Source organism: Neovison vison, chromosome 9 (assembly GCF_020171115.1).
Source record: "Neovison vison isolate M4711 chromosome 9, ASM_NN_V1, whole genome shotgun sequence".
In the NCBI taxonomy this organism is placed as follows: domain Eukaryota; kingdom Metazoa; phylum Chordata; class Mammalia; order Carnivora; family Mustelidae; genus Neogale; species Neogale vison.
In genome coordinates this window covers 4,871,141-4,940,246 of record NC_058099.1, presented here as the reverse complement: position 1 = coordinate 4,940,246, position 69,106 = coordinate 4,871,141, and the positions used below count along the sequence as shown (strand labels likewise).

At 58.0% G+C, this 69,106-nt stretch overlaps 2 protein-coding genes across 3 annotated transcripts; one reads left to right on the top strand and one right to left on the bottom strand.

The window, feature by feature from the left end:
* Positions 1 to 9,939: 9,939 nt before the first annotated feature.
* On the bottom strand, positions 9,940 to 24,453 carry FAM78A (family with sequence similarity 78 member A). Its single transcript, XM_044264663.1, has 2 exons — positions 23,610 to 24,453; positions 9,940 to 13,114 (listed from the first exon to the last, which is right to left on the bottom strand). The coding sequence occupies exons 1-2, from the start codon at positions 23,930 to 23,932 to the stop codon at positions 12,586 to 12,588; spliced, it is 852 nt and encodes a 283-aa protein (XP_044120598.1). The 5' UTR covers positions 23,933 to 24,453; the 3' UTR covers positions 9,940 to 12,585.
* Positions 24,454 to 34,962: 10,509 nt separating this feature from the next.
* On the top strand, positions 34,963 to 51,483 carry PLPP7 (phospholipid phosphatase 7 (inactive)). Of its 2 annotated transcripts, XM_044264661.1 has the most exons (3): positions 34,963 to 35,465; positions 48,352 to 48,712; positions 51,428 to 51,483. In XM_044264661.1, the coding sequence occupies exons 1-3, from the start codon at positions 35,015 to 35,017 to the stop codon at positions 51,435 to 51,437; spliced, it is 822 nt and encodes a 273-aa protein (XP_044120596.1). In that variant the 5' UTR covers positions 34,963 to 35,014; the 3' UTR covers positions 51,438 to 51,483. The 2 variants fall into 2 exon arrangements, with proteins under 2 accessions (XP_044120596.1, XP_044120597.1); XM_044264662.1 differs by lacking the exon at positions 51,428 to 51,483 and having other exon boundaries at positions 48,352 to 49,571.
* The last annotated feature ends 17,623 nt before the right edge of the window (positions 51,484 to 69,106 follow it).

Here is a 69,106-nt window from a genome sequence, read left to right as displayed (position 1 = left end):
CGAGAGGGCAAAGGGCTAGAGAAGAAGACACAGACCTTAAAGCCGAACCCTCAGTCTGAATCTCAGCTACTGGCGTCAGGGCTGCTTCTTAGGGACCAAGAGCCCAAGCCAATGGGCAGCATTCTCTCTAAGCGTCTGTGGATCCAAACACAAAAGTCTCTCCTTCAACACAGAATTCCCTAGATTCTTTCACATGCAAGGAAAGTGACCTGCTGAGTTAGAAAGGGCTACCCAGTGTGGCTCTCCACAGGTTGAAAGTGTGAGGAAAGTCTGTGGGGAATTCTAAGGCCCCGTTGAGATGCTTGGCCACTGTGCAACTTTTGGCAACCTGGGGTGCTTCTGGGGAAGCGCCTGTCAGGAGAGCTTGGGGCCCCTACGGAGTGAGGGAGAGCCGCGTTTGGTTTTTCTGCAGGCATCACTGTTGCCTTGAGTGGGTCATGGTTTCCAATTGCCGCCCCTGGATGAATTAATGAATTGGAGAATGGCTTTTCTCTTTAGTCATCGTTATGTTCCTGTGAAATTGCTGCAGTCATACCGTTTTGTTTTTTTTTTAAATCAGTTGATTCCTCTAACTTGGTTATTTCTGAGTTCTCTTCCTCTAGAAAATGCAGAAATAGGTAGCACTGGCCCACAGATTGTTTCATTCCCAAGTACACGAAGATGAGCTTTTCTGTTTCCAGCAAGATAAATTCATAGATACTGGGTTTGCCCTCTTTTCTGAAACAAGTAAAAATTCAGTCACACAAGTTCTCAAGACGGTTGACATCAGGCAGCAAAGGAGAGTGACCCCTGAGATTCTAGAGACAAATGGGATAAGCCCTACAGTTGCCCCCATTTCCTGCCTGGAGAACATTTCCAGTCCAGCACAGGGAAGGAGAGTCCAGCTGGAGCCCAGTGGTGTCCCTGAGTTCATAAGGCGAGGGATCAGAGGGGGAGGAGAGGCCTGCCGGGCATGGACTCTGGCCTCTGGCTCTGCAGAGGGGTCTCGAGCACTGGCCAAGTAGCGATCAGTGAGCACATCTGAGGAGAGCCTGCGTCTGGAGAAACAGCAGCGTGAAAGGGTTAGAGGTGGAATCCCCAGAGCTCTAGGGCAGAAAATGGTCCTGGTTCCTGCCAGCCAGTGCGGAAATCCTCATAATTCACCCAGCATTGGGATTGAGTCCTCACAAGGGTTTTGCCTCAGTAGCAGGGAAAAATGAGTCCTAAACAAAATGCCGCTCTGATCCCATCTAACAAAGCTCAGAAGCAAGATCCAAATGAATCAGACTATTTCCACATTAGATCCCAGAATAAGTTCAAGAAACTTACTGCAATACAAAAATACCCAGTACCAAACAAGAGCAATTTCATGGTTTTCAGCACTCCATCAAAAATTACCAAGTAGAGGGGGGCCTGGGTGGCTCAGTAGGTTAAGTGTCTGCCTTTGGTTCAGATCATGATCCCAGAGTCCTGGGATCGAGCCCCACATCGGGCTCCCTGCTCTGTGGGGAGTCTCCTTCTCTGCCTCTGTCCCTCCCCTCCTCATGTGCTTGCTCTCTCTCTCTCGTCCATTCTCTCTCTCCAATAAAATCATTTTTTAAAAAATCAAGTATGCAAAAAGTAGAGAAATATGGTCTATAATAATAAGAAAAATCAAATAGCTGAAATTGGTCCAGAAGTGACACAGATGATAAAATTAGTAGTCAAGAACTTCGAAGCCATGATTAAAACTGTAGTCTGTGTTCAAGAAGCTAGAAGAAAGACCGAACACATTACATCCTAGCATAGAAAGAACCAAAATCAAACTCGAGGTGAAAACTGTCATGTCTGAGATGGGAATCTTCTGGGTCAGAGTAAGAAGATGTTGTCCACTTCAGAGGAAAGAACTAGTGAGATCAAAGATTTTAGCAATAGAAATGCCCAAAGTAAACCACACAAAGCGAAAAGACCGAAAAGGTTGGAACAGAGCACTTGTCAACAGGGGGATAACTTCAAGCAGCCTAATAATATGTGTAAAAGCAAGTTCCCGAAAAAGAGAGGAGGGGTGGAGGGAAAAATTTGAAGGACATCAGAAATTGTATCTACATGGGTAAGTCTGAAGATTTTGGAAGGGATTTTTCAAGTCTCTTGAGAAGATAACAAACACCATGACCTGAGCCGAAACCAAGAGTTGGACACCCAACCGACTGAGCCACCCGGGTGCCCCAACCCCTGTATTTTCAAAAGAAGAAACCAGTCTAAGAAACCAGGAAAAGAAAAGTAAATGAAAAAGGAAATAATAAAGAACAGAGCCAAAATGATACCAAATAAGACAAGAAAAATAAGTGAAACTGTTCTTTGAAAAAAATCAGTTAAATTAATAAACCTCTAGACGGACTAATCAGGGAAAGGAGAAGACACAAATTACTAATGTCAGTAATGAGAAAGCTGACATCCTTATAAATTCTTCAGGTATTAAAATGATAATCAGGATATTCTGAATATCCTTACTCGTTTCTTCAACTTAGATGAAGTAGACAAATTTTTTGAAAAGCACAAATCATCAAAGTTCACTCAGGAAGAAACAGATAAAAAACCCTACAGTGATTAAAGTAATTGAATTTATCCAAATTTTCCCATAAAATAAATTCTAGATTCAAATGGCTTCCCCAGTGAGTTCTACCAAGTATTTAAGGACGGAATGATACAATGACACACAAACTGTTCCAGAAAATTAAAGGGAATGGGGCGCCTGGCTGGCTCAGTCATTAAGCCTCCGCCTTCAGCTCAGGTCATGATCTCAGGGTCTGGGGATCGAGCCCCATTGGGCTCTCTGCTCAGCGGGGAATCTACCTCTCCCTCTCCCTCTGCCTCTGCCCCCTGCTTGTGTGCTCTCTCTCTCTCTCTCTCAAGTAAATGAATAAAAATCTTTAAAAAAAAAAAAAAAAGACGCTTAACTGACTGAGCCATCCAGGTGCCCCTAGATGTAAGAATTCTTAAAAGTTTAGTCATCTGATCCAGTACTGTATAAAAAGTGTATGCATAATGACCAAGTAGGATTTATTCTAGCAACTCAAGATTGGTTTAACATTTGAAAATCAATCAATACAATTCACCACATTAACAGAGTAAAAAAAAAAATGATCATCTCGATAGATACAGAAAAGTCATTTGATAAAATCCAGTGTTTGTTCCTGACAAACTCTTGGCAAAACAGAAGTGGAAGAGGATTTTCTTGGCCCGATGAAAAGCACCTGGGAAGATCCTACTGTTGCTCAATGAATGGCTCGAGAATTCCAGAAGCCGAACCAGCCAAGAATGGCCGCTATCACTGCTCCTATCTTTCCAGCACTGTGCAGGAAGATCTAGCCAATGTGCCAAAGCAAGAAAAATAAATAAAAGGCATCCAGATGGGCACCTGGGTGGCTCAGACAGTTAAGCATCTGTCTTTGGCTCAGGTCATGATCCCAGGGTCCTGGGATCGAGCCCCGCATCGGGCTCCTTGCTCAATGGGGAGCCTGCTTCTCCCTCTCCCACTCCCCCTGCTTGTGCCTTCTCTCACTATCTCTGTCTCTCTCTCTCATAAGCAAATAAAATCTTTTTTAAAAAGGTATCTAGATTAGAAAGGAAGAAATTAAACTTCAGAGGTAACATGAACACGATCTTTTGTTTTCGTTTTTGTTTTCGTAGCTGCTTCTGGATTTCCTGTGGAAATGCAAAGGACCCGTAAGAACCAAAACAACCTCAAAGAAGAAAAACAAAGTTGGAAGACGTGGTACAAGGTTACAGTATTTAGGACCACGTGATATTGTCAAGATGAAGAGATCAAGTTATGCAAAGCCGTCCAGAAATAGATCTGCACCTATATGACTGATTTTTTACAAACGTGAAGAGGCAGTTCGGGGGAAATTCTCCGCAGGACCCAGCTCTCTGGGTTCTCAGGCTGGATTTCACGACCCCCATCCAGCTACACAGGAAGCGGGCAGGATTCAGAGCTTTCTAGGCTCCCTCGATACGGCAACCCACCACGACTTCTCACACCGTCATTCCTATCGGATCAGCAGCTTCTCGGGAGCTGGGGGTTGGAATCCCCTCGTGCATCGGAAGGAGACGGGACTGGTCCCGGCGGCAGAGTCCCTGTGGTGTGCTGCCATCTGTCAAGAGGGCAGCCGCAGAGGCCACGGCAGCCTCCCCTCGCTCACCTTTACAGGAAGTGGCAGGCCGTGTACAGGGAGATCCCTTCGCCTCACCCGTAGCAACCCCCAAAGTGCTGTGTTAGCGGCTCAGTCTGTGCTCTGCAGTGAAAGCCTGGTGCCTGGGGCCCAGACCTCGCCAGCTGCCAGGTGTATTCTCCGAGGCCCCGAGGTGCAGAACTCCTCACTAGGCAGAGGTTCCAGAAGAAGTCCCAAAGAGAGCTCATTTTCCATGGCCGACGGCCAGACCTGCAGCCTCACCGAGTGATCACAGAACAGCAGGGCAGGTGCCTCAGTAACTCGCGGGGACATCAGCTGGTGGCCAAGGGGAAGCGCCCTGGCCGCAGCCTCCGGGTCCCCCTCCTGCTCCCGGCCACATCTCGGGAAGAGCCGCGTCCGGAATAAAGGACTGGGGAAGCCCGAGTTTACAGCCGCCCCCGAGGATACGGTAAAGAACCTTCTCAAGGCCCACCCTTAAATCCAGCGGCCCTACAACACCTCCCAGAATGCCTTCTCCTCCTCCTGCCTCCTTACTCGTGCCCGGAAATAACTTCATTTTATGGAAAAGAGCGTTTTCCAGATAAGTGAATTTTCCAGATGAGAAAAGTTCATCTCTTGGGGCGCCTGGGTGGCTCAGTGGTTTGAGCCGCTGCCTTCTGCTCAGGTCATGATCTCAGGGTCCTGGGATCGAGTCCCGCATCGGGCTCTCTGCTCGGCAGGGAGCCTGCTTCCCTCTCTCTCTCTGCCTGCCTCTCCGTCTGCTTGTAATTTCTGTCAAATAAATAAATAAAATCTTTTAAAAAAAAAGAAAAGTTCATCTCTTTAAGCACTTGGAATTTTATTATTTTAACCAGTAGGGAGGGAAGTCTTCCCAAATGACCCACACGTGTTCTCTCACGCAGCTCTGTAACTGGCTGGCCTATGGGGACTCGCCGTGAGCAGCAGGGACCAGGCTGTACTCCCTGGAGGCCTCTGGGGCATCGAGACCCACAGCCTCAGACGGACATGCCTTGAGAGTCGTAGCCGGCCTTGGAAAGGAAGCACCCTGTGACACACGGCACACTGGGGGACCCTTGAGGACCTGACGCACGGGGAAGTAAAGAGGTCACAAGACAAGTTGCCAGTCCACTGAAAGGAGGCACCTGGAGTCGTCAGATCCAGAGGGAGAAAGTAAAACGGCGTCCACCGGGGTGCTGCGGAGAGGAAAGCAGCTGTGCGGTGAGTGTTCCCGTCGTACGAGATGACAAAGTTCCAGAGACGGAGGGTGAGGACGGTGGCACACTGGGTGTGAACGGCACAGCGTTGCACGCTTAAACATGGTTCCCAAGGTCAATTCTGCCAGTGTCTTGTCACAAGTCATGATAAATAATAGGCCAGTTAAGAACGCTGCTGATGTTCAGAGTGACCGTCAAGCCAAGGTGGCCGGCGGTGGAGAGAGCAGTGATTCGGGGACCGCACCTCTAAGCTCTTCTGGATTGTTTCCAACAGTAGAGATTGTGATAAACGTTCACTGAGCCTTAAGCACCTGGTGGGAGAGGCCGAGTCCACGCACAGCTGGGCTGGCCCAGACTGTCAGCTCGGGCAGGGGTTGGCGTGAAGCAGCCACCACGGGAGTGCTTGGGGCATCAACAGTCTCCTGTAGGGCGGCCTTTCCCTGCCTCGTCCCCCCAACCCCGCTTCCACACCTGAGCGGGGATTGGACCAAGGCTGGCCGAAGTGCCCCTAGGTCCCACGGCACATGCAGCCTAGGGAGGAAAAAAATCTTTTCTTTTTTTTTTTTTAAGATTTTATTTATTCATTTGACAGAGAGAGAGAGAGATCACGAGCACACAGAGAGGCAGGCAGAGAGAGAGGGGGAAGCAGGCTCTCTGCTCAGCAGAGAGCCCGATGAGGGGCTCGATCCCAGGCCCCTGAGATCATGACCTGAGCCGAAGGCAGAGGCTTTAACCCAATGAGCCACCCAGGTGCCCCGGAAAAAGTCTTTTTAACATCTGGTCACAAGGTCAAACAGCTAACAGCTGTGGCCTTGGGCTAAGACCCGGGCTTGCCAGTCCCCTGGAGTCCTCCCCTCTGCAAGGAGAGCACCATAGCCCCATCTTGCCGATGAGGAAACTGAGTTTCAGGGCCTTTCCAGCATTAATAGGTCAAATTTCTCTCGTACTCACTGTGTCCCCAGAAACCAGCCATCCTCCGGGACCCACTTCCGACCCTCCAGACCAGTCAGTCCCCCGCAGACTCATGGTCACAGACCACTTCCTGCCGGGGGCGGTAAGCTCTGAGCCGCGGCTTCTCCTGCGCCGGTCAAAGGGCCCCATAGAGGAGATGGTCGGAAGTACGTACACCTGTCAAAGACGAGGTGCCGCTGCACGCCACGGCAGAGGGGAAGCCCTGAAAACACTGAGCTGAGGGACAGGAGCCAGGCACAGACTCCATTCCCACAAACTCCATTCCCACAAACTGTCCCGGGTAGGGACATGGACGGAGACAGGAGGGAGATTGACAGTGGCTTAGGGCTGGGGCTTTGGGGATGATGATACGTGGTGGGTGCAGGGTTCCCCTTTGAGGTGATGCAAACATTCCAGAATTGACTGGGGTACTGGCCATGCAACTGTATATATGCTACACCCCAACGGACAGTGCATTTTAAATGGGTGAGCTGTTCGGTGTGCGAGCGCTGGCTCGGTACAGCCGTGGAAACTGCGTGGAAATCCTCTTGTTTGGCCGGCACCAGTGTGCATTCAGTGAGGGTCTAATGGTCCTGATAATCAGGCCAGTCGTCTGGTCGCCGTATGGAAGGAGGGGTGTCTCTGGTCTCTCGCCGAAGCCCCGATCTAGTACAGTCGCCCTTGGGCAGCCCTGCAGGCAGGGTTCGCAGCTGCCATGCATTGCTGGACGGGAGGGTGAGCGAGGTGTGCGTGTCCTGGCTTGTCGATCAGGAAACGCAGGCATGCGAGGTCAGGCAACCGGCCGACCTCACTCAGCAAGACAAGTGGCAGCCAGGAATAGCGCAGGGTTTCTAACTGTGTCTCACTTGCTGCAAATACCCAGCGCTGCCGCCCATCATCTGTCTGATTAAAAAGGGACCGTAAACTATGAAGCAGGGCAGTGGCCCTTAAAGCTAAATTGGGCTCAGGCCGGTGCAGGAATGAATCCGGTCTCTGCCTTCCATTCTGCACAGAGCAGAGCAAAAGGCCCTGCCTGGGTCCATGTCGGTGGCGCGGGTTGGCCTCTCTGGACACGGGCACAGAGACGGAGCTCACTTGCTCAGATGGGTTTTCCTGCATTTAATAGTTTTCATCTTCCTGTGTCAGCGAGCCTGCTGCCGACTGGCGTTCAGCCCTAGGCTAGGGGCCTTCTGCGTGGCAGTCCCAGAGGAGCGGGGACGGGCAGGCTGGTAGATGGGGAGTGTGGAGGGGGGTGGCTGGTGTAGCCAAAAAGCAGTGACCCAGCAAGGTCAAAGATGGCTGTTTGAAACCCGCCCAGTTCTGCAACTTCCCAGCTGAATGACCTCTAGCCTGTCCCGCGGCCCCTTCTAAGGGCCAGTTTCCTCATCTATGAAAGTTCCCATTTTATTGTCATATGCACTCAGTGGGGGCAGGAAGGGCCCTCCAGCCCTGGAGCATGCTCTGCGTGTGTGTCTTTGCCAGACTTGGTTATGGGGTAAGGGTTTGGGGTGGGTTCATTTGGATGCTGTGTGTGCACAGTAACCTGTTCCTACCTCCAATATTTGCCCTAATCCAAAGCCCAGACCCCAGCCAGGTGGGAAGCCCTGTCTTTGGGCCCGCTGGGCAGGACAGATGATGACCAAGAGAGAAATCAAGCAGGAGGTAAAAAAGCACCTGGGGGGCCGATAGAGATGTCCCCAGACCTGCGAGCACCTCTGGCCATGGCCTCTGTGCGGTTCCCACCAAGCGATCTCCCAACAGGTGGGGTTTCCTCTGTGGCCTTAAGACCTCACTGACAGGGAGCCCAAGTCCAGAGGTTGGACTGTCCCCAGAAGTGACCAGAGGTGACAGGCAGGCTGTGTGCAGGGTCATGGCGCGCCTGCTTCTCTCCAGCTTTGTGGGGCAGACGGGCCTGTTCCAGCCCCGACAGCCGGCTCTCCCAGGCCCTGCTCCGGCAGGGGACCTTGCGACAGCTGGCTCGAGTCTGGTGTCTGTGTCTCATCCCAGTCTGGGACTTCTAAATTTAACCTGCTATCAGCTTGAGAAGCGGGAGGGCTTCCACAGTGACTAAATACCACTTGGAATCCTCTTCACTCGGGGCCACCCTCCTGGCACCTTCCCCTCCGGAACATTCCCCCCGCTCCCAGCGCGCACCGCCGGCTGCACGTCCTCGGTGGCGTATCGGCCCAAAGGCTCCGATGCCTGAGCAGCTTTATCCTGGTGTGCTCCAGCTCAACTTTCTCCCGCCACTGGCCAGGCCCACAGCCCTGCTGTCCACGCGTGCATGTGGACACACACACACACACACACACACACACACCCCATGCGCTCTCACAGGCAGAGCTCGGGAGCTGACACCACAGCTGAAGCCACGACAGTGAGCTGTACCACCCATAAGCCATCTGGGTGGAGGGCGGCCAGCGGAGCCTGTTATGCAATTTCCTGCTTTGGTGTCTCAGACCCAGGAGACAGGACGCAGAGTGCCGTTGGGTTGTTGCAAAGCGGAAAACCCAGAGAAGAAACCAAATCCCCACTGCCCACTGCAAACGGGGGCCCTTGTCTTCCGCGGCAATGCCAGGCGGCACCGGCAACCGTGGAAGATGAGCCCATGGCCTGCAGCCGACCGGGCAGCCCCTCCCCAAAGGGCATGAGCTAGACTCACTGTGGGCCTCAGGGAACTGACTGCTGCACAGAACCTTCCAGTGTGGGCGGTGGGGGAGGCATTTCCTGCCCGGGGAGCCCAGAATGGACCGAGCCAAAGACACATGGCCTTCTTAGGAGTCGTTGATAATTACTGAGCGCCAAACGTATGCTCCGTAGCAACACGCCAGGACGGAGAGTATGTAGTGGTAAGGGTTTGGGCTCCAGGGCCAAGACTCAAACCGATCACAGGGTCTGACCGACTCTGCCTCTCCCCAGATGCAGGGCCTTGAGCGGCTTCTTGACTTCTGCTGTCCCTCAGTTTCCTCATCTGTGAAATGGGGACCCTAAGAACACACGGCTTGTTCATACTTGGAAACCAAGCAGAACAGCGTGTTTTCACCGTGTCAGCTAAGAGGCAGCGACTTGGAGAATCTCCACTTTCCATACAGGGTAAACGGGGCTCAGAGGGGCTCAGTGTCTTACCCGACTCGTGCCTTGACTCCATGGTCCACCTCCCACCTCCCATCCTTTCATAAGAAAGTTCTCATTAGAAGAAAGTGTTTCCTACGAGGGCGCTAATTCCACGCCACCCCCTTTTGTCAGCCCCTGGCCCGAGCCATGTTCTAGACTGACACCGTCCTACAGCCGTTTCTCCATGTGAAGACAGGTTCGCGGCCCCATGGCCAACGGAACGCTAACTCCCCCTTGTCACATGGGTCTCTCCTGTTTGCCAAAAGTCCAAGCTGCCCCCAAGTCCGGCCTCCACCTCAAGCCCGCCGTCCCTCCTCCGACCGGGGCACCAGCCAGGGCCACTCTTGGCAGGGACTTGAGGTCTCAGGGCCACGGACGGCAGAGGATGCGTGAACAAAGCAAGCCCCCTCCAAGGACGCTCGCTCCCTTGGCCAGAACACAGGGCCACCAACCACACATGCGCCACCACTTCAGAAACACCTTAGAAACATCCAGAGCCTAGCCAGGCCTACTTTAAAATTACATTTTATTTCTCTTTGTGAATATTTGTTGTTTCTTTTTTAAAAAGGTTTTACATGTTCTTCAAGAGTCTCATGGCTCCTGATAAGTGCATTGGTTTGTTTTCACAGTACTCTCCACGGCCGCAGACGGTCCTTATTGCTGGAGGAGTGTGTCCACGCCAGGGGAGGGGGACACCAGAGGGACTGGGGACCCAGAGGAAAAGCCTGGGTTCTGTGCTCCTGACAGGGAGGAGGCCCAGGGACCAGACCCAAGGTCCTTGGCCGGACCTTTGGCCTCTCCGGGGTCTTTCCAGCCCCGTCTTCAGAAAGGCCAGGAAGGACAGAGAGGGGTGCACGAGGGGTGGGGTGAATCAAGGAGCAAGGCGGGCGGGGGCCCAGGCATGCGGTAGGCCCAGGGAGGCAGCCAGAGCAGCTTTGCCCCCTCCCCGTGGGCACGGCCCTGGTCCCGGGCAGGAGAGCTTGCTCACACGCAGCAGGTAGGTCTCGGGGGCAGGGGGGACTGCGCCCCCGACAGCTCAGGACCACTCCTTACTGTCCTCTCCTGCTGCCTCTCCTCGCACAGTGAGAATCCCTTAGTGACGACCCAGCCCAGCACCCGATCCCCAGCCTCCTGACCCTCGCCCAGGGCCCTTCCTCCTCTTTTTTAGTGCAAGAAAGACCTGAGTGCAGGGAAGGGCCGCTCCCTTAGGAGGCCAGGTCCTGTCCACGGCAGCAGGACGCCGTCAGCCTGGCCCCCTCCTGGCCCTTCCCCAGAGGTAGAGCTGGGACCCGTCGTCCCCTCACTCGAGGCTGTGGCCTCTCGGGGTGACAGGGTCTCCGTACACACCAAGGGGAACAGGCAGTTTCCAGGGGCAAGGTCTTGGGCCTAACAAAGGGGTTCCCCAAGCAGCACGCTGGCGCCACATGCCTGTTTCGGGTCCAGCTGTTCCAGGATAGCTGTGGGCCTGCTGTCAGAAGCGGCGCGTGGGAGACACACAGGACACTGAGCACCCCCGGAGTAAGTACAAGAGCAAGGTGCCCGCAGCCTCCCACGCGGTCCCCGGGACTCCTAACAAGTGGCTCATCTGCAGCAAAAATGAATTATTTTTCTTTTCTGACGGTGTTCTGTGCTTGGGTCGTACTAGTTTGAGTGCAGAGCCGGGTGCAGTAGCTGTGGGGGTTGGCGAGCTTGAAGGGGGCTTCCGTGGGGGGAGGGGCCCCCCGCAGCTCCTACAAGCAGCCTCCAAGGCAGACATTACCAAGAAAGCGTGGGGTCGCTCAGGACCATCCTCAGACCCTGGAGGGCCCTGGACCCGAGGGATGGTGGCCCTCCAGACTGACCTCACTGTCCCGACCAGCCTCCAGAGCGGCCCCAATGCCTGTCAACCATGGCCCCATGTCACCCCCGCCAGCCTGAGGCCCTGGTTTTCTTCCTTGAGGATAAGCAGCAGGGGGCAACTGCCTGATGGCCTCCCCGGCCTCCCCAGAACCAGGACCACCTATCCTTGGGTGCCGCCCCTGGGCAGCTTCCCCCCACCTCCAGTCCAACACTGGCACCCAGAGCCCACCTGCAGCTTCTCCCAAAGCGTCTGGGAGGGGCACCCCTGAGAAGGAGCCAAGAGGGAAGCTGCCCGCCTTGCTTATCTTCAAACTAAGTCTGGCTCAAGGTGGCTGGTCCTCCAGGCGTCTGGGGCCAGCGGGGACAGAAAAGGAAAAGCAGCACAACACTTAGATGTGCCTGCGGCGCTATCGGGGGGGAGGCTGGGCACAGAGATGGCAGAGCCCAGGGTTCAACCCTCCCTCTCTCCGCCCAGATCCGCCCTAGGCAAGTTAAGGCTGCCGGAAGAGAAGAGAGAGTGGCCCCAGCAGACCCCGCCCATGGGGGGCACGCAGGGACCTTCTCCCAGGGGTGGGGACAGGGCTTGCCACCCAAGCCTGAGAGAAGGGGCTCCTTAGGTGGTCGTTCTGGTTTCTGGTTGCGTTTCTGCTGAAAGGAAAGAATGGGCAGCTGGTTTGAGGTCTAAGTCTGTCCCCCGCCCCTCTCAAGACAGCCTGGACGAGGGCCCAGGCGGCTCTCTCCTCCCTGCCCTGCCCCCCCCCACCTCTAGCAGAAGATGAGCCGTCAGTGGAAGAGAGATCCTGCTTTCTTTGTCTGTTTTGGGCTTTTTCCTTTAAATTCAGCTTAAGGCAAAAGTTTGGCAAAGCAAGTCTACGTAAGGCCGCGTGAGGGAGGACGACGTGGGCAGCTGCCATAGCGGCCGCCACTCATAGACCCGCAGTAGCTGCCAGTCGGGGTCGTGACCAGCTCCGCCGTCTCCTGCCCCGAACCTCATAAAAGAGGTTTTTAAAAAAAAAAAAGAAGAACTGAAAAAGCAGTTGTTTTGGGAGTCTCGCAAGTGGATGATTGAAACTGCCAGGAAAGGAGACCCAAGGTGAAGGGGGGACGTGGGGTTGGGTGTCCCAGCCGGGCCTCCCCCTCCCCGGGAGGAAGCAGGTGCCAGGAGGGCTGGGGGAGCCATCCTGGGGCATGTGCACAGTGAGATCCGCCGCTCGAGAAGGTCGAGTGGTTGCATTTTGCTGAATGACTGCAGAGTCCGTGGGTGTGCTTGGAGCGGGGTTATTATTTGCGTCTGGCCTCGCGGGGCGCCCTGGCTGTTACCGGTGCTTGGGCGGGATCACCACCAGCGGCTGCCCGTACTTGGGCCGCCACATGAGGACCTGAGCGTCGTTGGCATTGGGCTTGACCAGGGCGCTGGGCGGTATCGGCTCGTTCTTGCTCAGGATTTTGGGCTGGTCCTGGGCGATGGGCTCCCGCAGCCTGGCGCGCTGGCCCAGGGGCCGGTTGGGGTTCACCTCGATGCTCAGCTGCATGCGCCAGTGCAGCGTCTGTAAGATGATCATGTCATTGGTCGAGGTGTTGGTGGCCACCAGCCACGTGGTGAAGCTCTGGTCCCGGTAGATGTTGGTCAGCTTGGCCACGTTGCTCTCACTGACAGGCACGGCCCACGTGACGCTGGGATAGAAGTTGTCGTTCATGCTGATGATGAACTTGGAGTCTCTCTTGGTGGGGCCCACAATGGTGCACGTCTCCGTGGTGTTGCCGTACCAGGGGTAGTTCACCCCGTCTGAGTCACTGATGGCCTCGATCTTGCCCTCCTGGAGGTCCGGGAGCTCCCAGCTGGACCTGAGGACAGGAAGGCCAGTTCACTCAATCAGCCACGCACGAGGCTGCGTCCCCCCGCCCCCCAGGGTGGGGGCACAGGGACAGGCGATGCACAGACATCCACCATCAACATCTGGGCTCCCCCAGACGCAGCCCGCATCAAAGCCACATCCTGTTCTCCTGCATCCTCTCCAACCAGCCATCATACTGTTGCTGTAATACCCCTCGGACAGAAGAGGACACCAGCCTGTTTCCCGTGTGCCTGGGGGCACAGCGGCACCCGGGGAGCCCCCATCTTGGACACTCATCAACAATCATGTCCATCCCGCCAGACAGATAAAGTCAGCGAAGCCAGGGCCAGGGGGCTTTTTCCCCGGCAGTGGGGCCTGGGACCCAGGCAGCCTGACTTCATCCAGTGCTGTTTCCACCTGAGCACCCATAATACCGAAGCTCAGGACCCTCCGCCCCCAGAATTCTGCACAATGGGTTAAGCCAGCAGCGCCCCCCAGGGTACGGTACTTGACAAAATGCACTCCCGTTCACAACAGGATCATTCGCTGTGGCCAAAAGATGAAAGAAACCCACGTGTCCCTCGGCAGGAGAATCGATAAACAAAATGGGGTCCATCCACATGGTGGAATATTACTCAGCCCTAAAAAGGAAGGAAGTGTTGCAACATGGATAAACCCTGAAGACATCATGCTGGGTAAACTGAGTCAGACACAAACCGATAAATACTATATGATTCCACGTGTAGGAGGTCCCTAGTGTGGTCAAATTCATAGAAACAGAAAGCAGAACAGAAGATTGCCAGAGGGAGGGGCGGGGAGTCAGCGTTTCACGGGTGCAGCGTTCCAGGCAGAGAAGACGGAAAAGTTCTGGAAACAGATGCACAACGATGTGGATGTGCTTAATGCCACCAAACTCAAAAACGGGGGAAATGGCCGATATCGTTAGGTGTGACTTATCATTATAAAGAGATGCCCTCCTCTACCCAAATGTGTCATTTAATGTTAGCAGTTAGCAAATTTGGGGCCACTCTGGGAGGGATGAATAGGAATGCGATGTTGCTAATTTTCCTGTTTACTTCCCTTCTGCTTTGAGTTTATTCCATTGAAAAAGTCACAAATTAGGGTAACACCTGCCTACTAGGCCATCTCCTGCCTGGGGCCCTGAGCTCATCAAAGTCCCAGGCAACTAGGGCAACAGCTCAGACGACCTCCCATTTCTGAGGTCCCCATCAGTCCCCAAGAGCCACGAGGCCACAGCAGCCACGGGTGGGTGGTAGCAGGCATGGGGCTACCAGCTCCCCTCTTAGGTGGGTACCATGGGCCAGAGAAGGAGTTTACGGTCCTTGTCCTGGATTTCTCAGAAGCCCTTGCCTTTGCCCCACCTGTGCTCAGGTGCCCGGAAGGCACCCATTCTGTCCTCTCACGGTGGCTCTACCGGCTTGCAAAAGGTTTTTTTTCAAAGGTAGAAAATAGGGCAGCTGCTTGGTTCAGACAGAACAGCATCTGACTCTTGACCTCAGCTTAGGTCTTGATCTCAGGGTCCTAAGTTCAAGCCTCAAGTTGGGCTCTATGTGGGGCCTACTTAATCATAATCATAATCATAATTAAAAAGGAAAAAGTAAATTTGCAAAAGGAACTTTGCTCTTCCATGGCCCCCTTTCACTGCCTAAGAGCTGGCTTGTTTTGAGGGAGGGGGACTCGGCAGCAGAATGGCCCCTTCGCCCAGCCTCAGATTTGCTTCCCTCTCCTACCCCCAGATGCCCGCCGTGGCTCAGTCACAGACAGGTGACAGTCCTCATGAGCTGACAGACAGCCGTGTCTCATGTGAGCTATTACTAAGAACCAAGTCCCGGGGCATCTGCCTTCAAATCATCAGAGGCCAGCAGGACTGCCCGGGGTCCCGGTCCCCGCCCCTCCCCCTCGCCAGGAGGTGGAAGGGAACTCGGGTAAGGACACAACTTCCAGGAGACGCAGACCAGCCTGGACCCAGCCTCAGTCCAGCCACTAGCTCTGATTGTTACAAATCTCCGATCATCCGCTTTCCCATGTCAACGTGGATAATCCTCCCCACCTTGCAAGATTTTTTTGATTCTCAAGTGAGTCACTCTACAGGGGAGTACATGGAAGCTCCCGGAAGCCATGTGCGGGAGGCGTTCAGAGGTGTGCCGGCCCTGACTGACCTGAAGCTTTCTGACCCCAGTTACAGTTTGGGGAGGACACATTCTCCGAATGGAACAAACTCCATGCAGTCACTGTCTCCTCTGAGATTCCGTTTGCTCTGGAATGACCTTGGACTTCGCGGCAGACCCTCAGCTCTTTGCTCCATGGCATGGAGGGGCAGGCTGGGACCCCAGCCCTGCACACGCTGAACCTCCTCCTTTCTGCACAGCAGAGATGCTGTAGGGAGGTCACTGCAAGGGGCAAGCCAGCCTCCCAGGACCGCTCAAGCACACAAGTGCCTGGCCAATGGGTCGATTGGGAGTAGAGACATCTTGTGGGTAAGTGTAGACGGGCCCGTGTCCACGTTCACACACGAGCAGAAGACACTGGCCTCCCTTGTGTCTACCCCCTTGATCAGTTCACTGGCTTCTGCTGGTCTTCAGGGCATGACCAGCCAGAGAACTTGTGGGACCCAGTACAAGCAAAACTCAAGGTCTCCTGTTCAAAAATGAAGAATTTCAACATGGCATCAGCAGAGCACTGAACCGTGCACAGGGCATTCCAGATCATGGGCCCAGGGCGGCCGTGCCGTCTGCACACCCAGGAAACCGCCCTGCTGCCACCTGTCACACACCTGCCCTTGTCCTCGTAAGTGTGTGAATCCAAAGGACAGCAGGCCAGTCCAGGCTTGAAGCTGGACTTTGGAACCCTCTGGGATCCCCTCAAATCACATCTGAATCAGACTCCTCAGCTTCCCTCACGCCCCATCCATCAATTCACCAAACGTTTGCAGAGCACCCATTATCAGTGTTTGCAGAGCACCTGCCACTGGAGGGCCCTACATCCTCTGGCCACCTGGCACCATCCTTGACTCTCCTTCTCACCTCTGAACGTCCCCCTTCCTTTTGCCTTCACGCTGGCCAGGACCTCTGCCTAGGTCTCCCAGCTTCTACTCCTGCCTCCTACAATATTCCCCAGGAGCCTACGTGATCTTCTAAAAACATAAATCTGCTCACACCATCCCTGCCTGCAACCCTGATAAACCTGCCATGACTCCTCATGGCCCTTAAAGCCGATGTAGTCAAAGCTCAGGACCCCTCCCGGTGGAGTGCACGCACATCCACGCCCTCCCCAGGCTCCAGAACCAACCCCCAGCCGCTCCTGCTTGTGCGCTGTCTCACCCAGAGCAGGTGCCCCTGAAACAGCCCCTCCCAGCACAGGCCACCGCCGCAGCGACGCCGGCGACATCGGTCATGTTCCCCACGCCCGTCCCCCGTGTATACAGGTCAATGCAGTGCTTCTCCTCAACTACCCGGGGGCCAAGACCGGGGGCACTTGATGGAAGAGGCTTGGAGACAGGAGACCCCTCGCTCAAGGTGACGCAAACACAGGGCCACCGGGCCGGGACCCACAGCTGCAGTGAGCTGGTCCCCAGCAGCTGCCAACAGACCCTCACTCAACACGTGCACAGGCACACACACACGTGCACATGCACGGAGGCTTGCCCGGCGCATGCACACACACACGTGCTCTGAGCACCGTGACTGCAGGAGAACGTGAGTCTGACGGGTCATAGAAAAGCCTTCCCTGGGGGCACCTGCGTGGCTCCGTCTGGTAAGTATCTGACTCTGGGATTCGGCTCAGGTCATGATCGCAGGGTCCTGGCATGGAGCCCCGCGTCAGGTTCTGCACTCTGCAGGGAGGCCCTCTCTCTCCCTCTGCCCCTCCCCATCCCTCATGTGTGCATTCTCTCTCCAGTAAGTAAATCTTAAAAAAAAAAGAAAAGAAAAGCCTTCCCTGGAGCCGGGGGGAGGGGGGAGGCTGTGCTGAGGGGCAGGGATGGGGGCTGGGGAGCATCACCCCGGACTGGCCCAAGGCAAAGGCCTCTCAGTGGAGGGTGAAGGCACCCAGGGATGCCCAGGGCAGCACCTTGGGAGGGAAGGGGAGACCTGAGCCTTGTGTGACCTTGGAAGACAGCAGCACGCCGCTCCCCGTGGCTCTAGGAAGAGCCCTGGTCCGTGCCAGGTAGGGGCGGTGAGCCTGGGCCCAGCAGGGATGGCCCCTCGTGCCCCGGGACTCCCCACCTCCCAGGGCTCCCGCCACATTTTGAGTTCTGGACCCCAGAGCCAGACTGGACTGGCTCAGCCCTGAGCCTCAGAGCCGAGTTTCCAAACTCCACATCTCTGTTCATCTCGATCCTGTCCACGAATCTCCTATGTTATTATTCACTCAAATTTTTTCCTTAAAATCCATCATTTTTAAAAAACTACATTGAGTTAAGAAACACACCAAAATAACATGTTGGGTAGGCTAGATATATTTTTTTTTCCCTGATATACATTAAAATAACTATGTTGCTTTAAATCCAAGTTATACTTAGCCTTAACCGAGTTCACTTAAATATTATTTCACATCCCACAACTGATGTCCGGCCGACACTCTGAGATCCTCGTTCACAAACAAGGATTTGAGGCTTGAGGGCAGAGGGCTGTCCGCACCGAGGCTTTTCTGCCCACGCTGGTCTCCGGGCCTCAGATGGGTCACACGGGCTCTCAGGCCTTATCTCCCCCTCCCCAGTCTTACACATTTCACAGTTCTGTACCATTTGCAAAGAGTTCAAATTCTGTAAAAGTTTGCAACCAGGAGCCCAGTTTCCTGACTTCTGCCCCACGAGGACCCCCACGGGGCTGGCCCCTTCCCTCCAGGCGCCTGCTCTCCAACGGAGGGTCTGGGGGGTGTCCCCCCTTCCTGCCTGCTCCTAGGGTTTCCCCCAAACAAAAACCCCACTCCTCCCGGGGCCTAGCCCCCCTCTTTGTCCAGGCCATAGCCCAGGTCCCCAGAAAGGACCAACAGTGCCTGTCTAATTTGAGTTCGTAGTTACAAAAGCTGTGCTCTTTTTTTTTTTTTTTTTTTTGAGATTTCATTTATTTATTGGAGAGTGAGAGAGAGCACCAGCAGGGCAGAGGGGGAGGGAGAAGCAGATTCCCCACTGAGCAGGGCCTGACATCCGAGACCATGACCTGAGCCGAAGGCAGACGCTTGACTGACTGAGCCACCCGGGTGCCCCAAAAGCGGTGCTTTTCTTAAAAAAAAAAATAAGTCGAGAAGAGTATGAAGTAAGAAACCAACGCCGCGTCTCCCATGCCTCCCCCCACCTCCCTGAGGTTACTCCCCACATTACACTGGGGTAAACACCCTTCCAGACCGTTCTCTGCACAGACACGCGGCACACGTCGCCACTCACAGTGTTTTCTTTTTAACAAAGTGGGGCTCCTGCCCTGCGTATTTTACAACTTCTGTAAGAAAGCGCACCACGAGGACCGTTTCCCCCGTGGCGGCACCCCCGGCCTGGCCTCCTGGGCAGTGCCGGCCTCCCCATCTTCCCCGCGCTGGCAGACCACCCTTGCCCTCCCCACCGACGGCCACCGGAGCCGCTCCTGGCACTTTGCGGGCGTTTTCAACTCGCGTACATCCTTAGGCCCTGGCTCTTCCGCTCATCGTTTGGCAATTTTTTTTTTTTTAGGTCAGGAGATTTTTTTTTTTTGTCCGCCTACTATATGTCAGGCACCGGGCCAGGTGCTCCAAGTCTCTGTAAGACAAACTCCACGAGCAGAACTGCATGAAGGACGCGTATATGTGAAATTGTCAGAGATCCAGCCAAACCCACCTTCCAGAAGCTGCCGACCTCGTGCCCCTCCAACAGCGAGTGAGGTTGTCCACTTGCCACCACCCCGCCCCACCCCCACCGCCGACCCCAACACGGGGCATTAGGGATCAGTTTCGTTTCTACCTGGATCTGATCAGCAAACAACCAAGGATCTCCGGATTTAATTTGTTATTTCCCCGATCACTGTGGCGGCTGGGTCCCCCCTTGCACATCTCCGGGGGCAGCCGGCTTTTGTTTTCGGGTCTCGGAAGGTGAGGGTTGGAGCCGTCACTTGGCTAGGGCCGGTCCACGGGGAGCTCTCTTTGGGCCAGGCAGCCCCCCCCCCGCCGCCACCGCCACTTCCTCTCCCACCCCAAAGCCTGGAAACAAGGACTTCCCTCTCCCACCCAAGCCGCCCTCGCCTCCGCCAGGGCCCAGCAGATGGGGGAGGCCACCTTCCGGTCCCAGAGAGGAAGCTTCGTCCTCGATTGTTCTGTGTGGGGCCCGCGGCTGCAGGAAGAGGCCACGTGGTCCCCCACTGGAGCAAAGCAAGCCCCCTTGGGCAAGAGGCCTCAGGTGTCAAAGGTGGTTTTCTCATCCTAAAACGAGGACCCCAAGAGGTCCTGGGGAGAAAAGAGAGGAAGGGGAGCCGGGGCGGGTGTGCACATGGCCCAGCTCCAGCGTCCCCACCCTCCGCCTGAAGCCTCAGTCCCCAGCCCCTCCACCCCTGCCTGGCCCCTTCCCACCAGCCTCCCGCAGCCCTGGCGGCAGGTGCCATCGCATGCTCTGGCTGGAAAGACCCCCCAACCCCTGCCAGCAGGTCTCCTCACTCGAGGCTCCCACGCTGTAAGCGGGTCCGCGAAACCCAGCCCAGAAGAGAGCACAGCTCTAGGAGAGCCAGCTTTCTGCGGACGCGCCAGGACCGCGGGATCACCAGTGACCTGGCAGCAGCTCCGCCACGGACAGGGCCACGGATCAAGTGCGTGGAATGCACCAGGCACTGTGCTGAGCTCGTACGGAGCATCTCCTCCCAACACCCGGCGAGGGAAGGACCTTTCTCCCCATCAGAGAGGCTCAGAAAGGTTAAGAGACCGGCCCCAAGTTCGCAGCTGGGCTAGGGCGTGGGCAGGGAGCACTGGCTGCCCACAGAGACCCTCTCTCTTGAGCTCTTCCTCCCCCAGCCCCCAACCAGCCCCGGGCCTCAGCCACGCCCCAGCTTTCCTGGGGGCCCCAGGGGAGGGCAAGCTGGGGACAACATAAAGCATCTCCCACACAGGCTAGAAATTGTGACTTGTCACTTCGAAGGCTGTGCTGGCTGACAGGTGGCGGTTGAGGAATCGTGGAGGAGGGGCTGTGGAGGCAGGCGTCTCCAACGGTTTGGGGGAGGTGGCTTTTAAAGCAGTGTGGGTGGGTCGAAAACCATATAGAACCCTGCGAAGCTGGCACGGAGAGACGCTGCCGTCCGTAGGAGTCGGTGTTCAACTGAGGCGTTCCAATTCAAACGGTTCAAACCCGGGTGTCATTCTAAAAAGTTCTCCCGGATTAGAGATTAATTTTAAGCAGGGATAACGTGCAGGGGTATTATGGGTTTTGGTTAAGTATTTGGAATTAATATTTTGGATTCAAGCCCGTTTGTAAAGGGACAGAAGCCCTACCCTTAACCTTTGCCACTGGGCTGCTCTCTCCCCAGGCCACAAAGGCCCAGAGGGTGGGTTTCATTTGAAGTATTCACTTGTGAGGGTCTCGTCCAGTGGTTCTCGGTCAGGGGTGACTCTGCACCCCTCCCAGGGACATCGGGCAATGTCCACAGACAGCTTGATCATCCCAGCGGGGGCGGGATTCTCCTGGCACCAAGTAGGCCGAGTCTAGGGATGCTTCCCACGCCCCACAGTGCACAGGACGGGGGCAGCCGTGGCCCGCCCGTGTCTCTGCGCAGCCCCTCCTGACCACCCCTTGCTTTCTGCATTGCCACGAGGCTCAAAAAGACGAAAAAGCATCCTTTGGGGTTGGAGAGATGGCACCTAAAATGCTTCTGTTTGCACTGGAGAAGGAGCAGACACTGGGCTCTCTCTAAACGAGGCTTCTCATTTCCAGAGCACACCCGTCGAGGACAGAGCTCTGCCCACGGATCAGAGGAGCCACGCACTCGGTAATTCCACTTTTTAATACGATTCGGCCGGTGAGTCCTAAGTGGGGCTGCTTCCAACTCAGCGTCACAGCCACAGGGCGGTCACCTAGACCTGTCCTCTCTCGGGGCCCTCAGAGCCGCCTGCGGGGACTTCTTTCCCTATCTCCCCAACAGATGACACACAGCACCAGGGGACCATCCAGGGCCCAGAGCCAGGGTGGTCGGCTGTTCTGGCCCTGGGCCTGAGCGCAGGAGGGGTTGCTGCACACAGGCTCTGCCTTCTCTGTGGGGCTGGCCCTGCCCCAGCTGGGAGTTCAGGCCCAGGGAGGACGGGGTGCAGGGGACACAGGCCCCCCTCCATCCTGTAAGAGGTGCCCCAGGGAGGGGAGGAAACAAAGGGAAGCAAGTGGAGAGCGAGGAAAACGGCCTTCAACCTCTGAAAACGCAAATCATCCGTGACTTGCACTATTTTTAAATTTTTAAAAGTCAGGGAGTGGGTGCTGTGTAAAAGACGGAGACCTGGGCTCAGGAGAAACTTCGGGACCAAGGGAAGTCTGCATCGCTCTGAATTCTGCAGCCTCGGCCGCGGTTCTCCACTGGCTCAACCCCGCAGCGGAGAGGAGGATGGTCACCGTAACAATGTCAAAGACAACAACCCTGGGCCTGGCACCGTGCCGACCACTTGACAAATGTCACCTCCCGTGATTCTCCCAGTAAGTCGCGGGGCAAGGACTGTGACCGGCCCTGTTTGCAGACAAGGAAACCGAGGGCCAGAGTGGCTAAGATCACAGCCTGGAAAGTGCAGAGCCTGGACTCCCGCCCAGGCCCGCTCGACCGCAGCTAGGTGTGCACCGGGCGCTTCTAACCAGGAAGCAAGGACTGGCACGGAAAGGGCAAGTCATCTCGGGTCTCCGGCCTCAGGCCTGCCTCCAGCAATAGTGTCTAGAAGGACGCGGAGCCACCAGAGGGAGGCTTCCAGGCCTGTGCACACACCGGGAGGCGGACCCCAGCCAGGCCAGCCCCTCCCCGCAGCACACCGTCTGCCTCAACTCAGCGCCCCGGTCCTCCCGCAGGTCCTTCCTCCTGGCATTCTCACCTTCCCACGTTCCGCGAGTCCCTGTGCCTTCCCCTCCACTTCCAAGGAAGAAGACAGGCTTTCCCTAAAACACCTAGAAAAACCTGTGTCTTGTCCGTCTTCCCAGATCCTTTACAAAGTCCCAGAAGACTTCCGGTTTAAGGCTTCCTAGGAGAGTCCACACCGAGGAGCTAAGGTTCCCCTCCTTGCCGTGGGAAGTCAGCGCCCTGCCTTGGTTAATAGCCACTTTTGAGAATCAAAAGGCTTCGGGTGTAGACATCAGTTTGACGGAGGAATGTGCCCCCCCACACCTCTATGGGGTGGTCCCGGTCACCCCCACTTCTACCCTTTACCACCTTCCTCTTATCTCCCTTACAACTTCAGGGGTGCCCCAGGAGTTGTTCAGTGGAAAAGCGACAAGATCCGGGGCCCCACCAACCTCCATCCCCTCCTCACCCCCTCTAATTTTGGCGGGGGGGTGTGTGCCAGGATGTCCTGAAATCAGCGAAAAGGTCCAACCCCCAGGGAACCCCCTGCTCCGCTCCTCACTTGCAGACCTGGGAAGCAGGGTGCACGGGGTGGCAGGCTGCCCTCAGGGCCTGCCTAGCTCCCTCTGAGGGACCTCGTGCTCCGAAAGAGCTATTTTCACCACCCTATCTCAGGGCGGCCCTGAAAGCTGAGTTGCTTTCCTTTCTACTGGTACTCGTTCCAGAATGGGGATGACCACCTCTGCGGCCAGAGAACATAGCAGAAAAGTAGACCCAGGCTCCGTGTGTCCTGCACCAAGACGTGCATTGTCCTGGGAACATTCTGGAGACCAAGCTGGAGAGAAGCAGCCAGTGTTAGAGCCCCTCTGGAGCCTTCGGGACACTGACAGGGGATGTCTACATACAGCGGCCTTCTGCCTCGGGGAGAGAAACACGCTACTCTGTGAAGCAAACCAGGTTTCTAAAACTAGCCATCCTCTCCAACAAAACACCGTAGGAACTGCAAAGCCTTCCCCCAGGCCCTCACACACCTCTGAAAACACTGCAGAGACAAGTTCGAGCCCAGCACAAAGCTCAATACAAATAACCACGGAGGCATCCAAGGGCCCCATTCCCCTCCGGAGTATGGGCCACAGGTGCCTCCCAAGGAGGCCTGAGCCCAGGGGGTGGGGGGCGGCAAGCCTCAGCCTTTCTCATGGCGCCGGGACAGCACGCTTGTCAGATTTGCCAAAGAGACGCCTGGTGGAATGCGCCTCTACAAGTGGGCCTCTTACAGGCAACGACACAGGAACCCCAGGGGCCGGTGACACAGGGAGGGAAGGTCCCAGAGCCATGACCCCAACCCGAATCGACAGGCAACCCGTTGAGAGCATCTGGCCAAGAGGGAGGACTCAGAGGCCACTTCCGTACCTGCCTAAAGCTTCCCCTCTGGCCCCCAGCCCCCACCCCAGGCCCCCAAGCTCCCCAGCCTGAGCAGCGCCCCCAGCACTCGCCCCGGGCCGTACTCACATGCCCTGCTCCCCGTACTGGTTGTAGAACTCCATGTGGCTGCACGCCTGAATCCAGCCCACGATCCAGGTCTCTTTCTTGGGGATGGGCGGCATGACCACCTGGGCTGAGGCACGGAAGTGGGGTGTCCGGTAGCGGAGCACCACGCTGGAGGACTCGTCGATGCTGGTGGGGATGGGGTCGATCGAGGCTTTCACATCAATCACGGTGATACCTTCCCGGAAGACTCTGGCTTTGCCCCCGATGCTCTGAATACAGCCCATGGCACACAGTACCGCGCGGATCTCCAGGGAGGGCCAGCAGTCCCAGAGGAAACTGGGCATTGAAAGGATGGAGGCGGCCCGACCCAGTGCAGACGGTACTCCAACCTCAAATCTCAAGACCGATATCCATAGGATAGAAAATTCACTGAGTACAGGGCCTTTGCCTATCACTCTCTCGGGCCCGTTTATAAATAAGGATTTTGCTGCATTTCAAGAGCCCTGGGTTCTCTCTTCTGCTAGCAGTGGACAAAAATCACCGATATTCTTTGGGTTAAAAAAAGGAAAGTTTGGAGGCTAATGGACAATCATGTTGTTCAGACATCCAGGCCTTCCGTGCCTCACACGCGGGGAACGCAGCTCCGAGACGCTCCTGAAGTCTTGGGGCGAAGAAGGCGAAGGCCGGCAGACACATCAATGAGGAAGGCTCGTCCCCTGCGCGGTGCGGCCACCCTCGCTGCAGAAGTCCGACTTCCTGCCCTTCTGCCTTCCGCACGCGCTCGCGCGGGGCACACGCACCGGCCGCTCGCCCAACGGGGCCCGATCAATGGAAGAGCAGTTTCTGTTCGAGCGCCGAGGCCGGGGCGCCCTCGGGGGCGAGCGCCGACCCGCGGCTTCCAGGAGGCGAGCGCCGGGCTCCGGCCGCCCGCGGGGTCCCCGAGGAGCGCGGCGCGGGTCCCCGTCGGCGCCCACTGGCGGGCGCGGGCCGACGCCCCCACGCGGGCGCGCCGCGTCCCCCCGCCGCCGCCGCTGCCGCTGCCCGCTGCCGCGCGGGACTCCGGGGCTGCGCTCGGGCCGCCGCCTGGCTCGCCGCGGCCGCCGAGGACCTGGTGGGGGGGTGGAGGAGACAGGGCGTCAAGGCCCGCCTCAAAGTTGAGCCGAACTTTGCTGCGGGGGGCGCGCGAAGCGGCGACGCGTGTGCGCGGGGCGCGAGCTGCGGAGCTGACGGCGCAGCTCTGGGCGGTCTCCCCGGAGGCGGCGCCCCCCCCGCCCGCCCCGTCAGTGGCGGCTGCACGACCGCGCGCACCAGCGAATAATCGCCGCCCGTGACATCTCCGCTGACACCCTCCCGGCCCGCGGGTGGCGTGGGGTGGCGGGGGAGGGCGACCGGCCGGCACCGCAGTGGGCCGCGTGGACTCGCCGGCCCTGGCACTGCCCCCGGCGCCCGAGCCCCTTCCCCTGTCGGGTCCCTCCGGCCCCCGGGGGGGCGCAGTGTCACTCCGCAAGCCGGTGTGATCGTGCGTGCGCCCCTTCCCGAACCGGGATTCCCCGACCCCGGAGGGCGCAGTGCCCCAGCCCCGCCGCGTCGGTCGCCTCCGTCCCCACCCTCGCCAGCCCCGAGCGGCCCTAGGCCCCCAGCGCGTCGGGCGCGCTCGCCGCCGCCCGGGAACTTTGGCGCGCACGCCCCCACCCGGGCGGCGCCACCGACTCACCTGCCCCTCCGGCCGCTCCGCGTGCCCCGGACGCCGCCCTCCGGACGCCCCTGACCCCCGCCGCGGGTTCGTCCTCGGGGCGTTCCCCCCTCCCCCGGGCAATGTCCTTTGGCTCTACTGGGGTCCGGGGCGGCCGTGGGCGCCCCCGGCCCCCGCCTCCTCCTAGCTCGGGGCTGCGCGGTGGGGGGGGGGGTGGCCGGGGGCGGAGGGGTGAGGCTCGGGGCTCTCTCGCCCCCACCCCGTGCGTCCGCTTTATTTTATGATCATTGTGAGCGCGCTGTCGCCGCTCATACCCGCCACCGCGCCGCAGCCGCCTGGCGCGCCCCGCGCTGCCTCGCTCTGCTGCAGCATCGGAAAGGCAACCAGGTCAAACTTTGCAGAAACTCAGCCCCTGCGCCGACCTGGCCCCGCGTCCGCCCGCAGCCGCGGCCGGAGCGCAGCGCACGCAGGGACCGCCGCCCGCTCGCCGGCCCCGCGGGGATGCAGGTCCGCAGGCGGCGGGGGGCGGGCGCCGCCTCCTCCTCGCCGCCCGCCCTGCTCTCCACCCTCGCTCCCCGCACACAGCCCGCCCTCCCCCTGCTAACCCTCTCCCCGGCCCCCCCCCCTCCTGCAGCTTGTGGGGAGCTAAGCCTCTCCTTGCAGAAACGACATTTCCTTTCTGGCTAGCCCCAGGAATTCTGGGTAGTGTAGTTCGGCTTCTGTCGGGTCCAGGTGGGCTCCTCTGCCCTTGGAGCCGGGCAGCCTCCCTGGGGAGGAGGGTTGCAGCTTGTGGTATTCCTGGCCATGGTGGGGCCATGGCTGGGTGGAAACAGTACAGGGACCCTGGGAGGCCCCAGGGCTGGGAAGCTTGGGGGAGAAGTCCGGGGACAGGATTCCTGGGACCGAGCCTCTTGGCGTTCAGACAGGTGGTCAGGCCTGTTGGGCCCCGGCTGGGATAAAGTGCTTCATCATTTCCTCTGCCCTCAGCCACCCCTGGGGAGGGAGGTCTATTATGGGTGCTTCACAGAGCAGGAATTCAAAGCTGGGAGACCCCAGAGACTTGCCCGAGGCCCCACCCCGGCAGGTGTCCCAGCTGATACTGGGACCCCAGCCATCTGAGTGTCCACGTTCAAGGGGGGGGGGGGTTGACCCTGGAGAGTCCCGTGAACCTCTCTGAGCTGCTGCAAACCACCAGCCCTACCTCCACCTTGCAGTTTACTCCCCCAGGGAAAGGCCAGGTGGTTTGTGACATCAGAAAACCTGGCAGCCACTTAGAGCCACACTCTGCCCCTGCCCTGCCCCCATGCCTCTGACTTCCAAAGGTACCCACAGCCCGCTGGGGAGCAGGCCCTTCCGGCCAGTGTCCCGTTAGAACATTTTGAGTGCCCGTGAGGGCAGGAGCTGGAGAGGGAGGGCTCCGGCCCCTCTGAGGTGTCTTCTTTGAGGGATGATCAGCCTGGTAGAGGGACCATCGCATGCCAATGCCAGCTGAGGCCACAGGTACCTTATTTCTAGTCCTGCACACTGAGACGAAGGAGGGTGGCCCTCATGACCTGTTTCCTGCTACAGAGGAGAAGCCCAGACAGCACAGGTCTCCCAAAGACCCCGTGTAAATGTCCAGTTCGATGAAGAAGACTTCCCTGGCCTCATACCCCAAGGTGGCCTCTCCCTGCTGTGACGTCATGGCTCCCCCAAAGCATTCTGCTCTTCTGGAACTCACCAGGGCCTGCGACACTACCTTTGCCCTCAGATAACTGTTATACTATTCAGTTTCTATATAGGTAAGATGTTAACGTGTGGGGATGTCTGTCTCATCTCCCAACCCCCATCACCCCCAGTGCCTGGAACAGAGCAACCCCCACCGGCCAGGGTGTTCCCTGAAGTCACAGATGCCATCCTGGCGACAAGGACCCAGGCGCTTGCTCTGTGAACTCGCGCCAGGCTGCACATTTTTCTCATTTGATGTGAAAAGGACAGAGGCCAGAGCCTTAACCTTGTCACTGAACAGCCGTACCCCTAGAGATGGTGCTGCCTGAGTGACCCCTGACGCCTCAAGGTGGGCTATACAGACACACCCAGGGATCTGGGGACAGGACCTTTTCAGAGTCTGGATCCCCAGCTACATCTGGCCAAAGCCCTCTCTCAGTTCCTTCCTCCAGGGGCGTTGCCCTTGCTAGCTGCAGCCAACCCCTCTGAATGGGATGGAACTGACCCCTAGTAACCCCTGTCCGTAGTGAGCCCCACTGGAAAGGGTGCTCAGGTGCCCCCAGGGTGAGGACTCTTGCAAAACAGAAGCCCCCTCCCACTTAACCTCCGCCCCGTAGACGCCTCCCTGCACGTCATACCCCGTGCAGTACCTTGTCCTGGGCTATCTGAAGGCCAGTTTTGTGGGCGGAGGGCTACGGCGGTGTCCGTGGGCCTGGTCACAGACTCTGAGCTGAAGAGTGCTCCCCACAGGCCAGCCCTGACCAAGAGAGGGACTCCGTAGCCTGGGCTCTTGCACGCGCCCTGTCCCAGTCCTGCTGGGCCGGTCAAGGCTCCGGCTGCTTCCCCAGCTCTTGGGTCCTGTTGGCCCTTCTGCCTCCCAGCTCAGTCTTCCTCCCGCTCAGCATTTTCTGGAGCTCCGTGGGTGTTGGGCACAGGCCTGCAGCTGCCTCAGCATCTGTGGAAGGCCCAGGATCCGTCCACACGTGTATGAAGCGCAGAAGGGGACATCTGGTGGTAACACGCCCAACACCGTGGGGACACTCATAGTGTCCCCCGCCGACCTTTCCCCCTCCCCCAGATCTCAGTCTCCCTAGAACCCTCGGGAAAGTCACCAATGAATGAGAAAGAGGAGAGAGTGGACAGCCCCAACCCCAGCCAGGAGATGAACTCCCCAGTGTGGCAACTTGGGGACTCAAAGTATGCTCAGTGGGAGGACAGGGTCCCTCCATTCTGGCCACATTGGCCCAGAGAGGTCACGGAGAACCAGCCGTACAACAAAGCCGGGATCAGAACCACATGGCCCAGCCTGGCTGATTTTCACATGCAGCTCAAACAAGCTGAGAGTCCTTCAAGGTCTGCGGAGAGAGCTGGAGGCAGCTTCTCCTCACCGAGCATCCCTGTAAGCCATCGTACAGTTCCCCTCCAGGCCCTCCACGGTCAGCCCACCAGCTGGCTTCTGTCACCGTGCCATTCTGTAGCCAAGACCCTGAGGCCCGGGGAGGGTGGGGGTGTGGACTGCCCCTAGCAGCCCGGCTCTAAGACCCGGAGACTGGCGATTCAAGGGAACAGGAGCTGTCCCTGGCATCCCTGATGTTGTCGGGACCTTGTTTTCGTGGCCTTCGGAGCTGGTCTCCAGGCTCCCTGTCCCTCATCAGCCAACCTGCATCTCTAGGCCGACACTGGTCCTTCAAGAGCTCATGGCCTCCAAGGGTGCGATCATCATGGGACTAGAAAGACATTTCCCAGGAAGGAAAAGCCCTTGTTCTGCAGATGGAAACGTTAATGTTGGAATTCTGTTGCCCTGGGAAACAGGGTTCTCTCCTTAACTGTTTGGGACCAGACTGGAAGCCAGTGGTAAGTCTTGGAATGCCCACTCAGGAACCAGTGGGCAGGGCCGAAAGCCCTCGGGAGGTCAGGAGGCGGAGCCCACTGCAGGGTCCGCCTGACATCACTGATGCGCCCCATCTCTGCGGGGAGCAGGAATGGGATCTCAGAGAGGGCTGATCCACGGCCTCCCCTACAGATGGGGAACACAGGCCCCGCGAGGCCATCCAGAGAGGGCCCCCTCGTTAGAACCTAGGGCATTCTCTGTGAAGAGACAGTGGTGTGGGATGGGAAACGTCTGGGAGGCATAAGACCAACTGCTTCCGGGGGCTGCAGGTCTGGAAGCAAAGGCCTTTCTGGCCACAAGTTCAGAACCGTATTGCTTCCAGGGTACGTCAGGCTCGGGACTTCTCAGCTGGACCCTCCGCCATCCGCACACGCCTTCCTTCGCCAGTATCGACTGGACACCTGCGCTCCGCTGGGCGTTCAGGGGGTGCTGGGGACACGGACAGGGCCAGGACAGACGGCAGGCGTGGTCCCCACGGCACTTAGGTCCCATGGGTCAGAGAGATGCCAGGGTAAATCCAGGAATGATGGATGGAGGTATGAATTAACATGAATAATATATAAATACTAATTCATACTTGAAATGTTTACGAGTGAGTATCGATTGCTATAAGTCAGATATATCGAGTGAATTGTTTTGATTTGTGGGTGTCCGGTGTTGAGCTTGGGGCAGGGAGGGTGAAGAAAGCAGAAAGCAGGGCTGCGATGGTGTGTGTAGTAAGCGTGGTAGGGGAGGTTAGAGTGTGTGAGAGTACGTGTGAGCGTGATGGTGTGGGTGTGTGTGTGTGTGATGAACGTACGTGCTGTGTGGTGCGGGTCTGGAGCAAGCGTGTGTTGATCCCGTATGACAGTGTGTGCGCCTTGTGTGAGGGTATGTCTGTAGGAGCATGTGGGTGTCGGAGCGTGCTGGTCCCCATGTGTGTCCCCGGGCCTGCGCGTGCGTCTATGAGCTTGGGTCTTGTGTCCTCTGTCCCCCAGGATGTGCGGGTGCGCATGTGCTGGTGAGTGGAGCTGAGCATATTTTGGAACGTGAGTGTATGTAAGAGTGCGTGTGTGTGCAGGCCGGGCTGTGGAATGCTCTTTCCGGGCGGGGGGCGGTAACCTGCGGGATGGAGATTCCACTGGCCACAGGGAGGTCACCGGAGGGTGGCTGGGGCTGCTTCTCCGAGCCTGGCTCCCAGGGAGGCCGCCCTCTGGGGGTCCCGGGTAGGGACTCTCCCCGCCGCCGCCGCTCTGGTCCGGCCTCCCCAGCGGAGCCTTCAGAGCCACACTTCTGGCACCAAAAGTCCTGCCCTCCCGCACAATCGTCGCCCCAGCTGGGGAGCGGCGGCTCCGCGGCGCCCCAAGGTCAGGGAGCGGCCGGAGCGCGCACAGACCCCGGCCCCGCACCCGGCAGCGCGCCGTCGCGCCCCACGGCCTCTGCGGGCGTGGGGGTCCCGGGTGAGGGTGCCGCTCCGCGGGTCCCCGCGTCCCCTGCCCCGCCGCCCGGAGGCGCCCGGAGGCGGCGGCGAAGGGCGGGGTGCGGCCGGGTTCGGTGCGGCACTGGGAGTTCTCCAAGGTGCTAAAATAAACCCGCGAAGGATCAGGTTTCCGACCGAAATAACCCGGGACCGGCCTTGGAAATGCGAACTGCGAAAGCGATCCGGGCGGGAGCGCCGGGGTGGGGAGGCGGTGGTGAAAAACGCAGTTCCAGGGCTCCCTCCCCCTCCTGGCAAGGGCCCCGCCGCTGCCCCTCCCTCCTCTCCCCTCCAGCTGTGCGACTCCGCGAGAGGCGTCCCTCCTGCGGTGGCGTGGACCTTCTCCCCTTCCCCCTTCCCTCCTGGGGTCGTCACCCCAAATAACCCGCCTCCTTTGGTCATCCGTCTTTGATGGTGAGGCTTGTGGTACATTAGAGTCCGGCCTGCGGAAACACGGAGTCATGGCCTCCTACTGTGCGCCAGGCCTGTCTGGGCCCCCTGGGCACATACCTGACCAGGTAGAGGACAGTCCCTGCCCCCTGGGCTGACACTGCTGGGAGAACACGAGCCATAAACACACAGAGTAAGTGTTATGGCCACGGGCAGAGGAGAAGAGCAGCGGAGGGTAAGGGGTCCTGGGGTGCCCTCTGGCTGACTCGATGACCCAGATCGAAGCCCTTCACCTCTGAGTTTTGATGTTCCCATTGGGTGAGGACCACTCAAAGCCCGTCAAGTTACTGTGACAGTTCGGGGACACACTTGGCTTGAGTAGGCACAGAGCAAGTATCAGGTGCCAGCTAATACTACCCACGCTGCGTTGTGGCAAACAGTAGTAGCAGATCTCTCTTAAACATTTCAACACAACAGGTCACAGGTGTCTAGGCCTCACAGCCCGAGTCTGAGTCCTGCAGTGCCCCTTCCCCGCTGTGGGCCCTGGCAAGTCACTTCGGCCTCTCAGTACAGGACAGGGCTAGAACAGGAAGGTTGTGTGCACCACGGGTCAGGTAGGGTAGTGGCTCCGGGCAGGTCAGGTGGTCTGCAGGCTTGGCTCCTCTGCGGGTCACCTTTGCGCTTCCTACTGGTCCTTGCCTGAGGCCTGGTGCCTGGCAGTCCTCCAGAAGTGTTCCACGAGTAGGCGAGTGCATCAGGGAGTGCCAAGCCCTCGGGGGAATGGAGAAGCTGGGGGACCCCTGGCCGGAAGGAGAGCATGCAGCCTTGGAGTTGCAGGGAGCAGCCATCCCTGACCTTGACCCGCTCTGTGGCCTCACAGGAGATGCCACCACGCTAGGATGCCCTTCCTCATCCCTAACATGGGAAGAGGGTGCTTGGACTTGCCCTGTTGCCCTGTCGATGCCTGGAAGCATCTATAATCCATGTTTTCCTGAGTCTGGGCACGGCAGTACGTCGCTCAGGCCGGCCCATCGGACCCACACGGATGCAGCTGAGCCCGTGTGGTCTTCCGCACTCGCCGCCTGAACCACATGTTGGCAGTTCACTTCGGTGCGTGGGGTGTGTGTGTGTGTGTGTGTGTGTGTGTAAGGGAGGCCGCGGCGGAATAGATGTGTATGGTCATGGCATGGAAACAGGCTATGTGGGACTCGATCCCAGGACGCTGGGATCATGACCTGAGCTGAAGTATATGCTCTTTAAAAAAACAACCTATACGTTTTCACGTAATATAAACCTGGCCATGTTTCCATGACAACCTGCCATTTTCCAACGGCTGCTTGGCATTTTGGCGTGTGGATGGGCCATACCTTCTGTGAGGAACCTCTTACTGTTGGACACGTCGCCTGTTTCCATGTCTCCGAAACTGGGCTTCATGAGGAGCTCAGTGGAAGCATCGATTGAATGAATGAGTGGATTCTGAGTGTCCTTGAGCAGGGGGACTGTGTGGTCTATGATGAGGCCTCAAAAAGGGGTGAAGCCTGCTTCTCAGCTGAGAACGTGAACAGGGTCACACCGCCTTACGGGGGGAGGCGCAGTTCCCAGGCTGAGTGAGTGAGTCCCTCGCCCTGTCCTTCCACCAGCCCCCAGGATGGCCAACAGAGACCAAGAGGGCTCACAAGGCTCATTTGTGGTCACTAAACTGGGGGTGGCTGAGCCATGGTTTGAACCCGAGGTGGTCTCGGGTGGTCTCACTCCAGAGCCCACTCTTAAACCATTCCCAGGCCAGAGCCCAGCTGGACTTCATGGACCGCCCCCCCGGCCCCCCTCATAGAGCCCACTGTGGCCCTCAGAGCCTGCTGGCAGCTCTGACCAGACTGAGATGCTGACATAGACCTCGGGGTATTAATAGCCCCAGTCTGGGCTGGGCTCCTCTTCCCCTCCGGAGGTCAGCTGAGGTCAGGGGCCCCACCGAGGGGGAGTGAGATGAGCTCCCTGAGCGAGCACACCCAGGTCCCTGCTGTCTAAGGGATCTTTGTCTGGAGGTCCTTGTGTCCCCCCCCCCCAGGCACAGCTGGGGAGTTGAGCCCCCACTCCTTTAGGCTTCTTGGCTGGAGGCCTTCATACCTCTGAGCCTCAACATCGTCATCTCTAAAATGGGGGACGTACCACATCTTCACGAAAGGCTGATTATGGGGTGTGAACAAGTTAGAGCACACAGCTCGGTCTAGTGCCCTGTGTCCACACATTCTGGAGAGTACATCTCCCTCTGCGTCTGTCCAGGGTCCCGGAGGAGGCAGCACAGGCCATTATTTCCACCCAAGAGGCTAGGACGTCCCCCCTGTAGCCATGTGGTCTGCAAGGGACCCTCTGGAGGAGGAGTGCCGGGAAGTCTGCAAGGAAATCTGGATTCAGGGCTCCTGGAGTCTGGCTTCACACCAACAGGGCCCAGACTTTGGTGGTGGGTCCTTCTGACAGGGACACCCAGAGGGGAGAGAGGACTGTGCCTTCTTTGTTCAGCCCATAGAGTGGAAGGCTCACTATGTGTCAGGGACCCTGCTCAGTGTTTAACAAGCATCATCTCACCGACCTCACACTAGCTTTTGAGAAGTAGACACTATGATTCCCATGTCACAGGTGGAAAAAACAAGGCCCAGACAGTCCAAGTGACTTGTCCAAGATCCCACAGCTAGTTGCAGACAGAGCCCAACCAGCTCTGACAGAGCACCCCCCCTGCTCTGTCAGACCCAGACCCTACGGCTGGTGCCCTGTGACCAGAGAGCCCTCACCCCACCCCAGGCAGCTGACTGTCCTTGGGAGGCTCTGAACCTGGTGCCTGCGGGCTGTGGGGTGGGCCGGGGCCTTCGCAGGTGGCCTCCATGATTGGAAGGGAAGTCACAGCCTTCTGTCTCCAGCCCAGCTAGGCAGACAGGCCTTGGCTGCCCTGAACTGTGAGACCAGGACGTTCACTCCTGACTCTTCCGGTCACCCTCTACCAGCGGCTTTCCCTTGAACTCAGGCCCAGTCAGCCCTAGGAGGGCTGTGGAGACTTTGGGTACCTCCAGTCATCCGGGGAGTGGGGACGGAGAAGCCTGACTCAAACCCCAAATCCTCAGCTGGGCCCTTGGGTCTGCCCTCTTTGGGATCTCAGCCTCTCTCGCCCTTCTGAACTATGTCCCAGCCACACGGGCCTCCTGGGCCTCCTGGGCCTCCTGTGGGGGAGGCTCTCCCCTGCCTGGGACCTCCCGCCTGCTCTTCCTTCCTGGGGAAGCCCCCCATGATTCCCAAGCCAAACCCAGGGCCACGGTTCTGTGATCCTACCCTACATCACTACACCTCCAATCATTTACGTGTGGCTTGTTTAATCCCCAAGGAACTGAGCTTCCCAGGGACAGGGACGGACGTTTCATTCGCTGCACGTGCCAGGTGTCCGGTGACCAAGGGCCTGCCTGAGCCGCTGGAGTGCCCCGTCCTCTGCAAAACTCCGAGCAGCGGAGACAGCCTCCAAGGGACAGATCCCTTACTAACCCATCAATTAGCTCTCCCTCTAGTGGAAACCAAATCTTAACAGATTGCCGTTTGATGGGACTCCGATGCAGGGAGGCCAAATTCAAGACTGATTAAAAAGTAAAAATAAAACCCCAGGCTGCCAGCTTAATGAAATGCTGTCACAGAGGGGAGGGGCTCGGCCTGGCCCCAACGGCCCCAAGATGATGCTGGCAGTGACGTCTTTCACTCCGTCTGGTGCCCGGTCAGGTCTTTGACCCGACTCCGCTGTCCCGTCCACGGGACCAGGTCTGCGTGCCCGGGCCCAGGGGGCAGGCAGGCCTGGCGCACAGGAGTCTGCCCCGCTCCGAGGGAACCTGGTAAAAACAGGGGTGGGTCCAGGGTCCACACCAGGGCTTCTGGCCGGGGCCCTGGTGAGGCTGGAGCAGCAGGGACTACATTTCCCAGAGTCCCCGGTCCCGGGGAGTGAGCCATTGGAAGATTTAAATAGCCCAGGCCTGAGGCAGCCCGGCCGCAGCTGTGCACGCGTCAGCCTCCCCGGCGGCTCCATTGGCGCCGGCCGCATCGGTGGGCTCATTGGCTGCCCAGCGGGCGCTGACGTCCCCCCGGAGCCCGGTGGCAGCCAGAGGTAAACAGCCATGTGCAGTCCCGCACTCCGTATTTAACAGCTGCTGCGGGGAAGGCAGGGAGGCAGGGGGCGGCGGCGGCTCCCGGGGCAGCTCCTGTCTTCGGGGACCAGGCCTCGCAGCAGGGCCGGCACCAGCCCTCGCCGTGTGAGCGGCACCATGCCAGCCTCCCAGAGCCGCGCCCGGGCCCGGGACCGCAACAATGTCCTCAACCGGGCGGAGTTCCTGTCCCTGAACCAGCCCCCCAAGGGGGCCCCGGAGCCCCGCAGCTCGGGCAGGAAGGCCCCGGGCCCCTCGGCACAGCCCCCACCCCCGGGCGATGGGGCCCGCGAGCGGCGCCAGTCCCAGCAGCTGCCCGAGGAGGACTGCATGCAGCTGAACCCCTCCTTCAAGGGCATCGCCTTCAACTCCCTGCTGGCCATCGACATCTGCATGTCCAAGCGGCTGGGGGTGTGCGCCGGCCGCGCCGCGTCCTGGGCCAGCGCCCGCTCCATGGTCAAGCTCATTGGCATCACGGGCCACGGCATCCCCTGGATCGGGGGTACCATCCTCTGCCTGGTGAAGAGCAGCACACTGGCCGGCCAGGAGGTGCTCATGAACCTGCTTCTGGGTGAGTGTGCCCGCCGCCCGCTGCCCACCCCACGGTCCCCCCCCCCCCGGAGGAGCCCGCCGCCCGCCGCCCACCCCACCAGGCCCCCCAGGAGGGAGCCCACCCCACCCCATCCCGCCCGCCCAGGATGAGTGAGGCCCTCAGAAACCAACTGGAATGATCTAATGAGGTTAGGCAGGAAGGGTGCCCCAGAAACAGGCAAGCCTCCAGTTTGGGAAAGAGAGAACCAGGGATTTGCCACCAGGGGACCCCTCCAACGTGGGGGCCTTGAGGATGTGGAGGCCTTGTGGGGCCCTCCAGGGAAAGGCCCAGCTCTCAGCAGAGTGTACCACTGCCCCAGAGACGACTTGAGAGAAGGGGGTACTGGAGGCTGCGGTCTCCAGGGAGGCGGTCAGGAGTCTGAAGGGGGGCTCCTGGTTTCCTAGAGCTGGGTAACTCCCATCCCATGGGTTGGGGTCCTTGAGCTCCTAGGCTGCTGGCAGACCACATCTGTGAGCTGCCCGGATGTCCCCTCTGCTTGGCTCAGGGACCCTGCCATCTGCCTGGCCCTGCGGGAGCTGGAGGTCCAGCCCGTGGCTCCGCCCACTTGTGGCCACCTAGGGTCCTCACCTGCTGCTTCCCCGGGTGGGTCACTGGGGGGCAGCCAGGGGAGCGGGTCCCTGGTGTGTCTCACCATAGAGTCTCTGCCGCCAGCGTCGTTCAGTCGAGCGCTGCCCTGTGCCAGCACCACACGGACCCCCGCGGAAGGCCAGCCCTCCCCACCTGTCACAGGTGACACCCGGCCCCCATCCAGCCGGCTTCCAGGCACCTGCACTTCCCGCAGGTGCTTGGGGAGCCCTGGCTCCCACCCTCCATGCTGGCCCATGTGGGTCACCTCGATCCCCCCAGTGTAGCCACCATTTTGGGCACAGGCAGGTGGCTGGCCCAGGCTCTCAAACCCTGATGAGGGAACACAGCTCCAGAAGGGGTGCAGGCTGGACGGCTGAGAGCTGCGGTCCTTGGGGAAGGGGGGAGAACATGTATCTGCCCGCCCGGGGCTCAGAGGGGCTGCGGCTGGACGCTCTGTGGGTGGGACGTGGGGAGGACTCGGACGGGTGCTTCCTGCACCGGCAATGTTTCCGTGTTCTTCGGAATTGCTTACGTTCCTTGTGATTTCTCGGGAATAGACCCGCGTGACTGCTGCTATTATCGCTCCCACTTTACAGATTAGGAAATTGAGGTTCCTATAAATAAAACAACCTGGCCAAGGCTTCAGAGCTGGAGATCTGCACCAGGGCTGCCTGACACCGAGGCCAGTGCCCTTTCCAGGCGCAGTGCCATGGGCTCGGGAGTGGGGGGCAGAGCAAGGTGGCTGAGGCGCCAGGCGGGGGGGCTCATGACCCAGGGTTTCCCCGGGGCTGTTGCATCCCCAGACAGAACATAGTTCAAGAAAGCTGTGTTGGGAGTTAGGTGGTCTGGTGTCCAAGGACAGGGGTGAGAAGGTGCCCTTGAGCCTCCCTCTCAAACCTGCCCGCCAGACCGTCCAGGGGTCCCCCCCCCCCGGATGACGCTGGAGGTGGTGACACTGTAGTGGGAATGAGTTTGTCGTTTACTTGTGCCCAGCATTGCATAAAGCGTGCCATTGCTGCTAACCCTCCCCCAGCCCGGGAGGGAGAGGCAGTCATTCTTCTCCGGGTACAGAGGAGGAAACTGAGGCACAGGGAGGCGGCTGGCCCATGGCTGTGCAGCTAGTCAGAGATGGGGCAGGGGTGAGAACTGGGAGCAGCTCTAGCCTGTGAAGCTGAAGTTTCCGGCTCATTCCAGCAAAACCCACGGCCGGGAGCTCAAAGGTGTCGGCTTCTGAGGATGAAGGCCAAAATTCAAGACGCCGCTCTTTTTGAACAAGAGTTTATCGCGCTTTATCGTGGCCCAAATACTGTGCCATGAATGTCTTGTATATCATAATGTAAAACTACGTTTAATGACTTAATAAGATAAATATTAATATACCCACTTTACAGGGGAGTTAACTGAGGCTCAGAGGAGTCAAGGGACACACCCACCCCACGCAAGTGTTAGTGTTCGGCCCAGGAGCCAAAGCCACATACGCAGACGGCCAGACCCTCACCTCCCCGCTCCCTGTCCGTCTGCAGGTCGAGGTACCACCCGGTCCATTCCAGAAGCATGAACGCAGCAAGGAGGTGAAGGGCTGTGGTAAGGGAGCAAAGGGTCTGGGGAGATATTTTCCACCTCCCAACCCCTTTGCTCATGTTCTTAGTTACCTAGACCACGGAGAAATGAGGGCCTAGCACAAAGCAGCCACTCCAAGCAGGCAGAGTGCTCTGTGGGCCCTCCAGTTCCGTGGGAGGAAACTCCAGCAAGTAGCCGAGGTGGGTTCTAGTCCCACAGCTCCAGCCCAGCTTGCCTAGGGGGCTGCTGGCACCGTCCTCCGCCTGGGAGAGCAGCCCACCCACTGCACAGAAACCACGGGCTTCTGTCCATCCTGCATTCTTCGGGGGCCACGGAAGCAGCCTTCAATCCTAGAGCACAGGTTCCAGGGTCAGATTGGGCCCTGTCCACTCCTTCTCTGACCCTTTCTCTTTCTGTGAACTTGGTCAGGCGGGGTCCCATCCCCGAGCCTCAGTTTCCTGATCTGTACATGGGGCTCCAGGGCTTATGGGAAGCTGAGAAAGCCCTTGGCACAAGGCTCCCCAGTGGGGATCCGGTACCACCCAGTGCCCTGGAGTGGAGGCCCCACCTGTACAGTTGGGACCTGGGCCCCCTGTGACCCCAGAGCAGAAAACTCAGGGGCCTTGGGAAATGGGAGCTCTAGCCCCGGGGCCTGGGAGGAGTCCCAGCTGGGCCAGGAGGAAGTCCTCTGCGCAGCCCCCTGTCCCGTTCCCTCCCCGAGGGCATGCTGCTCAGACTGGAGAAAAAGCCAGAAGAGACCTGAGCAAACCTTGGTCTCCAGAGTCAGCCGGACCTGGGTGCAAACCCTAGGCCTGCTGTGCAGACTCAGATGAGTGACTTTGCCTCTCTGAGCTTCATTTCCCTCATCTGTCAAACGGGCGTCTGGGACACTGCACCAAAGAACACGTAAGAAGCTTGGCGCGTCCCAACGCCCGTCGACGCCCCTGCCCCTGTGGTGATCACCGTCCTCACCATCCCTCGTGTCTAAGCAGTTCCGGGTCCCCTGCGGGCTCCAGATTCTATGAGGTGCCCCGTCCCCTCCTTTGTCCCTCCCCTGCTGCCCTCGGCTTGATGAGCGCAAAGGGAGCCGTGTGACAGGTGACCTAGGCCCATCCCTGTTTCTTTGTGGGCTGGTCCTTGGTGGACAATGGCTCCCATGTCTTGTGGCTGTGACGTCTTTACTGAGATTTTCCTGATTGTGAAAACTATGCATTCTTCTTGTTCTGTATCACTTTTTAGATTTTTCACTTATTTGAAAGAACAAGAGAGAGAGCACAGACAGGGGTAGGGGCAGAGGGAGAGGGAGAAGCTAGACCCCTCGCCTAGCAGGGACCCCCATGCAGGGATCGATTCCAGGAGCCCAGGATCATGACATGAGCTGAAGGCAGACGCTTAACCGACGGTGCCACTCAGGCGCCCCCTCTGTATCATTTTCTATTGTGAAAAAATAGAAAATGATCCAAAAGTCATGATCCAAAACCTACCATGTTGACCACTTTTTAAATCCACACGTCCCAAGCATTAGAAACGTTCCCCAAGGAATGCAACCATGACCACGTCCATCTCCAGAACTTTCCACCTTTCCAAACCGAACTCAACCCCTAGTAAAGACGAACTCCCTGTTTCCCCCTCCCCCAGCCCTTGGTGCCCACCGTTCCACTTCCTGTCTCTATGAACTTGACTTCTCTAGGGACCTCGTAAAAGTGGAATCATAAGGTGTTTGTCCTTCTGTCCTTCCCTAATGTCCCCCCGGTTCCTGCATGCAGTAGCAGGTGGCAGGATTTCCTTCCTCTTTAAGGCTGAATAACGTTCCATTGTGTGGGTGGACCGACCACACCGTGTCCACCCGGCATCCAGCAGTGGGCACTCGGGCTGCTCCTGCCTTTGGGCGACTGGGAGTAGGGCTGCTGGGAACATGGGGGTGCGTATGTCTGTTCAAGGCCCTGCTTTCAGGGCTTTGGGATAAATTCTCAGAGCGGAATTGGTGGCTTCAAATGGTAATTCTGTGTATAATTTTTCGAGGAGCCCCCGTACTATGGCCCACGGCCGCCGCCCCATTTTCCATTCCTACTGGCGAGGCACAGGGGCTGTGATTTCTGCATGTTCCCGCCGACACCTGCCGTTCCCTGGGCTTTGACAGTAACCATCCCAGTGAGTGTGACAGGTGGTAGCCCATGGTTTTGCGTTGCTTTTCCTTAATGATTAGTGATAGCGAGCACCTTTTCATATCCGTCCTTACAGTAAGGAAAATTCAAACATTCCACGGGGCAGATGATAAAGAAAGCGAGTGTCTCCCTTAAACCCCCTCCCCAGGAATGACATTCGCTCCATGGGCCCCCCGCCGCGGGGCCCCCTAACTCTGCACATGCTAACACAGCATCTGTTTCTCAAATGACCTTCTGGGGTGTTTTGCCTGGCGTGGCCTCCTTCTCATGGGCAGCAAAGGACCTGCTGGGCCGTGAACGTGCCCTTGGGGATCATGGTCTCAGCCCCACGTCCCTTTATCTCAAGCTTGAAGGTTCAGAAACCAGACCTGGTCCTCGGCCTCGCAGCGCCCCTATGCCCCCCCAGCCCCCCCATGCAGACCTTCTGTCTAATCTATGGTGTCAGCTCTCCCTCACCGCCCACCAGGTCCTGCTGTCAGGGGTGGCATGGTGATAACTGTCCCCGAGATACAGAACCTGTCCCTAACTGATGGCGACCTAGGCTGTCCCCAGCCTTCCCTGCCAGCTCTGCAGGGAGAGAGCGGTGCCCCTGCTTCCCCCACCCCTGCTTTACTCGTCATGTCTCAGTGGGAGACCTCAGTCCTTCTGGGGGCCTTCAGGTATCCCCTGCCGAGGCATCATCCTGATGGCTGCCCTTGTGGCCACGTATAGTTGGACAGGCTCATGTCTACACTGCCTGGCGCTCCATTGAGTGAATAGATGTTGCTGTCAGATTCCAGTGCCCGTGGTCTTGATTTCCTTGTACCTCGATGGTTTTCAGAGATAGACAGAGCCGGCATTAGCGTCTGGATTCTTCAGTTGAGCAATGGAAACCTGCCAAGTTACATGCTCGGACCGCTCAGGCCAGGGCAGATAGACAGGCCGGCGCCCCCGTGTCGGCCGCCCGGGTGCCTGGGGCCGGAGGTGCGGCTGTGGCTGACGTCAGGGGCTGCCCAGGTCAGGAGAGGTGGCGGCATGTGCACACACAAACACACACGCACACACGCACTACTCAGGCCAGCAGAGCGGAGGTCCCAGTGCTGAGAGGCTGGAAGGTTCTCGCCTCCTCTCGGGAACCCCCAACCTGGCCGCTCTGCTCCCTGCGCCCCTCCCTGAGAGCTGCATCCTGCCGGAACCGTGCGCTAGTTTTTTCAAGAGTTTTGTGTGCACGTGCTGAAATACGCATAACATAAAATTTACTGTTTGAGCCACATTCCCGTGCTAAAATTCAGCAGCATTTAGGCATTCCCGTTGTGTGCACCCATCACCCTCCGTCCACCTCCAGGACTTTGCCATCTTCCTGAAGCGAAACTTCATTCCCGAGAGTCAGAAACTTCTCATTCACGTACTTCCCTTGGCAGAATGTCCTCACCCTTCCCCCAGCTCTGGGGAACCACCACCTTCTTTCTGTCTCTCTGAGTCTGTCTATCCTAGGGACCCCGTAAAAGTGCAGTCATAGAGTATTTGTCCTTTTATAAAAATAACTTTTTTTAAAAAATTTATTTATTTGAAGGGCGCCTGGGTGGCTCCGTGGGTTAAGCATCTGACTCTTGATGTCGGCTCAGGTCAGGATCTCGGAGTCCTGGGATCGAGCCCCACATCAGGCTCCATGCCTAGGGGGAGTCTGCTTCGGATTCTCTCTCTCTTCGCCTCTCCCCCTTCTTGGGCACTCTCTCTTTCTCGCTCTGCTCCCTGGTCTCTGTCTCAAATAAATAAACAAATCTTAAAAAAAAGAAAAAAGAAAAACCACACACACCAAGATTGATTTATTTGAAAGAGAGAGAGAGCAGGCAGAGGGAGAGGGAGAGAGAGAAACTCAGGCAGGCTCCACATCCAGCACAGAGCCCAACATGGGGCTCGACCTCATGCCCCTGAGATCATGACCTGAGCCAAAACCAAGAGTTGGATGCATACCTGACGGCAGCACCCAGACGGTCCTGGGAAAAAAAAAAAAAACTTTTAAAAAAATGTGCCCAAGTTGGGGCGCCTGGGTGTCTCAGTGGGTGAAGCCTCTGCCTTTGGCTCAGGTCATGATCTCGGGGTCCTGGGATCAAGTCCTGCATTGGGCTCTCTGCTCAGCAGGGAGCCTGCTTCCCCCCTCTCTCTGCCTGCCTCTCTGCCTACTTGTGATCCCTCTCTCTCTGTGTCAAATAAATAAATAAAATCTTTTTTAAAAAAAATGTGCCCAAGTAATGCCTGTTTGTGGTAAGGAAAAAATTTAAATGCAGAATTACAAAAAGACCATGAAAATCACCCTCATCTTCCAACCTAGAGAGAAGCACCATTACCGTTCAGCACAGTGCCGTCCAGACTTCTTTTCTCTGCATATAAACGTGCTCGCATCTTAGTTCAGAAGGACGGCGTCCTGCGTGAATCCTGCTTGTCCTTCCCCGCTTGACAAAAAGCCCCGCTGCGCCCCCTCGGAGGCTATAAATACACACCCTCCTGGTCACTGGCCGTGGCCTCCGAGAGCACCATTGTCTAGACTCGAGCGCGGTGCATCCCATCCTTCTCCTACTCAAGGGCACGGTGCGGTTTTCAGTGTTACGAAGAGTGCTGCAGTGGCCATCCTTGACCGTGAATCACGGTGCACATCCCTAATTATTTCCCGAGGAGGTATTCCTGCAGGCAGGAGAGCTGAGTCAAGGCAGACGTGTTACAAAGGCTTCTAAGTCCGAGACCGAATGCCCTTCAGAAAGGTTAGGCCCGTTTTCACCGCCCCACGGCACTGCGGGCTGGTCCCCCCCACTCCTAAAGGAGCTGGAATGGGGGATGGGGGGGCCGACCCCCACCCCAGAAGAGCTGGGACACCACCCCCCAGCCTCAGCCGGTGAGAGCCATAGCCCCCCAACCTGTCCCCTCAACCGCCAACAGGGAGCCCCCTTATGGCCCCAGCCGGATTCCCTGAGGCTGAAAAGCAGTAACCGCCCCACAGGGGGACCACAAGAGGTCAGCCCAGCCATTCCCCTGCCTCCAGGCAGACAGACAGAGACATACAGACAGACAGACACACACAGAAGCGGCCAGCCACCGGCAGTCAGGAGACCTGAGGAACAGCCAATTCCAAATCTGCCCCCCAATCCATAGCTGTGCTTTTCTAAGACAGTTCTGGTTCCTGCCTCACCCCTGCACCCCTGCAACCCTCTGGTTCCTTGGACAGCACAGGCCCCCAGGGTCTCTGGGGTGGGAGGGGGACAGAGGGCACCGAAGCAGGACAGAGGGCACCGGAGCAGGATCTCGTCCTACTCTGAGGCCCAGAGGCCGCCGGGGCAGCAGGGCCTGGGGAATGGCCGGGCTTCCCCCCTGGGGGTCCAGGCCCCTCAAAGTCCTGCTTGCTGAGAGGATCTGAGCTTGGAGATGGCCACCAGGATGGCCATGAGGGCCAGTGAGGGAGGCCAGACCCTGTCCCAGGGACCGTCTGTGAAGCGCTTCCGACAAGCAGCCCTCCGGGCAGCCTCCAGGATTTTGTCAGTGAGGGGAGGGAGGCTCAGACAGAGGGACGTGCCCAGGTCACGCCGCTCGCAAGCAGCTGCCCTTAAAGCTGGCGTCTGATTCTGGAGCCCAGCTGCGTGCCCTGGCTGACGGCGGGGAGTGGAGGCCGGGGAGGAGGACACCCGCTCAGGTTAGCTGTCGGGGGTCAGCGGGCTTCGGCTACTCTCCTGCCCCTTGCCCCCAAGCGTCCTGCCAGGCGGACGTTCCCCAAGGGGCCCCCTGGCCTCCAACTCCAGGAGGAATGTAGGTCAGGGAACTTGACAGTGCCGTGTGAGCGGAATTCACGGAGCCCTGAGTGATGGCGCCATCTGCGTCTATTTCTGGGCCCTAGATTATGCGCTGACAGTGTCAGAATCACGGTCCCAGGGAGCGCCGGCCACCGTGCTGGAGGAGGGGAGGGCCGGCCTGTTGGGACAGCAGGAGCAGGGCTGAGGAGTGGGAGGCCCGGGGCAGGCCATTCAACTTCTGAGCCACAGCCCAGGACAGGACAGCTGCCACATGGTGAGGGGGAGACCCCCGGCCCTTTGCACCTGTAAAGGAACTCTCTGTCAGGTGCTTGCTGCCCACATACCACCTCGGCTGATGGCATTCTGCCAGCCTGGTTCTCCAGCCCCAGGCCTGGGCCTGCCTGACCTACCCGAGAACTGGAAGTCAAGTGAATGAATGAACAAGGCTTAAGATGGCTCAGTGGTCTCTGAGGGGCACAGGACAGTGGGGTGGCCTCTCTACCTCATTATGGCCTCAAGAGAAGCAATCAGCCAAAAATAGCAGGTTCCCAAAGGCCCAGAGGCAGGGTTTTTAAATCATGGGGCACAGGCAGCCCCCATGGCCTCTGTGGGAGGGCAGGGGTGGGTCACGGAGCCCAGCCCCCGCCCCCGGCTTCACCAGTGGGCCACCTGTGTCATCTGGTTCGTATACTGAGCCTTTGTACATGCTTTCCGGGGAAATGCTCTGTTGCTGCTACAGCATGAGGGGGCGTGGGTCTAGCTCAGTTCGTGGCCTGTGGGTCCTGACCACCCGTGAGGAGAGCTGGGGCTTGTGGGGAGTCTGGGGCACAAGCCCTCCCTGCCTTCAGCCACTGAATCTGAGCCGGGGCACCCACTAGGCAGCCTAGAGGTGCCAACCCTCTCCCTCCCTCCCGCCTTCTGCCGCAGAAACCTCTGCCAGGACTCACACTTGTCTGGGAAGGCAGATTTCCAACCAGCAACAACTTGCCAAGTTGAAGCGCCCTGGTTTTTTGGCAGAGAAACTTGGTCAGCAGGTGGACGGACGACCGTGTCTTCCAGTGGCTAGTGGCCCTCGCAGCTCTATCTCAGGCCCTGATCCTGGTCCACATTAGACCCCCCCAGACTTTAGCAGCCCACCTGACGCCCGGGCTGTGGCTGACCACTGTCCCCCAGCACCGGGGAAGTCCAGGCCCTGGACGCTCTGACTTGCCTTCAGGTGATGGAGGTCACAGAACCAGGGCCAAGTACATTCTGTGGGACGTCACAGAAGGAAACCCTTTTGCCGATGCACCTGCTTGATGCTAGCTAGCCGCCAGGTCAGGCCGGATGGGACTGAGGGATGATAACAGCAGCTATGCCATCGACGCCTCTTGGCCACTGAGCTCACTGTGTCCTGTGACAAGCCTGTTACAGGTGAGCAGGTCGAGGTCCCAAAAAGTGAAGGACTCGCCCTTAATTAATGCAGGAAGAACTTGACCCCAGCCATGATCCCGGAAGCCGCGAGTGGAACCCCCACCCTAAGAACTGCCCCCCTCCTGCCTGGCTTCCCGCTTCTGCTGTTCCACGCGGCTGAGAGCCTCAGGGGTCAGCTGCCTCCCTTCAGCTCCCACCTGCCCTGGGGATCTGGCAGTCCCCCGTCCCTCTTCTCCTGCTGGGACTGTGACCTTCCAAAGGCTCCAGCTGGCTCCCAGCCGGGGCCTGGCCTCCACCTGGCTCCGTGGGCTGGCTGGGCACACACGTCCCCAGCTGGCCAGCTCCAGTTGCCATGGAGATGTGGGGAGGACACTTGTAGAACAGGGTCCCCTCCCTCCCTGTGGCTCGTCCTCCCTCAGGCCAGCAGCTTCTCCAGCCACTGCTTCTGGCTCCCGTCCTCCCTTGCTGGCCAGGCACCTCCCAAGGTGGGCAGACATCAGCTATGGAGAGGGGAAGGCCCGGGAGAGTCCAGGGGTTCAGATCCCAAACCCAGAGACGGGACAGCAGGCAGCAGCCCTGAGGGGTGGGGTGGGGGTGGGTGGGGCAGGTAACCAGGAAGGCCAAGAAGTCCCGCACTAACCAGGGAATTCAGGGTTAATTTGGGAGCAGCCTGAAGTCTCTTGCTGGTACCTTCAAATAAATACCCCCTGGGCTTCATCTCCCACAGCTGTGGCAGCAAGGGGTAGGGCAGGGGTGCGGCCAGATTTTCCCAAGCAGGTACAGACCCGTGTGCAGAGCGCGTTGCCGATGATATTAAGTCTATGCTCCGTAGACGGATAAAGCCTGGAACGGTGGGATTACAGGTGATTTAAAATTTTACTCATTTCCTAATTTGCAAATTTGCGGCAGTGACTACCTCCTGCATCTTTTTTTTTTTTCTTCAAAAGCTGGTTGGATTTTTCTCCATGTCTGAGCAAGAGCGGTTGTAAGCCAACCGTTTGGAAAGCCCCTGCAGTTTCCAGAAAAGCTCCCAGCACCAGGCCGCCGTGAATTATCAAATAGTGACAACCCATGCTGAGCCAGGCATGTCGGGGGGACCGACTCACCTCAGTTCTCTGGGGTGTCCCTGTTTGAGCTCTGAAGGTCTTGTGTCCCAGGAAATCCCTCTGTCCCAAACACACTTGAGATGGCTGGTCCCCTGTGCCTGACCCCCTCCAGGAGGTAGGTGTCTGTGATCTCATCTCCCTGGTGAGGAAAGGTGCGTGACTTGTCCAAGGTCGCACAAGAGGAGGCTCCCGGGCTGGGACGCAAACTTCAGTCTCTGTGACACTTGTGAGGTTGGCCACCATACCGAGATGCCCAGTCTCCTCTGTCACCTGGAGAAGGGTTTCCAGGTGTTGTGACCTCTAAGGGTCTCCAAGGGCCTCTGTAAGGGCGGGGATGGTTTCTGCAGAGATTTCACATACGCCCCCCACCCCTGCCAGCCCGTTAGCTGTCTGGATGCCACTGTGATCACTGGGTGGAACAGGAGCCTTGTCACTGTGCCTTCCGCTAACAGCACAAAGAGACAGAGTGCACCTTCCAAGGCCACACAGCACAGAGTGGGTGGGGGGAGGCAGGACGCATGGAGACCCAGGTCTCCCCTGTGCTCCCAAATGGGAGAAGACCTCACCCCTCCGGCCATTCACCCCAGGCAGTGACTCCACGAACATCTAGAGACTGCCATTCCGTGCCTGGCCCCGGGCACAGACCTGTGAACAAGGTGGCCTCGGCCACCACCTCCATGGAGGGATGGGGTCAATGCCGAGCGTCTCCCCCGCCAGAAGGTTCCTTGGCTGCAGCTGGGTGAGTGACGAAAAGGAGAAACATGGTGTGCTGGGAACGCGCCGTTCGGGGCCTGACCCGGAGTTCTGGAGGTCTGGGAAGGCCTCCCTAAGGAGGTGACATTCCTGCCAAGGCCTGAAGGATGAGGGAGAATTAAGTCAGTGGGGAAGGGAAAGGGCAGAACCCTCTGGAAAGGAGGAGCGCAGAGATGAACGCTCCCATCTCCAAGGTTTTGTCTTGTCCTCCGTAACATGGGGACGATGCGTTTGGCTGCTGCGGAGGTGAGGGTCCCCCCCAGGGAACACGTCCGGCCACCATGGGACGCAGTGACTGCACCCGTACCTGTGTGCCCACAGAACTGGAGACAGGCGCCAACACAGACGCGTACCCAAACATTTGGAATAGCCCCAGGAGGTGCCGGCCTCCCAGATGTCCGCGGACAGACGGACGGAGACACGAGCAGGGGTACCTCTAGACGGGGGTATCATTCAGCCTTAGGAATGAGGAACGGGCGGAGATGCCGGCAGGGGCAGGATGGCCGAGGGGCCGTGGGGTGATTCCCTGTGTGTGGAAGCTCCATCGAGACAGAAAGCAGATGAATGGCGGCCAGGGCTGTGGGGAGGGAGACAGGGGCTGGTGGCTCACTGGGTCTGGGACCCTCTGTCAGGGTGATCAGAGTGTTTTGGAACTGGGTGGGGGGAGATGCTTCCCCAGCCCTGTAAATGTACTAAATGCCGCTGGGTGCGCTTAAAAATGGTTCGTTGTAAGTGACATGAATTTCACCTTAACTTTTAAAGAACAGGGTTTGTGGGGGGGGGGCACCTGAGTGGTTCAGTGGCTAAGCATCTGCCTTCGGCTCAAGCCATCATCCCAGGGTCCTGGGATCAAGCCCTGCGTCAGGCTTTCTGCTCAGCACGGAACCTGCTTCTTCTCCCTCTCCCTCTCCCCCTTCCCCCCCGACTCGTGCTTGCTTGCTCTCTCTCAAATAAATAAAATCTTTTTAAAAAAATAAATAAACAATAAAAAACCAGGGATGGTCATGTGCTGCTCTCCACATGGCAGGGACCCCAGTGAGGTCCTTTGAGAACCATCACCAGCCAGGGCGGTGGGTCAGGCCCTCCAAGGGGCCCGCAGGGGCCACCGATGCCACCGATGCCCCCAAAGACTTGCTCTCTCATGCAGCACCTTGCCTGAGCACAGTAAGCACATTGGGTCCGGACCCTCTCGGAGTCCCCAGGGCATCAGGGAAGAGAGACAAGATAAATACTAAGAAGTGTGTGATGTGTCCGGGCTGAGAAATGCTGTAAGGACAAAGTCCGGGCGGGGTAGAGAGGGCCAGGGCTTTGGTAAACAGGCGGTCGAGAAGGCATGAGCCAGTGGATAGCCCAGGAGAGGGTGTTCAGGTGGAGGGAGCAGCACAAGCAAAGGCCCTGCGGTGGAAACATGCTCAGGGGTGAGTGTGGCTGGGAGGAAGAAAGCAAATCGGGGTGGGGTGCGGAGCTATGAGGGGACACTGAGCATCCTGTGGGCCTCTCTCTCTCTCTCTCTCGCCCACAGCTCTGCTCCTGGACATCATGACGGTGGCTGGTGTCCAGAAGCTCATCAGGAGACGTGGCCCGTTCGAGACGAGCCCCAGCCTCCTGGACTACCTCACCATGGACATCTACGCCTTCCCCGCTGGGCATGCCAGCCGTGCGGCCATGGTGTCCAAGTTCTTCCTCAGCCACCTGGTGCTGGCGGTGCCCCTGCGGGTCCTGCTGGTGCTCTGGGCCTTCTGCGTGGGCCTGTCGCGTGTGATGATCGGCCGCCACCACATCACCGACGTCATCTCGGGCTTCATCATTGGCTACTTCCAGTTCCGCCTGGTGGAGCTGGTCTGGATGTCCTCCAACACCTGCCAGATGCTCATCTCTGCCTGGTGAGCCACCGCCCGTGGCTCCGGGACCCGGGGTGGCCTGGGAGAGGAGGCAGCAGCTGCGGGGCCCATGGGGCCAAGTGTCTGTCCCCCTGCTCCTGCACTTGGACTGTGAGCGTCCTCCCAAGGCGGGCCAGGGGCCCCTGGGAGAGCCATGCGTGGCTTTCGCCCTGCAGACGGGAGGCGAGAACCAGGGTGGCAGGAGCCGGGCCGAGCGTTGTCCTGTCGCTATCGTCGTGACTCTGAGTGCTTGGCCGCACCCCCGGTGCCACAGCACAATGCCTGGCAAGATACCCCCAGCCGCCGCCCAACACTGGTGCCACTGCCATTAACGGTCACCACTAGCTTAGGGCAGCCCTTCCGGAAGGGCACCCTGCCGGATGCCGGCCTGCAAGACGCTTTGGGAAGAAGAAAGGGTTTTGTGGTCAAATAATCTTGGGGAATGCTGCATACTCTGGCCCCTGATGCTGGCCGTTCACGAGAGCCGTTGTTGTCATAAAGGCTCTGACAAGTCCTGTAGAAAGGCTTCCTGTCAGACCCCGTTGAACTCCATGTTTCCTCAACTTACTTGACCACAGACCCCTTTTCTCGAGGAACAGCTATGAACCCCCAAAGATCTGCCGTCTCCTCAAGCACGTTTTGGGGGATGCTGCCCGGGAGCCGGGGGGCCCAAGGCACAAGTGGGCCCCTCCCAGCACCCAGGAAGGCCCGGTGTCGCGTGCCACCTACGGAGAGCCCCCGGCCACGGGCATCGGTGCCGCTTTGGCCCTCAGGGGCCGGACTCCATGTGACCTGATAGGTCGTTTTCCAAGTCCCCGTTCTGGCTGTGCGTTTCATGTGACAATACAGAGGACTTGCCGCAGACCCTCTCCCGTGCTCTCTCGCGCGACGCGTGTTCCCGGGCAGGACAGTCTGTGTTGACATCCAAGGGTGGGATTTCACCAGCCCCGGACGGGCCAGGGTGTCAAGTGGTCAGGGGGCAAGGGGCTCCTGAGCTTTCCCAGGCTGGTGGGTCATTCTCCCTGAGGTCATTGTCTGGGGTTCCAGGGCCTGAGTCGTGACGTTTGGGAAGTCCCCAAGATGCTGCTGTCAGGGTCTCCCCTGGGGGCCTTAGGCCCTCTCCTTCTCTAGTCTCAAGTGTCCCTGGCTCCCGGCCCCTGAGCCAGGGGACAAGCCATCAGGCCAGCGCGGGCGAGCCCAAGGAGAGCCATGATGAGGGGCGTCCAGGGAGCTCAGGCCAGGGGCCAGCCAGGAAGTGCGGGTGGGGGGTGGGGGGAGTGTTTGGGGCAGGGGGAGGAGAGGGCAAGGAGGCTGTGCCTGTCACAGAGGAGAGTGAGCCCCCCATGGCTGAGCCCAGACTGCAGGGTAGGGGGGAGACCGTCAGGCTGGGGTCGGGGCTCGGGGTTCCCGGAACAAGCGCTTAGTGTGTAACAGCTCGACCCGTCTGAGTGGGGCCGTTGACGTGCCCATTGTGTGCACGAGAAAAAAGAGGCTCAGAGAGGGTGGGTGACTTGCCCAAGGTTGCAGGGGGCGACACGCTGCAGCCCACCAGCTGCCCGTGATGGAGGGGGAGGGGTCTCCGGACCCAGAGTGCGCCACCGGGCTGGCCCTCCGGGCTGACCGCCCGCCCCTCCTGCTGCAGGGAACCCAAGTCCTCACATGCTGGATGGCTGTGGCTCCCCCCACACCCAGCTGGGCCATGGCCCCCGCAGACGGGTACCTGCCCACTCCCCCAAGACCCCCGGCTTCTCTTTTGAGCCTCCAGGGCTCCCTGCCCTGCTGGAGGGGGCCAGGACATCTGCACCTTGTCATTCCCCTGGAGGAGTACTGGGGCACCCAACCGGCCGGGCCACCACGGCGAAAAGCCCCAGCTTCCAGTCCAGGCCGTTGGCTACTTCTGGAGTCTTTAAATACATTCTGCTCGTTTCCCCAGATGCTCCCAGGTGCTGAGTTTATGAGACGCCGAGCAGAAGGGGTGAGGGTGTCTTCCTCCCCGCCTCGCCCCCGCCCTGGAAATGTGCGATCCACGGTGGACCCTGCTCCAGCTTTGGGCTGGGGACGGGCTGCTGCCCTCTGGCGCCCCATCTGCAGAGGGTGGGGAGTGGTCTCTGGAGTCTTTAGGATGAGAAGGGGTTTCTGAAGAATGGAGGGTTCTCAGCAGCCCCCCTAAGGCTTAGAGGGGGCTCGTGGGATGCCAAGGACCTGATAAATGGTTACGAGGAAAGGCCCCTGGGAAGGCTCATCTGGGAGGTACCTCCTGGGAGGGTTGGGAACACTGGGTACTAGGGACCCAGGCTCAGGCCGATGCCAGCACTTCCTGGCAGGGATGCCATCCCCCTCAGAGACCCCGTGTACTGCTCGGTCAGACGGGGATGACAGCGGTCCCTGGGAGGTTGTGTATGATGCAGGGGTGCCCTTGCTGTGGAAGCCGGGCAGGTCTCTGCTCAAGGATGCCACCCAGATGTCATGGATGGACCCCTCCGAGGGGACCCGCGAGGGCAGAGCAGGGAGAAGGGTGGGGTACAATTCCTGGGGAACCCGCCATCACCCCACTGCTCCTGGAGAGTCCCCAGGGGGATGTGGGCGGGCAGGGGGGGCTAGGGGACAGCTCCTAGCTCCCAGTGACGGAAACAGGGAGACAGTGTGTGCGTGTGCTCACATGGGTGTCCTGAATGCCCTTCTGTGACCACAGCCAATAACTGCCCTTTCTGTTTACAGTGAATTCTGAGCGCTGGTTTCTGGATGGTACACCAGCCCTGCACACCCGGGACAAACCCCAAGGGTCAAGACGCAATACTTTTTCTAAACATTCTAAAAATTTTGTGAAGGATTTTTGCCTCTCTGACTGCCAGTGTTGGTGGTGTTGGTGCTGTTTCCTCGCTCTGTCTGCGTCTGCTGGGGTCATCAGGGTAATGCTGGCCTCTTCTGCGTTTCTGAGAGTCTGTGTAGCACTGGCATGATTTTTTCTTTGACCCTCAGATCTCCTTTCCTAACCTCTCAGAAAGTGGAGCTGACCCTTCAATTTACAACTGACTCTGGGGAGAGGAAGGGAGGGGAGGGGTAGGTGGGGAAGAACAAGAGAGAGGGGAGGGGAGGGAAAAGGAAGGGAGGGGAGGGAAAGCAGAGCAGGAGAGGGGAGAGGAGGGGAAGGGACTTAGCCATATTTAACAAGCAGGAAGAAGTAGAGTTGATACACAATGTCACATTAGTTTCAGGTGTACCACTTTTTAAAAAAACAAGGTCAACTCCCACTGTGCCAGAGGGCTGCCATGTTGTCTGAAGTCCGCCTGGGCTAGATTCCCTGTCACCGCCCCAGGCTGGATGTCAGGTAGGGCAGGATCAAGCCCCAGGAGCTCTCACTATGACGCAGCCTCTGCCCTTCCTTCCCCTCCCCCACTGTCAGCGGGACCCAGACCCCAGGGGCTTCCACTCGCTCCTCCTGTGGGCCGGAGCCGGGCCTGGGTCCACCCAGTGCCCTCCCACCTCTTGGTTTCTAATCTCTCCCACCCCGTCCACCCAGCTTCCCACACCCACGCGCCCAGCCACCAGGGCAAAGGTGATCCCTTCCGGGAGCTGGAAGAACCGGAATCCGGAGGCTGCCCGCAAGGATCTTGAGCACGGAAACCTGCAAAGGTCATCTCTCTGGCTGAGCAGGGTTTGCAGAAGTCCAGGCAACAGAAACAACAGGAATGTTGGCTCGTCCCTGATGTCACTGCAACCGAGGACTCCAAGGGAGTGTGGACACCAGGACCGTAGCCCATTGGGGGGGATCTGGAGGGAGGCTCTTTGACAGAGAAGGTGTCCCTCGGTGTCTCCTGGTGCCATAAGGAAAAGGCCTGAGGACCTGTTCCCTCGAGGTGACCTGGCCCCAAACATGTGGCCAGAGCTTTGCGTGCCTGGGTTTCCTCTGTCAAGGTCCTGTGGTAGGAGGGCAAGGCTGGAGTCGGGCGGGGCCGCGGGTGTTGAGGAAGCGCGCAGACCGGAGAGCCAGACACACCTGGCTTCGGGTTCTGGCCCTGACGAGTCTTTGATCCCTCTGAGCCTCGGTTTCCCCCTCTATAAAATGGGGATGACGCTTGCGCTGCCCAGGTGTGAGCATTAGAGTGAGGGAGGCCAAGCCCCCGGTTTGGGCCTGGCGTCCTGAAGGTTGCAAAGCAGAATGAGCTCCCTGGACCACCGTGTCCCCAGAGAGGACCAGGCGTGTCCCGGGGGCACTCGGGGACAGAGGCTTAGGGGCTCGGGTGGGCAGCTCTCAGCTGGGAGCTCGGAACCCGGGGGTGGGCGTGTGCCCGTGTCATGGTGGGCCCGGCGCGGGCCGGCTTCCGGCGTGGTTGGCCTGGCCCCTGGTGTCGCGGCGGGCAGGCCAGGGCGGGGAGTGGAGGACCTGTGTTCCTTCCCTGCGAGAGCGGGCTTTCTGGAAAGTTCTTGTAGGAACCTCAGAGGTGGTGAGGACCTCTCAGTGGCTCCAAGTACAGTTTGCACCGATCACCTCCTTCCATCTCCGTGGCAACCGCAGGCGTCCGGGAGTCTGTGACCACGGTCCCTGTGGCTCAAGTCCCGTGAGAGGGAGGAAGCCCACTCCAGCCCCGGAAAAGGGACAAAACGGCTGTTCAGTCTGGTGGGGCGGTCTAGGGGAAGGGGGGCTGGAGAGGGAGCTGGGTGGGAGGACCAGGGCTGCTGCGAGGGGTGAGGTGGGCCGTGGCTGGAACTCCGAGATCTCGCTGGCTCTGCGCGGCCTCATCTGTAAAAAGTGCTGCTCCGTCCTGGGGGGGGGGGGGCTGCACCTCCAAGTCCAAGTTCACAGGTAACAGAGGCACTGGGAGTTGGCCTTCTGGGGGCAGGCACTGGAGGGGGACCCTTGGAGAAGGCCAAAGCATCAGGCTTCATCACGGTCACGGTGAGGACCTGGAGAAGGAGAGGCTCGGGGCCCCCAAACGCTGCATCCCCGCCATGGGAAGAGGTGGCCCTGGGGCTTGTCCCGGTGGCCCTTCCGTGTGCTCAGAGGCACGTGCACACGCACGCACACAGGTGCCAGCCTGGGCCAGAGCTCAAGCCTATGGGTCCAGAGTGCCCATCACCCTGGCCTGACGCGTGAGCTCGAGGGAGATGGGGAGGGCCGCTCGTAGGGTCAATGCTATATCCAAACCCACATGCCCTTGTGGCGAAGGATCTAGATTCCTGCTGCGGGGAAACGGAAAAGTCAGGCACGAAGAAATTAACCTTCCAGTTAATCCATCATTTCGCTGTCACGTTGCCTTGAGGTAACCCAGCACACTACTGCGCCCTACACCACCCGCCCAAATTCTCATACACACACACACGGTCACATATACACAGACACACACACACACACGGACACGGACACACTTCAAACCAAGCGGAATGACGCGTATTGTTTTATAATCTGCTGTTCGTGTCATTGGATGTCGTGTCTCTGGGTGCTTCCACAGCATCCCATGGGGCCACCGGCCACACACCTGCTGAATTCGCTTTCTCTTTTTTAATGTTTAAGTATTAATTCCAGTGTGGTTAACGTGCATTCGTTTTCTGAACCAGGACTCTCTGAGTAGATACCAGTTTCTTAGGCTTCTGGAAGCTTTTCTCTGCTGGAACCCACACCCCTGTGCAAACTAGCTCCCTCTCGGTGCACACGTCTGTGACATTCTCTTCACGGGACATTCCCAGAGATGGGAAGTGGAGCAGAAGCGACGCCCAGGCAGCGGTGGGCAGGGGCTAGGAGCCAGGCCTCCCAGCTGGCAGCCCGGGCGCAAGCCCACAAGTTGCCACTCCCTGAAGGAGGGCATCGCCGCTGCCCAGCTGTAGACAAATCAAGGGTGACAATGACAGTGTCCACTGCCCAAGGGTCGGGAGGGCCGGATGACGCACAAGGCGTGCTGTGATGGACGGAGTAACAACCCCCCAGGGACCTCTGCTTCCAAATGCCCAGGACCATGACTCTTCCGTTAGGTGGGCATTGGGACAGCGGACGGAATCAAGGCTGCTGACCAGCGCACCCTACGCAGGGAGCTGAATCCGGCTTCTCCGGGTGGGCCCAATGCAGTCACAGGATCCTTGGAAGTGGAAGGGGCGGGACGAAAGCTCAGAGGGTGCTGGGTGGGGGCTCAGCCTGCTGGCCTCCGGGCTGGGGGAAGGGCCTCTGGGAGCTGGGAAAGAAACGGACACTCCCCTGGACGCTCTAGAAGGAACCAGGCCTGCCACACCTTGATCATAGCCGCCCCCTCCCTCTCTGTGAGACGGGCGTGGACTTGTGACCCCACAGGCGGTAAGACAATGACTTGCTGCTCCTTTAAGCCCCTAAGTGCACGTGGCGTGTTCCCGCCGCGAAGGGAGCCTGGCCCGCATGCCTCCCTCGGGCCCACCCCCAGCCCCACGGGCTGCTGCGGCCAGTAACACCCCCCCGCCCCCGCAGAGGTCTCTGGGATCACCCAGCCCGGCGTGACACGAGGCCCAGCGAGGCCATCAGGACCACACCCAGGGCCCAGGACGCCGTGGAGCTGCCCCTGAACCCCCGCCCTCAGGCTCCCTGCCTCCAGGCCACACACTGACCCCTCCAGCCCCATCAAGGTCCCCTGCGTGTCGTCCAAACCTTCTTTCCGAAGGAGCTGGTGGCCGGGATGGAAGGGGTCCCCCCGACCTAGAACGTTGAAATGTCTCCTTGGCCCCTGATAAAGTTATCATATGTCAAACTAAGAGGCAGGAAGTTGGGGTTTCTGAGGCTCCCCCAGAAACGACCGCTGGGCCACGGTGGGGCTGGGGTGGGAGGCGCCTCTCTGGGAAACACCATCCTGGGTATTACGGGCTGAACCGTGTCCCCCACCCCCCGTACAGAAATACGGTGACGTCCGAACCCCTAGCATTGGAACGTGACTACATTTGCAGCCACGGCCTTAAAGACCTGATTCAGTTAAAAGGAAGTCAGGAGAGCGGCCCAAACCCGGCAAGGCAGGGGTTGCACAAAAAGAGATTTGGACACGGACACACACAGAAGGAAGATCCTGGGCAGAGCCAGGAAGAAGGTCAGGAGCTTTGACCTTGGACTTCTGGCCTCTAGAACCGTGAGTGAATGTGTTCTCTTGTTGGAGCCCCCAGTCTGTGGCCCAGGGGCGCGAATGCCGTGAGTTTATCAGGCCAGCTGGCTCTCAGCCATCAGCACAGGAAGAGAGAGGCTCTGGGGAGAGCGGGACCCGAGCCAGGCTGGGGGCAGGAATGGAGCATGGAGCACTGCACCCGGCCCAGGCCTGCACCACCCTGCTGGCGGGGCTGGGGCGCGTCCCGGGCCGGGTGGGATGAGCACCGTGCGAGGAGCCGTCCAGGAGACGCCGGCATCTCGGCAGAGCCCACTCCAGCCTCCTGAGCCCCCCACTTGGGGAAAGTGGGAGCAACCTGTTCTGCAGGAAATCCCCGTGTCCTCAGCCCCTTTCCCCATCCACGGAAAACTCCAGAAGGGGCAAGAGGCAGGATAGCAGGAGTTAGAAAAATGCACGGACGCCCGGATCAGCGGCCATCTGGCTCCAGGAGGAAACCGAACATCTGGCTGCCACTGTGGCCCGCGGCTTTTATGTAACGCACGTGTGAGCCCACGTGTCCGGGCGCGGGCTGGTGGCCCGGCCACGTTCCCCCTAACTCTGCCCCGGGTGTGAAACGCGCCTCGTGGTAAGAGGGCTGTTGTGCGGCCAGGGTGCTGCCGGACCAGGGTGCCTGGCACGGGCTCGGAGCTCAGAGCGCCCTCCCCGTGCCCCGCAGAGCTCCCGCGCACAGGCACGTGTGTGCACACGCAGTCCGGGCTGGCTGGCCGAGCCGTTTCCTCCCGCGTGAAATCACACCCAGGCAACCACTAAGCTGGCTTCCAGCTGCCCTCTTCGGGAACCTGCGCGTTCACAGACACTTCCACGCCCAACGCCTCACAGGCTGCGGTACACGTAGGTGCAAACCTGGAAACACAGACGTTCACATTCACGCACACACACTGATACACACGCCTAAGAAAATGGCACACGCACGGGCTCACACTCAGTGACCCTGTTACACCTGACCTTGCCTATGTTTCTACACATACACATGTGTGCTCTGGCACAAATGTGCACACTCAAACACTGGCAAACAGACCAGCCTTGCCAGATTTAGCGAGTCAAAATGCAGGGTGTGATATTCGGGATGCACGTATACTGAAAAACTGTTCATTTATTCAAAGTTCAAATTCAACTAGTGGATCTCTGTTTTCTCTTGGCATCCTAACATGTATACGTTCGTGCACACACGTACACACTCTTACTCCTGAGGATTGTAAGGTCCCCAGGCCCTGCCTAGGACATGCCGGGTACCGGCAGAATTTCTGAAACCTTCCTGCATCTTGTCATCGGCCCAGCCGCTGCCCCCTGGCCACGGCGCCACTCTGGGCCCCCCGTTCCTGAGCTAAGAGCCTGGCCCACGTCTAGGCTCGATGGTGGGAGACGGAGCCCTTCCAGCCAGAGCTCAGGGCTCACTGCGACCCTGAGAAAAAGCCTCTTGCCAGCAGCCCAGCTGCGAGGTCTGGCAGGAGCTCCAGCTAAGCCCTGGGAAGAGCCCCACCCAGAGCCGAAGCCTGGGCCGGGCCTCCAGGAGGGACTTCCAGTGAGGGGTCAGAGATGCGATCAGAGCCCCCTGGAGACCCAGCTCGGTCTCTGCTGCATCTGGTGCGGCATCCCTGGTGGCAGGCAAGTCGGGGCAAGGGTCTTGAAACCCTCATTCCTCAGCTGAAATCCTTCACCCAGAAGGGTCTGCATGGAGGGACAGTAGTGAGCAAGGTCCTAGGATGACCTTGGCACAGAAAGAAGGGTCCCCGTGGGAAAACCCAGACCTGCCCCGCCCACCCCCACCCCTTGTATAAGAGAGGAAGTCTAGTCCGGGGCCCCAGGCCAGCAGATGCACAGAGAGTCTCCTGAGAACCTCACAGAGAACAGGGTGAATTTAAGAAAGCATCTCTTTCCCCACTTAGCCTGTTTTTTGGTTACATAAGAATGCATGTTCATTATTTAAAAATGAGCACGTAGAGGAAAGCCAAAAGCACACATTTTTTGGTTATTCCTTTGAGACATTTTTTATGCATTCATAAAAGTATGATGTATTTTGACCAAAAAAAAAAAAATCGTTAAACACTGTAGTCCTATGACCTACTTTTTTCATTTACTGGCATATTGTGAATATCTGCCTCCATCAATAATTAAATATCTACCCCTTGACATTTAACATCCTCCTGGCGATCCCTGATATGGAAAAGCCATATATCTATACCAGTTTGTTTTATTAATTGAGATGAAATTCACATGCCATATACAATTAACCGATTTAAAGTGTACAATTTGGTGGTCCTCAGTATATTCACAAGGTTGTTTCAAACCCTTTGCATCCCTCCAGAATTAAACCCCATGCCTACTTCTCTGTGAGCTCGTCTGTCCCTCTGGATAGAACGTGCAGATGGAACCGTACAATGATTCTATCGTTGTGTCTGGCTGCTTTAGGTGTAGTGTCTTCCAGGTTCATCCTTGATGTACCAGGTGTCAAAACTCCGTTCCCTTTTACAGCTGAATAATATTCCATTGTGTGACAGGACCACATCTTGTCTATCTCTCCAGGCTGTGGTAGACATTTGGGTAGTCCGCATTCTCCAGCTGTTGTGAACGGTGCCGTCGTGAACGTTCGTGCGCGAGGGTCTGTTGAGTCTCTGTGCCGTCAGTTGTAGGCACAGACCTTGGAGTGGAACGGCTGGGGGACAGGGAAATTCTGTGCGTGACTTTTGGAGGAGCCTCCACCTACCTGTTTTCCACAGTAGCTGCACCATGTACAATCCCACCGGTGGGATGTCAGGAGCCCCAAGTCTCCACCTCCCTGCCCACACGTCCCTGCATTTCTAATGTAGCCATTCGAATGGGTATTAAAGTGGACCCCCAGGTTTGCTGTAAATACGAGTTACTTCTGTTCAACAGGGAGTATTTCTGTTGTTTAAGACAGCCAGTGTGGGGGATTTTGCAATGGCAGCCCCAGCAAATTCATCCAAAGGCTGTATGTTTTCTCAGGCACTGTTAGCTGTCGCATTTGTTTTTTTTCTTTGCGAGTTACCTGTCTGTGTCATCTGCCCTTCCCTTGTTCATGAACCTGAAGCGTGCTGGTCCACAGCCTGCCATGCTGAGAGCAAGATCGTGCTGCCGGACAGAGGTAAGAGGTTGCTGGAAGCAGGTGGCCTCTCTCAGGGAGGGAGAATAAGACAGAGCAATGGCGTTCAGTTTTTGTGTTTTTTTTTTTTAAGTTTTATTTATTTGACAGACAGATCACAAGTAGGCAGGGAGGCAGGCAGAGAGAGAGAGAGGCGGAAGCAGGCTCCCCGTTGAGCAGAGAGCCTGATGCGGGGCTTGATCCCAGGATCCTGAGATCATAACCTGAGCCGAAGGCAGAGGATTAACCCACTGAGCCACCCAGGTGCCCCTGGCGTTCAGTTATTTAAAAGAATAAGGAAACCCACCTTCAGAGGTTAGGATGTCCCTGGCTTGGGTGTGGTCTCTACCAGGTGATTTTCTTCCAAGCTCCCCAGGTGACTCCAGGACAGCCAAAACTGAGAACCAGCAACCCTGACCTCCAGGACCCTCAGCTGGAAAAATCAGTGGGGTCCAGCTGGGGAGTGGCCCAAGCCTCTGAGCCTTTAGCAAGAGTCACCGCCCCAGCTGGTTCAGCAAGGCCCGGGTACCTAATTCTGTCACTAATTCTAACCCCCTCCCTCCTACCCCCCCGCTGTGGGTGAGACGGAGGGAAACCAGTTTGTGTTTATTCTGCTCCTGTAAGTCCTGAGACTGCGGAGTCACTGGCTGTTAGTTCCTCGGTGTTTCCTCCTGCGGATGAACCCAAACCAGGCCCTGGGTCAGCAGGTCGAGGCTGCACGACATCGGGCGAGTCTCCTGACGGCTCCGAGCAAAGGCATCAGCATCTCTCACGGGATGAACGGGGTTGTTTTGAGAACTGGCTGTGTCGGGGTTTCGGTCCTTACATGTCTCTGGTGGGTGCACTCACCCAAGTCTCTTGGGGACGGGACGGGACGGGGTTTCTGTTCGTTGTAGCCAACACAGTCTGGCGCAGACAGGAGGCTGTCAGCACGGTCATGGCAGCGAAGGGCACTCACTTTAACCAGAGGGACCCTGAGCAGGCTCACAGACCAGGCCAGTCCCTGTTCCTGGACCCCCACCCCAGGAAATCGGGGGTGAGGGGAGCCACGTTAACCCCCTGCCCCCATGTCCATGTCTGGGCTACCCCAGACAAGCATGACAACGGCAGCTTCCACTGATAAAAGCCACCAAAGATGCAATAGCTGACCCTTACCCAGACCCCCTAAGCGGGCTCCTTTCGTCCTTACTTGCTTGGTTCACAAAGAGAAGGTCCCGGAAGCCGCCTTTCTCGGCATCGTTACACGACCACACTCCCTTTTCTTTAGCACACGTGAGCTCTGATTTGTCTTTTCATGAAATGGCATCATTTTCTGCCACATTCTTTTTTTTTTTTTTTTTAAAGATTTTTTATTTATTTATTTGATAGAGAGAGATCACAAGTAGGCAGAGAGGCAGGCAGAGAGAGAGGAGGAAGCAGGCTCCCTGCTGAGCAGAGAGCCCGATGCGGGACTTGATCCCAGGACCCCGGGATCATGACCTGAGCCGAAGGCAGACATTTAACCGACTGACCCACCCAGGCTCCCCCTCATCTTTTCATTTTTTAACCTTTCTGGATCCTTGCATTTTCAGTGGATCCTTTATATATATATTATTTTAAATAAGAGACTTTTACTTTTATTTAAAGGTTTTATTTATGTATTTGAGAGAGAGAGAGCGAGCACACACGAGCGGGGGAAGAACGGAGGGAGAGGGACGAGCAGATTCCACGCAGAGCCCGGAGCCCGACGTAACACTCCATCCCAGGACCCCGGAATCACGACCTAAACTAACATCAAGAGTTGGGGGGGTGCCTGGGTGGCTCAGTGGGTTAAGCCACTGCCTTCGGCTCGGGTCATGATCTCAGGGTCCTGGGATCGAGCCCCGCATCGGGCTCTCTGCTCAGCGGGGAGACTGCTTCCCCCTCTCTCTCTCTCTCTTTCTCTCTCTCTCTCTGCCTGCCTCTCTGCCTACTTGTGATCTCTGTCTGTCAAATAAATAAATAAAATCTTTAAAAAAAAAAAAAAAGAGTTGGGCGCCCAACCAAGTAGCCACCCAGGCACCCCTCAGCGGATCCTTTCTAAACGTCATCCGTCTGGATGTTTTTCCCACCCAACTTTAGAATCTTTTCACTGATGAGTTCAGTCTAATTCTGTGGACTGTTATTATGGATATATTTGGACTAATTTCTACCATCTTATTTTGTTTCATTTTCTATATGTTCTACATTTCCTGTTTCTTTTTTCTCCTTTCTCGTCCCTTTTTTTTTCCCTTTAAATTTTTACTTATTTATGTCATGTCACCCCCAACGTGCGGCTCGAACTCAGAACCCCGAGGTTAAGAGTCACATGCTCTACCAACCGAGCCAGCCAGGAGCCCCTTTCATCCCTTTTTGAACTGAGTTTTTTGGGGATTTTTTTCTTTTCACTTTTCTCTCTCAGATTTGAAATACATACTATTTCTCTTGCTTTACTTACCAAACGCCCGTGTGCGTAGCCGGCTTGAGGTCTAACCCTGGCAAAGGCCGGTCTCCCTCTGAAACAACACCAGCCTCCAGCTTTAACCCGCCCGGATCTGCTTTCCCGGGCTGTCCGGCAAGGCAGCATGTCTTGGTTGAAGCCCCAGGGGAAACCCTTGCTCCTGTTTTCCCTTACCCACACCGTTGGGGCCTTCTTCACCCTTCCTCCCCGGGTCTTCCGTCCCCCATCACCTTCCTTCTTCCTGAAACGTTTCCTCCCGAGCAGGTGGAGGGGAAAGTCCCACGCTGTGTTCAGCTGTGAACAGGAAGTCCCCACTGCCCGCTCCGGCCTCCCTGACTCCCGTCTCTTTACCCTCCCCTCCTCCCTCTCCACTTCACACTCTGAGAAAAAACTCCCATATATCTTCATTTCCCTTTTGTTTCAGATCTACTCAATTGACAGTCACTTTAACTGAAATATATGTATATATATATATATTAAGAGTTTTATTTATTGTCAGAGAGAGCACAAGCAGGGGGAAGCAGCAGGCAGACAGAAAGGGGGAAGCAGGCCCCCCACTGAGCAGGGAGCCCGATGCGGGGCTCGATCCCAGGACCATGGGATGATGACCTGAGCCGAAGGCAGAGGCTTAACTGACCTGAGCCAGTTCAGGGACCCCTGAAATATATTTTTCACTTCTAGACGTACAATTTGCTTTTTTTTTTTTTAAGATTTTATTTGTAAGTAATCTGTACCCCCGACGTGGGACTCAAACTCACGACTCTAGGATTGGAAGTCTGCACCAACTGAGCCAGCCAGGCCCCCCACCCCTGATTTGCCTTTTAACTCTTTCCTTTCCTGATCGCTCCTTTCTGCCTGCTCCCTCGTAGTGTGCCCTTGATCTCTGGATGTAGGCGTCACACTGGCCATTCTGCTTCTGGGTCTCACTGTCCCTGAGCCTGCTTGCTCTGCTGAATGCCATTCAGTGCCATCCATGAGCGCCCTGGGGGCCTTATGTAGCCGTGGTGTCTTCCTGCAGGAAGGGTTTGCTTTGCTTCTGCCTGTCGTCAGGATGTCCACTCCAGGCTCGGAGCTGGAGCCCAAAGCCAGCTGGCCACCACCCGGCTCCCACACAGTTGTTGCTGGGGGCTAGGGGGATCCCCCCTGCAGCACTGTTGCCATAGGAACCTGGGCTTCACATGGGACTTCTGAGTACCTGCTGTGTAGACAAGGTGATAAGTGAATTCATCTGAAAGCCTGGGACCCTGGCGACAAAGAGCCTGCAGGCCAAGATCAGACCCCCTGGGGTGCAGCCCTGGTTCTCCCTTAGAGCTGTGTGACCCCGGACAAGCCAGTTCCTAGTCTAGGCCTTGTACTCTCCATGCACACCGTGGGTATAACCATCGTGTCTCATTCCTGGAGTTGGCCAAGCACAGAAGTTGGCGTGTGCCGGCCACTTGGCTAGTGCTGAATAAACGTGCGTGTGAGGCCCACACAGAGCTTTCCAGCAAAGCCGGCCAGGTGACCTTTACACACGATGCCATATTTTTACCCCACAGCCCCAAGAGGTGAGACTTGCAGTAACAGTAATGGAGGGATGAGAAACTTGAGGCTTCACGAGGCAGGCAGGCAGTTGAAGAAGGTGGGCGCTTCGAGACCGTTCCAGAAGCATCCGCCAGCCTCTGGCTGAGATCCGGCCCTCTTCACCAACCACATCCTGGCTCTTCGGGCCCCAGGGCGTGTCCCTCCCTGCTTGGCACCCCAGCCTGGGGTCCCCCCGAGGAGGATCGGGTTCTAGGCCTGGGGGCCAATCGGCCAAGCCCCTGGTGTGTTCCCCAGCTGGCTGAAGAAACAGGCAGAATGCCTCACCTTCCTGTTCCCATAGCCCCCTTACGGTCCCCAGAGGAGCCCCTCACCACTTGACAAAACTCTGAAGAAGGACCGGAAAGTGGCAGGCTTTATCTCCCCCTCCTTGGGGAGAGGCCCGGTTGGAATGTGTGCCCTGATAACGGGACTTACGAGGGCCTGGGGCGGTGGCGGCCTGTCCCGGGCTCTGTGACCTGTGCAGCTGGCTGATAAGAGCTCAGTGGACAGGAGCCTCCGAGCCGCCGCCCCCACCGAGACAAGCGGCAGGCAGGCTGTGGGGGGCAGTCGCCGTGGCAGAGCTCCCACGCAGGGTGCATGGCCTGGGTACGGGAGGCAGTTAAAAGGGGAAATCGCGGGCACCTGGGTGGCTCCGTGGGTTAAGCGTTCGCCTCTCGGTTTCAGCTCAGGTTGGGATCTCAGGGTGCTGAGATCAAACCCCACATTCAGCTCTGCGCTCAGTGGGGAGTCTGTTTTGGATTCTCTAAATAAATAAATAAGTAAATAAGTACGTAAAATCTTAAAAAAAAAAAAAAAAAAGAATGAGGGCTCTGGGATCAGCCACACCTGGGCTAGAGGCCTGGCTCTGTCACTCAGTGGCCTGTGACTTTGGCTTGTGGGCCTCAGCATCTGTAAAATGGGAAAACAAACTTGCAGAGCTAAGCCGGTGGTATCAGGCCTGGCCCTGGAGCCTGGGACGTCCTCTGTAAACATTTTTTAGGCCATGACTCAGGAAATCAGAGGACCTGGTGGTCCCAGATGATCTTAGCTCCGCCTGCCTGCGCAGGGCCTCGTGGGTCTGCGGCTACAACACAGGGGTGCGGGGCAGCCCTCTGGAGCTGGGATGGAAAGGGGTGCCAAGGGCTGAGAGCCAGGGCCCAGGAGGCCTCCGACCCGGGCGGCTGTCTTTTGATGTATCTGCTTTATTTTGTCCTTTGCAGTCTGGCCCCCTCTGCTGCTGTGGTCACCACATCCCCTCCCCGAATTCTGGTGCCCTTCCCTTTGGCCAGGGCCTACCCATAGGACCAGGGATCACGGGACCCTGCCCCAAGTGTCCACGAGAGCTCCAGGTCAGACCAGCTTCCGCCAGTGCCTGGCTGAGACCAGTTAGTTGGCTGTGGCTGCCGGCTGGGGGCCCAGCGTAGGCAGACCCAGAGCTGCCTGACCATGCTGCCCCCGCTGCGGAACCCCCAGTGAGCGGGACAGGGCTGGGCGCACAGTAGCCCCCCCCCCCCAGGAAAGCATTCTCTAGAAGAAGAGCTCTGCCTTCTTCGCCCCTCCTGTGGGCCAGGCCATTGAGGAGCACGGCCTGACTCCAACCCTGGAGTGGGGGGGTCATGCTCCACAGTCAGGACACTTGTCCCCAGGCCACAGGGCAGCTCAGAGCTGCGGGGCTTCTGGCCTGGCGTGGGCAGTGCAAATGGGAGAGACAGGGCATCGGGAGTCAGGAATATTCTTGCCCCGCTCAGCCCCTGAGTCTTGTGATTTGGAAACTGAAGAGCCCCCTGACTCAGCAGGATATTAATAAGCCTGGCGGGCTCCCAGGGGGCCCGGCTCTGCCAGGGGCCAGAGCAGGAGAACTCCCAGCTCTGTGGCCTGGGATCTCCCTCCTCATGCCCCCCGCTGGTCCCACAGTCCCAGCTCCTTCCCCGGCCCCTGCCCACTCCCCACATCCCTGCCTTGGGCTGCAGTGATTCCTGTGAATTCCTGAGACCCTCCGCACCTCGAGCAAGCCTGGCCAAATCCCACGGAGGTCAAGGAGACCATCTGGAAGGGACCCAGGAGGAAAGACAGAACCAAAGAGCATAGGGGTGGGGGTCAGGTGGTCAGCAGTTGAGGCTCTGGGGTCAGAGGTGAGTTCGTGCTCCCCTCCCCCGCTTGCAACTTGGTGACTTGGGACAAATCATAGAACAACACTGAGCCTTAGTTTCTTAATCTGTAAAGTGGGCGTTCCGGAGAGTACCTAGTCCTGGATCCGCAGGGAGGACCCAAGGAGGCAGTTGTCACAGAGGGCCGGTAGTGGCAAAGAGCTCCTTCTCACCCGCCCGCAAGGCATCAGGTGCTGGTGTCCCCCTGGCCTGGACCGGGTTTCTGTCCCGCAGTGCCCTCTAGTGGGAAAAGCTGGTTATTGCGGAGCGCCAGGCCCAGGTTGTGTGGGTTTCACAGCTTCCCAGCGCTGAAGAGTCCAAAACGCTCCCTTTCTGACCAACTTAAGTTCGTGGCCCCTGTGATGCACAGGAGGGCAGGCAAAGAGGGAGGAGACCCAGCTCATAGGACAGGGCAGCCTGATTTGGCATCATGACCTTCATCATGTTCTGTCCTGGGTCCTGTTCCCTTTAACTACCTCCGTGACCTTCAGAGTCCTCGTCTGCCTAGAAGGCCAGGCACGGGCGGCAGGTGCTCAGGAAGCAGTAGTGACCAGGCACCTGCCCCCCAGCTCCCAGGGGCCATATGATTCCCTCCAGCCAGAGGCCCTGACCGGTGCAGACGCAGAGATGGCAAGGCCCAGGGTCCCTGAGGCTCCCCTCCCAAGGCTTCTGCAGACCCAGGCCATCCTCTCCCGGCCTCCTAGCACCTCCTGCTTCCCAAGGCTGAGCCCCTTCTGCCCTCAAATGAATGTCCATTTGCTGAGGATTCCCCCAGGACCTGCCTCTCCCGCAAAGTACCTGCATTCTGTGTCTCTGCCATTTCCCCACCCCAGTAAAACCCCTTCTGTCTCTGGGGCTGTTGAGAACACAGTCAGGACCAGTGATCACAGGCCACATGGGAGCAGAGCTCCTCGGGGCATAGCGAGGCCCGTGATTCCGTAGAGCAGGCAGTGAGTTCCCCGTGGTGTTGGTGCAGAGATGGGAGCAGCTGGCCTGCGTGTGGGAAGTGAGCCCCCTGGAGAGGGAGCCCAATGGGCTGAACTTGAGGATCTCGTGCAACCCTGACAGTCTCTGTTTCCTCCAAGCTCAATGCTACTAACTTATTTTTAACAAGGTGATGAAAGGGGGCACCGGGGTGGCTCAGTCACTGGGCCTCTGCCTTTGGCTCAGGTCATGATCTCAGGGTCCTGGGATGGAGCCCCACATCGGGCTCCCTGCTCAATGGGGAGCCTGCTTCCCCCCTCCTCCTCACCCTGCTGTGCTCCTGCTCTTGCTGTCTCTCTCTCTCTATGAAATAAATAAAATCTTTAAAAAACACACAAAGTAATGAAAGAACAGAGTTTACAAAGGAAAAGAAAAGAAAAGTGCATTAAAAGCCTTGTCTTGGAAAATAACTGTCCTCCCTCCCCATCCCGAGGCTGTTTCCCCTGAGGCACATCCCTCGGGCTTCCGGCTGTTTCCCTGAACCACCGGCTCCATCTTTCCTAAAATCATGTTTACCCAGCTCTTTCTTCATGTTTCAGTTTCCAACATCACCTCTTAACCTCCCACCACGGTTCCTAAACACTTTCTTCCCTCACCCCCTACGTCCACGGTCACCTTCCCTGCATTTCCCCAAAGTGCTTACACCCATCTCCCCGGAATGGTTACATCACAAGTTTGGTAAAATAACAATAATAATAATAATAATAAATAACCACAGTTTATCATGATTATGCAACTCTTGCCCCGGCTGAACCAAATATTTCATTGAGATCAAGTCTCCCGTCTGCAGGGGCGGCCTGGCTGGCTCCATCGGTAGAACGTGTGACCCTTGATCTCGGGGTCATGAGTTCGAGTCCCACGCTGGGGGTGGAGATGACTTTAAAGTATGTACCACGGGTTCTTAGTGAGTGTGATTACATCCTAGCATCAGGGCTCAGCGATGAACAAAACCAAGACCCTGCTCCCCTGTGCTTGCTCTACAGAGCGGAGACAGGTGATGGGCAATGAGTAAACACATCAAGTATTTCAGGTGATAAATTCTGTGGAGAAAAGTCAGTTGAAGGGTTTGAAAAGTGACAGATGATACTGTTTTAGGTAAAATGAAGAGGGTTGAATCCTATTTAACACGAAAGTTAGATTTTTCTTGAACTCTGTAATTGTCCCCCTCCCTCCCTCCCCTCCTCTCATAACCTGGCTGTCCCCAGTGCTGTGACCCTCTGTCACACGGCTTCGGGGGAGTCTCCCCTCACGCACACCCCGTCCATTTCTCCCGTGAGGGTCTCCCTCTCCTGCCGGCCCGACTCCCACTCCTCCAGGGGACAGGCCATCCCAAGGCCTGAGGCCCTCTGTCCCCGGCAAACCCCCCAGGGCTGGCTCCCCACCTTCCAACCATAAACCCTGTGGAAAGGGGATGAGAAGAGCCAGGAGGAGGCTCCTCTGAGGAAATGCCTGAGGAGGTGAGGGAGAGATCCGGGCGGAGGTCGGGAGGGGAGGACGGGGCAGGAGGGCACCAGGCATGGAGGGCTGGAGCGTGGGGTGTCATGGTCGGTGCAGCAGGACACGTAATGAGGGGCCTTGGCCTAGGTATTCCGTGAAGTCTTCTAGAACAGGACGTGTAAGCTGAGTGTGGCAGGGGGCGGCTGAGCCCAGGACCCAAGGTCATCCTGGCTCCCTCTGGGGTCTTCCGAGGCCAGCCTTGGCCCCTGGGCCTCAGTTTCCCCTCTGTACCATGAGGCAGCTGACCTCGCAGCTGCCCGTCCCCCTCCGGTCTGGGCCCCGCGCCCCGTGTGCGGCGGAGGAGCCGTGGCCGGCCCGGGTTGGGGGCGCAGAACCAGCCCGTCCCCCGCCAGCGTCCGCCGCGAACTCTGCCAGGGGCTGCAGGGGCGGCTGGCTGGGGCCTCCGGCCTCTCGCCCCAGGAAGGCAGGGGGCAAAGGCCAAGCTGCAGGGGCTGAGGCTCCACGGGACTGTCGCTACGAGGTCCGGCAGTTGTGGTGTGAATGGTGCCGCCTAGGAAGGACAGAGGCTCTAACCCCCGGAGCCCAGGCAGTGACCTGCCTCGGGGACCGGGGACGGGCTTCTTCCAAAGGTGACCCAGGCAGGATGCGGCATCGGGGCGGGTCCTGACCCAATCTGACGGCGCCTTATGGAAAGGACAGACGGGGACACGGAATCAGACGCAGAGGGAAGAAGATGTGAGGACACCGGGGCCGCTGTGTGGGGACAAGGAACTGAAGACCTGAGCGACGCCTGTGGCAGCCGGGAGGCGGGAAGCCCGGAGGGGCCTGGAGCGGTTCCTTCCCTGGCACCTTGGAGGGACACCACCCTGCCGAGACCTTGATTTCTGACTTCAGACCCCACAACCGTGAGACGATCCGTTTCTGGTTTTCCAGCCCTCCTGGTTGGTGGCCCTGGATAGTAGAACCGACCCAGGACACTAGCACTGACTCTTCCACGCACCAAAGACAGGGAAGACGTTTGAAAGTTTGGGGGGGCACCTGGGTGGCTCAGTGGGTGAAAGCCTCTGCCTTTGGCTCAGGTCATGATCTCAGGGTCCTGGGATTGAGCCCCACATCGGGCTCTCTGCTCAGCGGGGAGCCTGCTTCTCCTTCTCTCTCTGCCTGCCTCTCTGCCTACTTGTGATCTCTGTCTGTCAAATAAATAAATAAAATCTTTAAATAAATAAATAAATAAAAGTTCGGGGTTACTCAGTGGCTTAGGCATGTGACTCTTAGTTTCGCTCTGGTCATGATACCAGGATGCCCGATCCAGCCCCACGTCAGGCTCCGTGTTCAGCGTGGAGTCTGGAGTCTGCTGGAGATTCCCTCTCCCTCTCCCTCTCTAAAATGAATAAATCAATCTTAAAAAAAAAATAGTTTCAAAGTTAACAAAGAAAAAAAATCAAGGAAAGCAAAGTCCCAACCTCAGGCTTTTTTACTTGTTCTTACTCGAGATTTTCAGAAGGCTCAAACCTCCCCTGAGTCGGGGCTCAGCTCAAGGGTGGCTGAGAGTCCTGACCAAATCGGCCACCACCTACC

Bases quoted from the DNA above. Each gene is read 5' to 3' on its own strand.
- PLPP7 (XM_044264661.1), top strand. From the start codon at position 35,015: ATGCCAGCCTCCCAGAGCCGCGCCCGGGCCCGGGACCGCAACAATGTC. The intron at 35,466-48,351 runs GTGAGTGTGCCC...TCTCGCCCACAG, and splicing joins GCTCATGAACCTGCTTCTGG to CTCTGCTCCTGGACATCATG.
- FAM78A (XM_044264663.1), bottom strand. From the start codon at position 23,932: ATGCCCAGTTTCCTCTGGGACTGCTGGCCCTCCCTGGAGATCCGCGCG. The intron at 13,115-23,609 runs GTGAGTACGGCC...TCCTGTCCTCAG, and splicing joins CAGTACGGGGAGCAGGGCAT to GTCCAGCTGGGAGCTCCCGG.